The following is a 72,089-nucleotide window of genomic DNA, read 5'->3' as shown; positions in this document are numbered from 1 at the left end:
CTTTTCTTCCTAACAAATTGCATACGTGGACAAAAGTCTGGAAACACCAAATCATGAAATGAGAAGATTCTGCCTCTGGCAGCTGAAATAGTAAACAGTTTTCACGTCTTAAACTTTCAAGTTGGAATTTTATACTGTACGATACGGCAGTAGGTTGTTATAAGCTAAATCTATTACAGTGATATCCCAGAAAGCTTTGAGTTCTTTTCACTCTGGCAGAATAGACTTTATCACTCAAAATAGTTTGTCTGCATTATTTCTTCATTTTCCATTGGGGAGGAGTGAAATATTCTCTCTATGAAATGTAAATCTTCTTGTCAATCATAAACATGTGTAGAAGTTGTGAACACATTTTGCTCTGATGATTCAGATCCGGCACTGCCTTATAAGTACTAGTGTGTTGTTCCTTGCAACATGCTATATACACATGCCAGTCTTCAGCCAATTCAATTCACTCTGTATGATATCAAGAAACGGCCGAGGTCACTGGATGCTGCAAGGCTATGGACCCTGACAATATTCCGGCAAAAGTACTGAAGACTTGTCCTATCCTAGAAAGGAAAAAAAGAGTAAAATGGGGAAATAAAAATACTGGTCTGAACGGATTTTTACTTTTTGGCCAGAACTCTCCACTTCCCCAGCCAAAGTGTACCAGTACAGCTATTACCCTGCACTAGGGCAGCATGGTGGCACAATGGTTAGCACTGCTGCTTCACAGTGCCAGGGAATCAGGTTCAATTCCGGCCTCGAGTGTGGAGTTTGCACATTCTCCCTGTGTCTGTGTGGGTTTCCTCCGAGTGCTCTGGTTTCGTCCCACACTCCAAAGATGTGCAGGTTATGTGGGTTGGCCATGTTAAAATGCTCCCCAGTGTCCCATGGTAAATATGTGGGCTTACAAGGATAGGATGGGGGATAGGACCTGGGTAAGATACTCTGTCAGAGAGTTGGTGCAGACTCGATGGGCCAAATGGTCTCTTCTGCACTGTAGGGATTCTATGATTCTATGATCTACTTGGTAATGTGGAAATTTGCTTAAGTATGTCCTGCTCTCGAAAAGCAGGACAAATCCAATCAGCCAATTACTGGTCCATCAGTGTGTTCACGATCATTGTTAAAGTGTTGGAAGGAATCAGCAACAGTGCTACCTAGTGGCACTTGCTTAGCAGTAACCTGCTCACCAATGCTCAATTTGGGTTCTGCCAGGATCACTCAGCTCCTGACCTCATTACAGCCTCAGTTCAAACATTGGCAAAAGGACTGAATGCCAGAGGTGAGATAAGAATGGCTGCCCTTGACATTAAGGCAGTGTTTGACTGTGGCATCCAGGACCCTGAGCAAAACAGGAGTTAGTGGGAATCAGGGAGAAACTTTCTGCTGGTTGTAATCACAATGGAAGATTGTTGTAGTTGTTGGAGGTAAAGGATAGGTGTTTTAAAATATTAGTAACAAATCTCCAATCATGTTAATCACATTGAGTCTGGGAAAACACTGTAAAAACAATAGGATATTATGGCCAAACAAGCTATCATTGTGACTGATTTATGGTACCTAACTCAATTAACTTGTGTTTCTCTTACTTGATATTCTGGATTATCAATACTTTGGACATTGAATCCCATGACTTCACCTTTCCATGCAAGTTGTAAATCAGTTATCTGGCACAAAGGAAGATTGTTTTATTTGTTCGAGGTCAATTCACTCAGTTCCAGAATATCACTGCAGGAATTCCCCTAGGTGGTGTCCTAGGCACGACTGTGTTCAGCTGTTTCCTCAATAACCTTCCTTCCACCATAAAATAAAAATAATGGTGTTTGTTGAAGATCTTACAATATTCAGCACCATTCGCGGCCTCTCAGACACTGAAGCAGTCCTTGTCCAAATGTAGCAAGACCTGGATAACAAGTCTGACAGGTGGCAAATAACATTTGTGTCATACAGGTATCAGCGAATGACAATCTCTAACGAGAAAGAATCTAATCATTGCCCCTGACAGTCAATGCTATTACCATCGCCAAGATCCTGGGGGTTACCATGAACCAGAAACAGAACGGGACGAGCCATATAAATACTGTGGCTGCAAGAGTAGTCATGATGTGGATATGCCGGCGTTGGACTGGGGTAAACACAGTAAAAAGTCTGACAACACCAGGTTTAAGTCCCACTGATTTATTTGATAGTAAACTCACTAGCTAGTGAGTGTACTATCAAATAAATAGGTGGGACTTAAACCTTGTGTTGTCAGACTTTTTGCTGCAAGAGTAGGCCAGAGGCTTGGATGCCTGTGACAAGTAACCCAGCTTCACACTCCCCAAAGCACAAGGTACAAGTCAAGAATGTGATGGAATATTTTTGACTTGCCTGGATGGGTGGAGCTCCAACACTCAGTAAACTTGACACCAGCCACGACAAAGCAGCCACTTGATCAGCACCCCACCCACCAACATTCACTCCTTACACCATCAATCCATCATAATTAATGTTGAATATTATGTGTAACATTGCCCGAGGTATTTATAACATAATGTTGTGTATCATATTGTATAACATATGGCACCATAGGACACATTACTCTTGTATAATACAAAGCGATATTATAAGAACATAAGAACATAAGAAATAGGAGCAGGAGTAGGCCATCTAGCCCCTCGAGCCTGCCCCGCCATTCAATAAGATCATGGCTGATCTGTCGCTGCTCAGTTCCACTTTCCCGCCCTCTCCCCATAACCCCCAATCCCCTCTCCTATCAAAAACCCATCAACCCGCGTCTTAAAAATATTTAGCGAGGCAGCCTCCACCACTTCAACGGGCAGAGAATTCCAGAGATTCACCACCCTTTGAGTGAAGAAGTTCCTCCTCAACTCCGTTCTAAACCGCCCCCCTTTTATCTTGAGGCTGTGCCCCCTAGTCCTATTGTCTTTTTTGAGCGGGAAGAGTCTTTCCACCTCTATCCTATCCATCCCATTCATCATCTTATACGTCTCAATGAGATCTCCTCTCATTCTTCTAAACTCTAACGAGTACAAGCCCAGTTTATTATTTATTATAGACAATAATATGAGTCTTAAAAAGGTCTGGTAAATGTGAAACGTAAATATGCAAAGCTATTTGATATAGCTCTTGTACCAATATTATATACAATACAGTGCATATTATATATGAAGTTTACGTTTATTTATTAGTGTCACAAGGTTTACATTAACACTGCAATGAAGTTATTTTGAAAATTCCCTAGCCGCTACACTCCAGTGTCAGTTCGGGTATACTGAGGGAGAATTTAGCCTGGCTAAACTCAGGCTGTGGGAGGAAACCGGAGAACCCGGAGGAAACTCATGCAGACACGGGGGGAATGTGCATTCTTCACACAGACAGTTACCCAAGGCCAGAATTGATCCCGGGTCCTTGGTGCTGTGAAGCAGCAGTGCTAACAGGGCCATCTTGCAGAGCAATTATTTTGCACATTAGAGATGTAGAAAATATAATAGATATATAATTGGGCCGATCAATGTTGTTGTAAATAATGAAGATGTTATAGACAATGTAGATTGATATTCTGTACGTAGAGTAATTACATTGCACATGATACATAGACCAGTTCTACTATAAATAATGGTATTGTGCACCAGGTATACTAAACTGCTGTTTGCATTGTCCATTTTTTTGATGAACATGATCTTTTACCTAATAAATGAGATAGCAATGGAAATAATGGTGTCTTTGGAGATTTTCTTCACAAAGCCACCTCATGTCCAGAGCCTGCATATTTATTGTGAGTGTTGAAATATAAATTTCTTTCTTATTCATTCATGGGCGTCACTGGCTGGGCCAGCATTTATTGCTCATTCCTGAGAGCATTTAAGAGTCAAGCACATTGCTGTGGAGCTGGAGTGATGTGTAGTCCTGACTCGGTGAGAAAGGCAGATTTCCTTTCCTAAAGGACATTGTTGAACCAGTTGGATTTTTATGATAATTGGTAATGATTTTGTGGTTATCATTACACTCTTAATTCCAGATTTTTTGTTTCAAGTCAAACTTCACCATCTGCCATGATGGGATTTGAACCCAGGTCCCCACTACATTACCCTACATCTATTGGATTACTAGTCCAGTAACAATACCACAATGTCACTGTCTGCTTTGACAAAGGGTGATCTGGACTCGAAATGTCAGCTCTTTTCTCTCCTTACAGATGCTGCCATTGCTACTGAGATTTTCCAGCATTTTCTCTTTTGGTTTCAGATTGCAGCATCTGCAGTAATGTGCTTTATGCCACTGTCTCCCCTTGGGGATTGTGACACTGCAATTTATAATGGAAAATGTTGACAGGAAAGTATGAGCAAACATGAAGATGATGGGAAGTAGGGTTTGTGTACAGGAAATGTTAGTTGTTCACAATAATATACATGTATATCATAATAATGTTGCAGATAGTACACAGAACGGCATTATTGCACACAATAAACAGAACATTCTAATATTAAAAAACCCAGAGGAGTCTTATATTTATTTTTTACGTGGTTAGAAATAGTCCTGTTTTGTGTGTATTAAAAGGCAACATGTCTGTTGAAAATGATGCCTACACCTCTACACTTTTTTTCCAAAAATATACTTTATTCGTAAAAATCTCAAATAAACCATTGAAAATCTACATGTCTTTGAATTGCAAACAGTGCAGAATTAAAACTTCTTACAGTTCTATACAAATTACAGTCTTAACATTTCAAAACTTAAAACTATATACATGCCTCAAAAATTACCATGTGCCGTTATTTCTCAGATTGGCGCACAGTTACTCAGGTCGAGGGTGTTGTGCAGTTCCCGGGCCCTCGGTCTGCCTCCGTTAAAAGGCCTTATAGTGTGGCCTTTCCCAAACCACCTTTTTTTCCAAAAATATACTTTACTCATAAAAATCTCAAATAAACCATTGCAAAACTACATATCTATGAATTGCAAACAGTGCAGAATTAAAACTTTTTACAGTTCTATACAAATTACAGTCATAACATTTCAAAACTTAAAACTATATACATGCCTCAAAAATTACTGTGCCCATCACTTTCCTTCCATCTGTCCAGACTTATTCAATTAAAACAGAAAAAATTAAACTTCTTACCAAAAAATAATAATACTTTAGTGCTGCTTGCATCCAGATTTAGAATCCTACAGTGCAGGAAGAGGCCATTTGGCCCATCGAGTCTGCACTGATCTCAATCCCTCCCAGACCCTACCCTCATAACCACATTTATTTACCCTGCTAACCTCTGACACTAGGGGGTATTTGAGCATAGCCAATCAACTTAACCCGCACACCTTTGGATTGGGGAGGAAACTGGAGCACCCGGAGTAAACCACGTAGACAACGTGCAAACTCCACTCAGACAGTGACCCAAACCAGGAACTGAACCCGGGTCCCTGGTGCTGTGAGGCAGCAGCACTAACCACTGTGCCACTGTGCATTTTAGAGCATGTTTGATGATCGAAATCATTACTTTTTTAAAACAGATTCCACCCCGCGGGGGAAGTGAAAGACCGACAGTCACTTCACCCTGGGGAGAGAGTCACAGGGGCAGTTTTTGAGCTTGTACTCTCCATCTGTGGGAAAGGCTTTCAGAAAAATTCTAAAAGCATGATTTGTGCCAGCGAGTTTCTGAGTTTTGATCTTCCTGATCCTTAGCCGGCGGAGTAATGTGAAACACACCACAGGACACCAGGAAGCTGATTTTGATATATTAGCATGTCATTAATGAGCACTCTCTCCGGAAGTTTACCCCCCTCACCAGATATTCAGGGAGCGCCGATATGACGTCACAGTGGTGTCATTTACAACAGGTTCACTGAGCCATGAACTTGTCTGGGGGTCGCCTTGGGGTGGATGGAAAGGTGAGCATGGCCCCTCAGGAGAGAGAGAGACGTGGCCAAGCAGTGGTCTGGCAGTGACCCCTGGCACTGCCCCTTGACACAAGTTGCCACTGTCAGGTTAGCACCATGCCCAAAACACCTGGGAGTGCCAACCTATGCTATGGAGGGGGGCATTGGGAGCCTCATGGAGGTGGGGGGAGGGGATTCATTCAGATGTGGCTGTGAGCCGGGACCAGATGGAAGAGATGGTGATGATGGCCTTTTGTGGGTGATGAGGGGTAGGTTTCAGTTCTAATTGCGGAGGGGATGAGGGGGAGAGGCTGGAGGGAGGCAATGTTCGGGGCTGATGATCGGGGAAAGCAAGGGAGGAGTGTCAACTTCGATTGAGGGTGGGGATGGAGCCTCTTAAATCTCTGTGGTGGGCAGTGGGGCAGGTTTATTCCTGTTCTGATTGGGGTGCCCGTTAAAGATGGCACCTCGTTCTCTGTGCAGCCGGGTTTTGCCGGTGCGTTTAGACCCCGACTCCCTGCATGACGGCGTGAAACACACCCCCTTGATTTTTTTTACACAGACTGGTGTATCATCTGGAGAAAAAACAGGCGTGTTTCTCGCAATAGTCTGTCACTTTTGGTAATGTTTCCAACCACAATGGCTGTACCCTGTGGAGAGAGTCACAGTCGCATCCAGTCTGCTGTGACTTACATGGTATAAGAATTCTTACCGGCAGAGTTACCACTTACCTGTCTTTGTGGCTAAGATCAAGCATAGGATCCGGTATACTGCTTGCTCTTGTCAGCTTGGTTCTTGGGGTGGCACGGTGGCACAGTGGTTAGCACTTCTGCTCACAGCACCAGGGACCCATGTTCGGTTCCGGCCTCGGGTCACTGTCTGTGTGGAGTTTGCACGTTCTGCCCGTGTCTGCATGGGTTTCCTCTGGATGCTCCGGTTTCCTCCCACAGTCCAAAGATGTGCGGGTTAGGTGCATTGGCTGTGCTAAATTCTCCTTCAGTGTACCCGGAAAGGTGCCAGAGTGTGGCGATTAGAGGATTTTCACGGTAACTTCGTTGCAGTGTTAATGTAAGCCTGCTTGTGACTAATCAATAAACTTTAATCATGTGTGTCTCTCTTGTGGACATAAATTGGATTCAATTTGAATTTGAATTGTTTTTTGGAGTAAGCAAGGAGATGGAATTAGGTTTGCTTGTCCAAACCAAGTGTTGGCTTTGAGAATGGAGTAAACTTAAAACAAACAGAGATTTTAGTAGGATTCACAGACGGTTCTTTGAACGCAACGCGATGTATGTGGAAAACTTGACTATTATTACACTTTCCATAAGAACCATTTTGAGGTGTTCCTTTGATGTTATTGAAGTGCTTCTGTATGTCATATGATTTGTAGAAAACTTTGCTTGTGATGATTATTTTGAAATGTTTTATCATGATCCTTCATTGATTTTACGAATTAAGTATATTTTTGCTAAACTAAATTCGGTGTAGCTCACATATCATATTAGCCAGGCTCAGAAATCACAATCAGGGTCTTTTATTTAGTGTGATTGTAATATGTCTGCAGAGGCAGGGGTGCCTTCACTAAAATCCCTTTATTTACAAATTCTAACAGCGGTACACAGAGTGCTAGCAGTCAGCAGTCCAGGGGTGTCAGAGGAACTGGCACTCCTAGTTAAGTACAAGGCAAAGACTCCCTGAATGGCCCATCAATTGGATCCTTAATCAGGGAGCTCATAGGCCCACCTCAATGTTCTGACTGAAGTCATTACAGTGACTGTAAAGTCAATGCTGTTTTTATTAGATGGATTTCTGGGTTCTTTGCCAATATTTTGGGATCACCCTCTGCGATTTTATTTGTTTCCTTCAAGCAAATTAGGAACCAGTAACCTGGTTGGTCGTCCTTTGACACTATAATAGCTCACTGTTTTGGAATGGAGTTTATACATAATTGAGCGGATTGGATGTTCCCTCCAATTGTTTGAATCTGTAGTTTATATAATGACTGATGTGCCATCAGTTCTTGAAGTGCTACCTGCTAAAAGCACAGGGACACTAAAAACAGCTCAGAACCATTATTTCTGTCTTAGCAAAATATTTGATGCAACTGTCGCCCCTTCCTAGGTTAACATGGACCAGATTCCAGTCCCAGCCCCATTCTTATCACCAACTCTCCCCCAATCAGACCGTTGAATGTTATGTCGGCGCCTTATTTCATTTGATCACGGGATATAGTTATAGTTGGCTGGGCCAGCATTTATTGCCCATCCCTGAGGGCATTTAAATGTCACCCACATCTGGAATCACATATAGGCCAAACAAGATAAGGACGGCAGATCTCTTTCCCTAAAGGACATTAGTGAATCAGAGGGGCTTTTTTGATAATCAACAATGGTTTCATGATTATCAGTAGATTCTTAATTCCAGATTTTTAAAAATTAAATTCAAATTTCACCTTCTGCTGTGGTGGGATTTGAATCCAGGTCCCCAGAGCACTGCCCTGTGCTTCTGGATTACTAATCCAGTGATAATACTACTACGCCACTGCCACCGTGCTAAGATAATTCCCAGGTCAGCTCAGAACAAGGAACTGTCGTATAGAAACCCTGATCACTCGGAACCTGAGGAACAATAAAACCCCTGGATGTTTGGCAGCAACTTCATTCCCGTCATCTTCTCAATCTATCCTCAAGACTCAGGCTGGCTCCCCATTCTGGTGCTAGCAACTCAGGTGGTAGCAGAAGTTCAGAAATGCCTCCTGCAAATTCTTTCTGTAAATGTTCTATCAAAGTCTCCCCAACAAGGGAACCACAAGGAGATACCTGCATGGGCATTGGACAACCCAACAATCTTTTATCACCATTATTTTCAGCAAAAGTCACAGAATAATGACGGCAAGTCAAAAACATAGGTCTTTGAACAAGTCCATTAAAACCAGCACCAACCCAAAACCCCTTGGGAACACTCCCTTCTCCCAGTTCAGGGAGAAACCCTTTAAATCTTATCAAGAGGTTTCAGAACAAAATGAAGAGCAAATCAAAAGCACTGTTGAGAAGCAAATTCTCTGGACTTTGTAGTCTATTCTTCTGAGACTGCACTTTCTCAATCAAAAGATCCAGGATACGTGGGTTAGTTAAGTTGCCTGAGGTCAGTCAGGTTAATGATTAAGTGGAAATGATTGCATTTTGCTCATGTTTCCATTGAGAATATCTGTACACAACTAGAGCTTAGTGACTGTTGCTCTAATCATGGGGAGGACTGCTCAGTGGTTAGCACTGCTGTCCCACAGCACTAGGGACCCAGGTTCGATTCCTGGATTGGATCGCTGTCTGTGCAGTGTCTGCACATTTTCCATGTGTCTGCGTGGTTTTCCTCCCACAGTCCAAAAGATGCGCTGATTAAGGTGCTTGGCTTTGCTAATTTCTCCTTCAGTGTATCTGATCAGGTACCAGAGGGTGGCAACTAGAGGATTTTCACAGTAATTTCATTGCAGTGTTAATGTAAGCCTACTTGTGACAGGAACTTTAAAACAGTGGACAGCTCAAAGCAGCTGGAATTGGTATTGTTTATCAGAGAACAGTGCAACATGAGGATAAAGGCAAAATACTGCAGATTATTTTTGTTCATTCATGGGACATGAATGTCGCTGGCTGGCCAGCATTTTTTGCCCATCCCTAGTTCCTATTGTTCAGAGGGCAGTTGAGAGTCAACCACATTGCTGTGGCTCTGGAGTCACATGTAGGCCAGACCAGGTAAGGACAGCAGATTTCCTTCCCTAAAGGACATTAGTGAACCAGATGGGTTTTATGACAATTGTTGATAGCCTTGATTCATGGTTATCAGTAGATTATTAATTCCAGGTACTTTCTGTTGAATTCAAATTCCACCAGCTGCTGCGGCGAGAGTTGAACCCGGGTCCACAGTGCATTAGCTGAGTTTCTGGATTAATAGTCTCACAATAATACCATCAGGCCATCGCCTCCCCTAAATGCTGGAATCTGAAACGAAAACAGAAAATGCTGGAAAATCTCAGCATGTCTGACAGCATCTGTGGACAGAGAATAGAACCAATGTTTTGAGTCTGGCTGACTCTTCGAGATATTGGCAAAGTGAGAAGATGATGAGAGTGAGGTTCATTCTTAACCTTCTAATTCCTGATAACAACATTCTGGCCAATCAGCAATGGTTTAACTCATCTGTTTCTCTTTCATGCATCAGGTATCAATGCCACTGAGATAAAGATTAATAAATAACCCACCCTCTGTAATACACCCAGATCACATTGTAATCAGTCATCAAAAACTGAACGCAGTCCAAATACCAATCTGATAAGTCCTTTATTTACCAAAAGTGTCCCCTGAACAAATATTGCTCCTCCCCATTCCTGATATATTTGGCTGGCATTAACAAGATCAACAGGAAACAAACAAAATATCTAGATCTTTCTGGTTTGTGGGGCTCAGTAGATGGCAATATTTACAAACTACATCCTGGTGAGCAGCTTTTGAAACCTCAAACAAATGCTCTTTAATGTCCCTTTCCTTCAATCCTCTGGTATCTCAGACCACATTGTTTTTTCATTCGTTCATAGTTTGTGGGTGTCACTGACTGGGTCAGCATCTATTGCCCTTGAAGTGAATGGCTTGCACTTCAGAGGGCATTTAAAAGTCCACCACATTGCTGTGGGTCAGGAGTCACATATAGACCAGACTATAAGAGCATTACAAACGGATATAGATAGATTGGGAGAGTGGGCCAAAATATGGCAGATGGAGTTTAACATGTGAGGTTATGCATTTTGGTCATAAGAATGGGAGGACAACTTATCTCAATGGAATGAGACTTTGAGATGCTCCAGGTCAAAGAGATCGGCAAACTCCACACAGCCACCCAGGCTGGAATCGAACCTGGGTCCCTGGTGTTGTGAGGCAGCAGAGCTAACAACTGTGCCACTGTGCCGCTCCAAACTTTTGCCCTGTTTTCTGGCTTGGTTGGAAGTTGAAATTCCACTCATGCTTTTGGAAAATGGCCAGGACGACATCCTGATCACCATTCCTCCCTCAGCCAAAACATACATAGTTCAATTATAGAGGGATCAAGGTTCCATCAGAAAGAGGGGAATAAAAGAAAGAAATATTTATATCACCTGTTACATCACACTGGGGTGGCACGGTGGCCTTGTGGTTAGCACTGCTGCCTCACAATGCCAGGGACCCAGGTTTAATTCCCGGCTTGGGTTCCCTGGTCTGTGTGGAGTCGGTACATTCTCCCTGTGTCTGTGTGGGTTTCCTTTGGGTGCTTCCGTTTCCTCCCACATTCCAAAGATATGCGGGTTAGGCTGATTGGCTATGCTAAATTGCCCCTTAGTGCCCTGGGATGTGTAGGGACAGGGCTGAGGGTGGGATTGTGGTCTGTGCAGAATTGATGGGCTGAATGGCCTGCTCCTGCACTGTAGGGTTATTATGGTTTATCACTGGATGACAGCCAATATCACACTCCCATTCAAGAAGAGACAGTTAACTATATGGACCAATTAACCTAGCTTGGTTATATTCAGAAACCTGGAACCTATTCTTTGAGATTGAATTGGTGAGCATTTATAGATACATGGCTATGTCACGTGATAACATATGACATGGATTGGGGCACGAAGAACGCAGGAAAAGTTGCTGATGGTGCAAGTAGAGAGTTTGGCAAAAAAATTAAGGAGGATTGTAAACGTCTTCAGGCGGACATAGGATGATTTTGCAGATAGGTGCCAGATGTAATTTAATAAAGGAAAGGAGCCCCTTGGGATGAACGCCATGACTGGGAGCATCTCCTGTAGGTTTTCAGGGGAGCTGTAAATGCAAGTTTTTACAAGTTCTTTCATAGGATGTGGGCCTTGTCAACAAGGGCAGCATTTGTTGCCCAACTCTAATTGCACTTGAACTCAGTGCTTGTTACGCCTTTTCAGAGGTCAGTCAATATCTGTTTTATGTTTTACAGTACAAATAAGTTCAAAGCAAGGGACTTATCAGAATACTCTTTCCAAGATGTTGCTTTGGCTCAGTTGGAGCAATCTCACCTCTAAGCCAGAAGTGCGTTCAAAAGTGTGTCCAAAAGAAATGCTGGTTAGGTGCTTTGACCATACTAAATTCTCCCTCGGTGTATCCGAACAGGCGCCAGAGTGTGGCAACTAGGGAATTTTCATAGTAACTTCTGTGTTAATGTAAGCTTACTTGTGACACTAATAGATGATCTTTAAAACAAACATTAAAATCTGACTCCAAGACTGGAGTCATGATGTGGAGATGCCGGCGTTGGACTGGGGTAAACACAGTAAGAAGTTTCACAACACCAGGTTAAAGTCCAACACATTTATTTGGTAGCAAAAACCACTAGCTTTCAGAGCGCTGCTCCTTCGTCAGGTGAGTGGGAGTTCTGTTCACAAATTGTTGTGAGTGCGTAAGATTTCTTTCTGCTGAATATTTCCAGCCTTTTCTGTTTGTTTAAGTTTATTTATTGGTGTCACAAGTAAGCTTACATTAACAGTGTAATGAAGTTACTGTGAAAATCTCCTAGTCGCCACATCCTAGTGCCTGTTCTGGTACACTGAGGGAGAATTTAGTATGGCCAATGCACCTAACCAGCACGTCTTTTGGAGTGTGGGAGGAAACCGGAGCACCCAGAGGAAACCCACTCAGACACAGGGAGAATGTGCAAACTCCGCACAAACAGTGATTCAAGGCTGGAATTGAACCCAGATACCTGGCCCTGTGAGGTAGCAATGATAACCACTGTGCCACCATGTCTTTATCTGACTTTAAGGTCTCATCCAAGAAATGGCTCTTTAACAGTGCACCACTGCTTCAAGGCGGGGACTGGAGACAATGTGCTGCAGTTCTGGAGTAAGGTTTGAACACACTTCTGATTTTGGGGTGAGATTTCTCCAACTGAACCAAACCAACATCTTGGAAACAGTAATTCTGATACTTCCTTGCTTTGAATGTATTTGTACTGCAAACTTTAAAACAGATATTTATGAATCATATGCTTACAGTGTACAGTAGTAAAGTACAGTGGGTAATAATTGCAGTCTCAGAGCTCCAATTAGGGACATTCCTGTTGAGAGCAACACGCAATACTCACCTCATCAATCCGAGCAAAGTCTCCCATCAATCACTGCAAAGTAAATTGGACTGATTAAACGCAGACTTTGCACTCGAACAAGAGGAACAGTTTCTAAGATGGCAAGTTGCACCATTTGACTGTGCCGTGTGAAATAGGAAAACATGCAGAGCGGGAAGTGGATGACTCGCCGGGTACGACCTGCAACTGATTATCCGCAGCTTGTAAATCACTCTGCCCTGTCGGCCTGCATGGCGCAGTGGGCAGACGCCAGCCTTTCACAACAGGGAGAAATAAGAAGTACTGCGGATGCTGGAGATCGGAAATAAAAACAGAAAGTGTTGGGAAAACTCAGCAGGTCTTGCAGCATCTGTGGAGAGAGAGACAGAATTAATATTTGGAGTCCAATATCTTACTGTTCTTCAGTTCCAAAGAAGACTCACAATGGGCTCGAAGCGCTAACTCTATTTCTCTCTCCACAGATGCTGACAGACCTGTTGAGTCTTCCCAGCACCACCTGTTTTTATTTCACTACAAAGTCCTAGAAGGGACTGGTTCTTGTTTTTTTAAAATTCATTTTTATGGGACATGGGCCTCAATGGCTGGGCCAGCGTTTATTGCCTATCACTAACAAGGTGGCACAGTGGTTAACGCTGCTGCCTCACAGCTCCAGGGACCTAGGTTTGATCCCCAGCTTGGGTTACTGTCTGTATGGAGTTTGCACATTCTCCCCATGTCTGCATGGGTTTCCTCCAGCTGCTTCAGTTTCCTCCTACAGTCCAAAAGACGTGCTGTGTAGATGTGTTGGCCATGCTAAATTTTCCCTCAGTGTATCCGAACAGGCATCAGAGTGTGGCGACAAGAGGATTTTCACAGTAACTTCATTGCAGTGTTAATGTAAACCTACCTGTGACACTCATACATAAAACTGAAAACAACTGCCTTCCATTTCAGAGTCAATTGTTGTCGTGGATCAGGAGTCACATGCAGGCCAGAACTTCCTTTCCTAAAGGACGTCAGTGAATTTATAACAATCAACAATGGCTTCGTGGTTATCATTAGAAACTTTTCAATTCCAGATTTTTTATTGAATTCACATTTCACCATCTGCCATAGATGGGATTTGAACCCTGGTCTCCCAGATCTTGTTCTTGGCTAATCCAGTGATAATATCCTACACCATCACCTCCTCGTTATGTTAACATAGTCCAACAATGGTAAGGTTCAGTAACAAGTGAGATTGAGAAATCAGGGCCCTGCATTCCAGCAGCACCATTCTGACAGCAACAACTTACATTTAGGTAGAACCTTTTGCGTAATAAAACTGTACAAGGCAGATAATAGGAGCATTAAGCATTATAAAACATAACACTGAGCCACACAGAATTTAGGTCAGATTGCCAGATTACCTTAATCAAAGTTTAAAGATCCTATGAAATGAGGAAAGCAAGTGGGAGAGACAGGGTTGGGGCGGGGGGTGGTTTCGGGAGGGAACCCCAGAGTTTACAGCCTAGGCAACTAAAGGGGTGGCTGCCAATGGTGGAAGAATTAAAAATGGGTATGCCCAAGGGACCAGAATTAGAGGAACCGAGATATCATGGAGGGATGTGGGGACTGAAAGATATTACAGAGATATTAAATCAGATTACAGTGCCAGCAATCATATTAGATATGATATTGTGAACAAAACCTATAGATCCAAACTAAACTTCAAAATCCAAACAATTGGTCTGCTCTCTTACACAATCCCAAGAATGGATTAAAAATGGGGTAGCGAATTCAAATTTAAACAATAGCACCTTGATTGCTCAGGGGAGATGGCGGTGCACTCGTTCAGTGATATTATCTCTAGGCTAGTAGTCTAATGACCCAGCGTAATGCTCTGGGAGCAAGTTCAAATCCCACCACAGCAGATGGCAAAATCTGACTTCAATAAAAATGACTGTGAAACCATTGTTGTAAAACCCCACTTTGTTTCTCAGGGAAGAAAATCTACTATCCTTACCCAGCCTGGCCTACATGCAATGTGGTTAATTTTTCATCTGCTCAGTCCGAAGGAAACAAGTGATGGGCAATAAAAGCTGGCCCATCTCCCATAAATGAATCATAGAACCCTACAGTGCAGGAAGAGGCCCTTCGGCCCATCAAGTCTGCACCAACCACAATCCCACCCAGGCCCTACCCCCATATCCCTACATATTTTACTCACTAATCCCTCTAACCTAAGCATCCTAGTACACTAAGGGGTAATTTTTTAGCATGGCCAATCAACCTAACCCACACATTTTTGGACTGTGGGAGGAAACTGGAGCGCCTGGAAGAAACCCATGCAGACACGAGGAGAATGTGCAAACTCCACACAGACAGTGACCCAAGCCAGGAATCGAACCCAGGTCCCTGGAACTGTGAAGCAGCAATGCTAACCACTGTGCTACCGTGCCACCCAATAAAAACGATGTTTAAATATTTTTATGTAACCTTCTTAACTACAGGAATTCTCTGTTCTTCAACTGTTCTTTTTGACAACAACAGTTATTTTCTCTCATCATCTCCTGAAGGAGCTGTTTCCAAGCATCATAGAATCCCTACTCTGCAGCAGTGGCCATTTGGCCCATCGAGACTATACTGACTCTCTGACAGAGTATCCTAACTAGGTCCTCTCTCCTGCCCTATCCCTGTAACCCCACACATTTAACACAGCTCAGCCATCTAACATGGACATCTTTGGACACTAAAGTTGGAATTTTCCTGTCCCATCCACCAGGGGAATTGCAGTGGGCGGGTCAGGAACATGCAGAGGTTCGTTGACTTTGGGCAGGATCTTCTGGTCTAGGGGTAAGCTGGGAAATCCGAAGCTTCGCTCGCCCTGAAATTGTAAGATCCTGCCCGAGGTGAACAGACCTTCCCATGGTCCGCCCCTCTCCTGCTCCGATTCCCAAGACAGTAAAATCCCAGCCTCAGGATCAATTTAGTCTGGACAATCTACCTAATGAGAAGAGGCCTGTATTAGATAGAGTATTCAAATGTGGGGTCATCCCAGCCCTGCAGTGGATCGAGAATGCAGTTCTCCTTACTCTGAATAATATCAGAACAAAGTTGTATTGTGCATGTTTGAAAAGGTGCAGAGCACACTGGAATTATCGCATCGCTACTGACTCCAGAAAGAGCACAGTACAAAGTCTTTAAACACCAGGCTAAAGTCCAACAGGTTTATTTGATAGCAAACGCCATTAGCTTTCAGGTCACTTGCTGCTCTGAAAGCTAGAAGCATTTGCTACCAAATAAACCTGTTGGACTTTAACCTAGTGTCGCAAGACTTCTTACTGTGTTTACCCCAGACCAATGCCAGCATCTCCACATCCAGAAATAGCAAACAGTGCCATCAAGTGGGAGGATGTGAAAAACTGTTTCTTTCATCATCCAACCAAATATACTTTGATGATTCCAGGCAACATTATTAGCACCAAGGTAAAAGATGCTGGAATCTGAAACAAAAAACTAAAAATGCCTGTTAGTGTCTCAGAATGTGTAGGTTAGAGAGATTAGCAGGGTAAATTTGTGGGGATAGGGCTTGGAGTGGGATTTTTGTCAGTGCAGACTTGATGGGCTGAATTCTGCACTGTAGGGATTCTATAATTTATAAAAAAGATCCACTTTTGAGCTGCAAAGGTGCTATCTTTAGTCTTTTATTTCATAATATCTGCACAAGTACAGCATGCAATAAAGAAGGCAAATGGTATGTTGGCCTTCATAGCGAGAGGATTTGAGTACAGGGATAGGGATGTTTTACTGCAATTGTATATAGGATGTTGGTGAGGCCACATCTGGACTATTGTGTGCAGTGTTGGTGTCCTTACCTGAGGAAGGATATCCTTGCTATAGAGGAAGTACGGTGAAGGTTTACCAGGCTGATTCCTGGGATGGCAGGTCTGTCACATGAGGAGAGATTAAGTCGGTTAGGATTATATTTACTGGAGTTTAGAAGAGTGAGAGGGGATCTCATAGAAACTTGAAAAATTCTAACAGGTTTAGAGAGGGTATTTTCAGAAAGAATGTTCCCAATGGTGGGAGAGTCCAGAATGAGGGATCATAGTATAAGGTTTTTAGAACTGAGGTGAGGAGAAATTCCTTCACCTAGGGAGTGGTGAATGTTTGGAATTCACTACCAAAGAATGTAGTTGAGGCCAAAACGTTGTCTGATTTCCAGAAGAAATTAGGTATAGTTCTTGTGGCTAGAGGGATCAAGGAACATAAGAGAAAGTAGGGATCAGGATATTGAATTTGATGATGAAGATGAATGGTGGAACAGACTTGAAGGGCCAAATGGCCTACTCCTGCTTCTAGTTTCCATGTTTCTATGTGTCATTATCTTCTTTAACCAACACTAAAACTTCTGTATCCCCATTGCTAAAAAGGCCACCAAAATGTTTGGTTTCCTCTTTAAAACTTTTCTGGTCAGTAACTCCAAATTCTCCTCGGCTCAAGTCTTTCCCAAAACTTGAATATTGATCCCATGTCTACAAGGCTCTGCTGCCTGCCTGTCACTTTTATGTAGGATACCAGAAAAAGGTCAACAGCTGACAATCTCTCTTGCCCGTGGGCTCCAGATTCTCTGTTTTAGATCCATTGAATCCCTACAGTGTGGAAGGAGGCCACTTGACCCATCAAGTCTGCAACGACTCTCCGACAGAGCATGTTAACTGAGCCCGAGATTTCAGAGGGCTGTAGGGCTAAAGGAGGTGACAGAAATAGGGAGGGCGAGGCTGTGGGGGAATTCAAAAATAAAGAGGATAATTTTGAGATCAAGCTGCTGCCTCTTGAAGAGCCAATGTCAGTCAGTGATAGCAGGGGCAACATGGGTGAATGGGGTTCAGTGCAAGTTAGGACATGGGCAGCAGACTATTGAATGAGCTCAGGTTAATGGAAGATGGACGATAGGTGGTGAGGACAGCAGTGGAATGGCCTAATCTAGGAGTAACAAATACATGGATGAGGAGGGTTTCAGCAGTTGATTAACAGAGGCAGAAACTTATCTGCAAATTTAATCCAAACTATTACGTAAAATCAGAAATCTTGTGATTCATTAAAAAGTACAGAGAATTGTGCCCATACTGAATCCATCTGAAAATTGTCTGGAATTTAACACATGGCACGTTGAGATGTTTAGTGGGATGTTTACACAGATAGCCCATCAAGTCTGCACCAACTCTCTGACAGAGCATCTTTACCCATGCCCACACCCCCCCATCCCCATAATCTCACACATCTACCCCTAGCCCATACATCTTGGGACGCTTAGGGGCAATTTAAGCATGGCCAATCCACCTAACTGCACATCTTTAGATTATGGGAGGAAACCGGAGCATCCGGAGGAAACCCATGCAGATATGGGGAAAATGTGCAGACTCCACACAGACCTGAGGTCAGAAGTGAACCCAGACCCCTGGTGCTGTGAGGTGACAGTGCTAACCACTATGCCACTGTGTAAGCAGGTTAAATTTTACTGAAAAATCTCACAGGAGACGTAATTGTTAGATTTCACATGACCACTTGCTGAAACAGAGACAAACCTAAACTTAGCCCCTGAAACAACGGATTGAAGTGTTTTAAGTAAAAGCAAAATACCTCAGATGCTGGAAATCTGAAATAAAAACTGAAAAAGCTGGATAAACTCAACAGGTCTGGTAGGACATGTGGAGAGAGAAACAAGAGCTAAAATTTCGAGTCCCTTTTACAGAATGATCCAACATTTCGTTTTTATTATGAAGTGTTTTAAATCACAGGTTTGAATTTTAAACTTCAGACACTCACAAACAAGAGCTGCATGGTTGTGTCTCATATCCACAATTAGGATGTATTTAGCTGGAAAAGGCAGTAATAATGTGGAACCCAGTGATACAAGGAGTAGCTGAGATGAATAACTTTGGTGTATTTAAGAGGAAGCTCGGTTAAACTCAGGACAGAAGAAGGAGTGGGAGGCTATGCTGCTGGTGTTAGATGCGCAGGGGTGAAAGGAGGTTGGTATGTGGTCTAAATGTTGGTATAGATCAGATAGGCTGAAGGTCAGTTCCTGTGATGTAGATCACAGAATTGGTACAATGCAGAAGGAGACCGTTTGGCCCATCATCTCTGTACCAGCCCCCCAAATGAACCACTCACATGGTTCCATTCTCCCTCTGTTTCCCATAACCCTGCACATTCTTCCTTCTCAGATAAGTCTAATTCCCTTTAGAATGCCTCGCTTGAACCTGCCTCCACCACACTGTCAGGTAGAGCATTCCAAACTCTTAACTACTTGCTGCATAAAGAATCTTCTCACCAATCGCACTTCCTTCTTTTGCCAATTACTTTAAATCTGTGCCCTCTTGTTCTTGATCCTTTCACAAGTGGGAATAGTTTCCTCCCATCCTTTCTGCTCTGTCTAGACCGTTTATGATTTTAAACACTTTTATCTCAAACTCCTCTTTTTTAAGGAAAACAGCCCTAACTTCTCCACTCTATCTTTATCTTTGTGGATATTAAGGTGGCGGATGTGTTAGAACTTTTGAATTCTATCAAGATAGATAAGTCGCCGGGACCAGGTGGGATGTACCCCAGGATACTGTGGGAGGCAAGGGAAGTGATTGCAGAGCCCCTGGCGATGATCTTTGCGTCGTCAGTGGAGACGGGAGAGGTTCCGGAAGATTGGAGGATTGCGGATGTAGTCCCTATTTTCAAGAAAGGGAACAGAGATAGCCCGGGAAATTACCGACCGGTGAGTCTGACCTCAGTGGTTGGTAAGCTGATGGAGAGGCTTCTGAGGGACAAGATTTACGAGCATTTGGAGAGGTTTGACATGATCAGGAATAGTCAACATGGATTTGTCAAGGGCAGGTCGTGCCTTACGAGCCTAGTTGAGTTCTTCGATAATGTGACTGAACACATTGACGAAGGAAGTGCCGTGGACGTGGTGTACATGGACTTCAGCAAGGCATTTGATAAGGTCCCCCATGCAAGACTTCTTGAGAAGGTGAGAGGGCATGGGATCCAAGGGCCTTTGGCCTTGTGGATCCAGAACTGGCTTGCCTGCAGAAGGCAGAGAGTGGTTGTGGATGGGTCTTTTTCGGCATGGAGGTCAGTCACCAGTGGAGTGCCCCAGGGATCTGTTCTAGGACCCTTGCTGTTTGTCATTTTCATAAATGACCTGGATGAGGAAGTGGAGGGATGGGTAAGTAAGTTCGCTGATGACACGAAGGTTGGTGGTGTTGTGGATGGTCTGGAAGGATGTCAAAAGTTGCAGCAGGACATAAATAGGATGCAGGACTGGGCGGAGAAGTGGCAGATGGACTTCAACATGGATAAATGTGTAGTCGTCCATTTTGGCAGAACCAACGGGATGAACGAGTACACTATCAAGGGCAGGAGTCTTAGTAGTGTTGAAGAGCAGAAGGATCTTGGGGTCCGGGTCCACAGGACTCTTAAATCGGCCTCGCAGGTGGAAGAGGTGGTCAAGAAGGCGTATGGTGTACTGGCCTTCATTAATCGAGGGATTGAGTTTAGGAGTCGGGAGGTAATGCTGCAACTTTATAAGACCCTTGTCAGGCCTCATTTGGAGTACTGTGCGCAGTTCTGGTCGCCTCACTATAGGAAAGACGTAGAAGCTATTGAAAGGGTACAGAGGAGATTTACAAGGATGTTGCCTGGACTGGGAGGCATGCCTTATGAAGTTAGGTTGAGGGAGCTGGGACTCTTTTCCCTGGAGAGACGGAGGTTGAGAGGCGACCTGATAGAAGTTTATAAAATGTTGAGAGGAATAGATAGGGTGGATTCTCAGAGGCTATTTCCCCGGGTTGAAATGGTCGCTACGAGAGGACACAGATTTAAGGTGCGAGGAGGAAAGTACAGAAGTGATGTTAGGGGTAAGTTTTTCACTCAGAGGGTGGTGAGTGAATGGAATCGGCTGCCATCAGTGGTGGTGGAGGCGAACTCGCTGGGGTCTTTTAAAAGACTTCTGGATGAGTATATGGGGTTTTATGGGATTGGGGGTTATAGATAGGTCTATAGATTGGTAGGTGTTGATGTGATCGGCGCAACTTGTGGGCCGAAGGGCCTGTTTGTGCTGTAGTGTTCTATGTTCTATGTTTATAACTGAAGTTCCTCATCCCTGGAAACATTCCTGTGAATTTTTTCTGCATTCTCCAATGCCTTCACATCCTTCCTAAAGTGTGGCACCCAGAACTGGACACAATACTCTAGTTGAAGCCAAACTGGTAACTTAAACAAATTCAACATAGCCTCCTTGTTCTTGTATTCTATGCCCCCATTAATATAACCCCGGGTACTGTATGCTTTCTTAACTGCTATCTTAACCTGCCCTTTAATGATTATTGTACATATACACCAAGGTCCCTCTGTTTCTTCAACCCTTTTAGAATTGTACCCTTCATTTTTTATTGTCTCTCCATGTTCTTCCTGCCGAAATAAATCTGCACTGAACTTCATCTTTTTTTATTCATTCATGGGACATGGGTGTCGCTGGCTAGCCAGCATTTATTGCCCATCCTCAGTTGCCCTTGGAGAGCAGTTGAGAGTCAACCCCACATTGCTGTGGCTCTGGAGTCACATGTAGGCCAGACCAGGTAAGGATGGCAGATTTCCTTCTCCAAAGGGCATTACTGAACCAGATGGGTTTTTCCAACAGTTGACAATGGTTTTATGATCATCAGTAGATTCTGAATTCCAGAACCAGCCACCTGTCTGCCCATTGTCTCTGACCCTTTGAAGTTTGACACTATCCTCCTCACAGTTCACAATGCTTCCAAGTTTTGTTTTATCCACAAACTTTGAAATCAGGCCCTGTGCATCAAGGTCGAGGTAATTAATATTTGTCAGGGAAAGCAAGGGTCCCAACACTGACCCTTGGGGAACTCGACTACAAATCTTCCTTCAGCATGAAAAACATCTACGTACCTTTACCCTTGCTACCTATCATTCAGTCAGATCTGTATCCTGTCCCCTTTATTCCATGGGCCATAATTGTGTTTGCAAGTCTGCTGTGCGGCACTGTATCAAACACCTTCTGAAAGTCCATGTACACTATATCAGCGGCATTACCCTCATCAACCCTCTCTGTTACCTCCTCAAAAAAACTCCGACAAGTTAATCAAACATGATTTTCCCTCAAGAAATTCATTCCTCATATAATCCACATTTGTTCACGTGACAATTACCTTTGCCCCGAATGATTGCTTCTAGGAGTTTCCCAACCACTGAAGTTAAACTAACTAGCCTGTAGTTGCTGGGCTTATCTTTACACCTTTTTTGAACAAGGGAATAACATTTACAACTCTCCATTCCTTTGGCATTACCCCTGAGTCTCAGGAAGACTGAAAAATGATCTCCAGTACCTCCACAATTTCCACTCTCACTACCCTCCATATCCTTGGATGCATCTCATTCAGTCTCCCAAGTACAGACAACATATCCAATACGTTTTTTTTCAATTTTAAACCCATCTAGATTAACCTATTTTTTACCCTGGTCTGGATAGCATCTTCCTTCGCAAAGACAAATGCAAAGCTATACCCTCTGCCTCCATGTCCAAATCTCGTTTTTGTTCATAATGGACCTTACTCCTCCTTTCACCTCCCTTTCACTATGTATAGGCCTGTAGAAGACTTTGGGATTCTTCTTTCATTTGTCCTCTTTACTTCTCCTACATTTAGCTTGGTTTTCAATTGTATTTTCTGCTTAACATCTGTAATAAGCACACCTTATAAAGTTTATTTATCAGTGTCACAGGTAGGCTTACATTAACACTACAATGAAGTTACTGTAAAAATCCCCTAGTTGCCACACTCTGGCACCTGTTCGGGAACACTAAGGGACAATTTAACATGGCCAGTGCAATTAACCAGCATGACTTTTAGAGGAAACTGGAGCAAACCCATGCAGTTATGGTGAGAACATGCAGATCCACACAGGCAGTGACCCAAGCCAGGAATCAAACCCAGGTCCCTGGCACTGAGGGAGAAATATTAGCCACTCTGCCACCATAACACCCTAAGATGGGCATAACACCCTAAGCTCTGTATTGGCCAGGAATCGAACCCGGGCTTCCCACGTGGCAAGCGAGAAATCTATCACTGAACCACCAATGCACATAAGATAGCTTTTCTTTCTTAATTTCTTCTACAGTCCAGGGAGCTCTGGGTTTGTTTACCTTACAGTTCTAAGTAAAAAAAGTGTTGGATTGTTCAACTGTTGTAATTTAAGATACCCTTGCATGAATAATCAGTTTGCTTGATGTTTTCTTGGAAAAAACTAAGTTGAGATGTAAACAATTTGAAAACATGGATAGAAAAAGTTCCGTTTATTTGGTATTTCTCAGAAGTAGCAACACTTTAGGTACAGTACAATCACACAGAGGCAAAGTATTGCATCAACCCAGCTGTCTCCTTTTGTTATTCCTAGGCATACATTCCATATCACAGAATGTGAAATGGATTTTGACCAAAGTTCACACTGTTTACTGTGGAATGGAAAAACAGGTGCAGTCTTTGATTAGAATCTCTTTCTCCCCACTGACCTTCAAGGTGCCGAGTAAACACAGATCTCAGATCCGCAAGACCAGCGACTGGTGGGTCCCACCACCACAACAAAAAGCACCCAAACCCCCTTTTAAAGGTAGGGCTCACGACTACAAAATTCACCGCCGGTCTAAACTAACATAACTCTAAACGGTTCAAATGACAATATTCATACCAAGTTCAGTGAAAATTTGAACTCCCTTGGCTCAGTTCCCATGATTGACAGGAGGCGCACTTGCAACCCCAACCAAGCTCCTGTTTATTATTGTGTACAGTGAGATTTCCAAAGCACCAAAGTTTGACTCGCGATCCAATTCCGTGTGAGCATTTGGTGTTAACAATTGAAGAAAGGCAGGCAGTCGCAACCCGTGGTGTGCTGCCGGCGTCTTTCACGTTGACAGGTGATGTAGAGAAGGACCAGCCCTGTCAGTGCACACAGGGTAGTCAGGATAATCAGAATCCAGGTCAGGGCCCAGTTTCTGAAGAAATACTGCAGGGCAAACATGAGGATGGAGAAGAAGACCATGGTGAGGAGGAAGCGCCGGATGGCGGCAGCTGTCACCCTGTTCCTGAAGTGTTCCTCCTCCGGGTCCGGATGGCTGTTGGTCTCAGCGATGAGGGTGAAGGTGCTGGTGTGGCTCTGCAGCAGGAGTTGGGGAGACAGCAGCATCTCGGGCACAGGCTCGCGGAAGGCAGACATCCTCCTGGACAGGCCGGCCATCAGGCCCTGGTGGTCAGGGAGATTGCTGATCTGTGCATCGATCACCGGCGTGGAGTGTCGGCAGAGAGGGCAGGTGACAACCCAGGAGCTACCTTTGCCGTCTGACATGATGATCTTCAAACAGATCGCACAGAAGCAGTGCTGGCACGCTAGTTGCTTGGGTTTGCGAATGAAGTAATCGTACTTGCTGAAGCAAATGGGGCAGTCATACTCTGGCACTGAGGCATTTCCTACAGCCGCTTTCTCCATCCTGACTCAAACTGATACTCAAGAGGCAGAGTGTAAGCTCCGTCTGGACTGCTCCTGTCCCCGGGCATTTGCTGTATTTATAGCTTTACAGCAGGTCATTCACATGAACTTTCAACTCAAACATTTTATTTTACAGTTCACTCAAGGGGTGTATCAGGTGCAATGTGTAACTAATTTAATGGGTTTATAGTTTGACTTGATAAGATCTAACTGACTCAGTTCAGCAGAGGCCGGTGTTGTGAACTAAAGTTCTTTCTATGTCAATGACACACACTCGATAGACGGCTGGGTCTGTGCTGAGGGGGCTGCCCTTCCACTGCCAGGGTGTCCTAACCAACTCTCACCCAGATTTCAAATAAAAGTAGGCGGCATGGTGGCACAGTGGTTAGCACTGTTTCCAGCGTGGCTGCGTTCCACAGTCCAAAGATGTGCAGGTTAGGTGGATTGGCCAAGGGAAATTGCCCCTTAGCATCAGGGGAACTAGCTAGGATGAATGCATGGGAATAGGACCTGGGTGGGATTGTGGTCGGTGCTGACTCGATGGGCCAAATGGCCTCCTTCTACATGGAACGATTCTGTGCTTCTATGAAAAGCAAAATAATACAGATGCTGAAAAGCTGAAATAAAAACAGAAAATGCTAGATAATCGCAACAGGCCTGGCAGCATCTGTAGAGAGAGAAATAGAGTTAACATTCTGAGTCTACATGGCTCTTCTTCAGAATTGGAGCGTAAATTTAACAGATTATATTTCTGGGGGTGCGGGAGAGGAGAACAATAGTCAGTGCTCAGTGAAAGCAAAGTATTGAGTTCAATAACTTCAGACTGTGAACTTTCCCTTTTATCTTCACCGCCCCCCCCACATTTTGTTCTTCATTTATTGGTTTGTCCCAATGCAAATGCATCCCCTCTCCTATTATTACATTCTGCTCTTTTACCTTTATGCCGCTATCTGTACCTTCTTCAGTACTTAATCCTACCATTAACACTCCCTTTGTCTAGTGTCCATGACATTTGAGTTGGTGTCAAACTTTGCTTAATGAGACACTGGCCTTCGGATGGTAAAGGTGTGATACAAATGAAACCTGTCGCTGTTGTCCTTCACTGTCAGAGCTGAGTGAGAGATGATGAAATGACAGACACAAGAGTGTGTCGCTGGAATGCAGGTTTCTGACCATCAGCCCAGTGGCTATGAAACTCCCTTTTTAATTACCAAAGAAATGGGCCAAAATCCTGGAACTCCCTTGCTGGCTTAGGCTGAATAAACTAGGATTGTTTTCCCTGGAAAAAGGGAGGCTCAGGGGATACCTGATAGAGGTCTACAAGATTATGAGAGGCATAGACAGGATAAATAGTCAGAGGCTTTTTCCCAGGGTGGAAGTGTTAATTACCAGGGGACACAGATTCAAGGTGAGAGGGGACAAGTTTAAGGGAGATGTGTGGGGGAAGTTTCTCACACAGAGAGTGGTGAGTGCCTGGAACGTTGTGCCAGAGGAGGTGGTGGAAGCAGGCACATTAGTAACATTTAAGAGGCATCTGGATGGGTATATGAATTGGGAAGGAATAGAGGGATATAGACTGAGTAAGGACAGGAGTTGGTTTAGTTAGGGCATCATATTCAACACGGACTTGGAGGGCCGAAGGGCCTGTTCCTGAGCTGTACTTTTCTTTGTTTTTTGTTCTTTGTTCTAACAACACAGTGGGAGCACCTTCACTACACAGGCTGCAGAGGTTTGAGAAGGTGCTTAACAGCAGCCTCTCAAAGAAACAGGCAATAAAAACCACTGGCTTTTGTGTGATGTTCAAATCCCCCTGAATGAATTTTTGAAAAGGGAGTTCCTACTTCTGCTGATAAATCCTTGATTGAACATTATCCCACTCTTATCAGCTGTTTCACATTGTGCACAATAAGAAAGTGACCTCAAGAATAAATACAAGGCAGGTTTCCCAGTGGCTCCACTACCTGCTCCACTTTCTCATAGAACAGAATCCCTGCAGTGCAGAAGGAGGCCATTTGGCCCATTGAGTCTGCACCAACCACAATCCCACCCAAGCCCTATCCCCATATATTTACTGTAACCAGTCCTCCTGACTATTTATGATGGCCCATCACCTAATCTGCACATCTTTGGACTGTGGGAGAAACTGGAGCATCTGGAGGAAACCCACACAGACATGGGGAGAATGTGCAAACTCCACACAGACAGTGATCCAAAGCCAGAATTGAACCTGGGTCCCTGGTGCTGTGAGGCAGCAGTGCTAACCACTGTGCCACCGTGCCACCCCAAAGATTTGAGTCAGTAGTTAGAAAGATCTACGGGTTAGGTTGATTGGCATTGCCAAATTGCCCCTCAGTGTCAGGGAGATCAGCAGGGCAAATACATAGGGTTATGGGGATAGGGCCTGGGTGGGATTGTTGTCGGGACAGGCTTGATGGGACGAATGGCCTCCTTCTGCACTGTAGGGATTCTATGATTCTAATATCAATACAGCAGCTGAAGGCAAATTACTGCTGGAATCTGAAACAAAAACAGGTAATCCTGGAAAATCTGAGCAAATCTGACAGCATCTGTGGAGGCAGAATGGAGCCTAATATTTCAGGTTGACTCTTTGTCAGAGCTGCAATATAGCAGCTGGCAGAATCTGTGCTGCACCTTCTTGGCATCAGAAAATTTTAAACACTCTTGGTACTTGCCTGAATTTCAAATATTCTAGATTAAATGTTGATATTAAATATATTTTCCTTTGTATTTTACTCTCTCTTTGTTAGTAACTGCATATGTATAAAATTGTAGATATCTTGGAGTATTTAGGCCCTCCCAAATGCTCCAAGATATCTACACTTTTATACATCCTTGGAACATCTGGGCCCTCCCAGTGGATCTGCCTGCCTGACTCACAACACGGCCCACAATCATGATCCCCTTCATGCTCCACCCCTGCACGAACACACTCCCGCCCCACCCCTGCAATACCAAACTGTTTGCCATCTGAACTCCTTTGATGGATTACTGCATCACTAACAGCAGACCCCTATATAAGAGGATGTATCATAAAAAATAGCAAACTAAAGGCAAAACCTTGTGGAAATGAATGTGGGGACATTGACATCAGAACCTTGTCTTTCACCTCATAATTACAGAATCGGAAAAGACATTTTCAAACTCAATCTTCCCGAAAGGAGATGGAAATATTTCCTAAAATACTGTTGTGTAACATTTACTGATAACATCAAGCTTAGGTGCCCTTGCTAAGAATCAGGAAGAAGAATGGAATACTCAAAGCAATCATACATTTACTGGGTGGGCTAAAAGGTAGTTTTAAAGGCTAAATTTAAGGTAGTGTCATTGGGAAATATGTGAGTAATGTGATATTCAGTTAGGCCAGTGGTAATTATCTGTGTTGTCACACTGCTTGACTTGGATCGAACCAAAGTTTCCTCCAATCAAACACTGGGATGGTTGAAGCCAAAACCTTCAGTCCTCACCTCAATATCCTAACCCCTGATTTGTCCCTCTTCCTGGCTACTGTTGCAGTCCAAAGCAGATGGTTTGTGACCTCAATGGCCTAGCTGGCCCTGAACCAATGATCTAACTCCATAACCATAGAACCTTAGAAAAGTTGCGGCACAGAAGGATACCATTTGGCACATCTTGTCCATGCCAGCCCAAGGCATCCTGGTGCCTTTTTCACCTAATTCCACCTTCCTGCACCAGATTGATAGTCCTGTAGCTTACAGCATTAAGGTGCCGATCCAGGTCCTTTTGAAAAGAAGTGGAGATGCCAGCATTGGACTGGGGTGGGCACAGTAAGAAGTCTCACATTACCAGGTTAAAGTCCAACAGGTTTACTTGGCATCACAAACTTTCGGAGCACTGCTCCTTCATCAGGTGAATGCAATAAACCTGCTGAGGGAGCAGCGCTCCAAAAGCTCGTGATTCCAAATAAACTTGTTAGACTTTAACCTGGTGTTGTGAGACTTTTTACTTTTAAAAAGAGTTTGGAGTCTCTCCCTCCATTGCCAACTCGGGCAGCGGATCCCAGACACCCACCACCCTTTGCGTAAAAAAAGTTCTTCTTCACGTCTCCTGTACACCCACTGCCACTTGTCTTGAATCTATGCCCCGGTTCTACCATTCCCCATCAAGGGAAACAATTTTATCCTGTCTACTCTATCAGTTCCCCTCATAATTTTGTACACCTCTATCAAGTCACCCCTTAGCCTTCTTTGTTGCAAAAAAAAACCCCAATCTATCCATTCTCTCCTCATAACTACACTATTTCAGCTCAGGCAGCATTCTTGTAAGCCTCCTCTGCACTATTTCCAGAGCAACTACGTCCTCTCCACCATAAAGATTGCCTGCTTTGTAACACTGCCGATCTCCACTCCCTGCCTCAGCCAACAGAAATCAATATCTAAGCCTTTGCTATCTCCAGACCTGACCATCCCATTGCTCCCTTGGCCAATCTCCCATCAACCACTCTCCAAAAGTACAAGCCCATCAAATCTTCACTGCCCTCACCCTAACTCGCACCAGTCTCATTGACCCCATCACCCCTGAGCTCGTTGACCCACAATGACTCCCAGTTTGACAATGCCTTTGAGACTAAAATTCTCATTCTCATGTTTAAATCAGCATTGTTATTAAAATTTCAGGGAGCACAAGCTACTTTCAAACAGAACAGAACAATGAGGGAGAAAAGCAGAATGGCTGAGTATCAATAGGAGTTGGATCACATTACTTGGACCTCCTTCCTTCATATCAATTATTAATAAGGTAAAGAGGGGGATGAGATCACTAGCTTCTAGTGGGCCTGAGTAAGATGCTCTTTTGGAGAGTTGGTGCAAACTTGATGGGCCAAAAGGCCTCCTTCTGCACTGTAGGGAATTTGTGGTTCTAGAGAAAAGTAAACATTTATTTATTAGTCACAAGTGAGACTTACATTAACACTGCAATGAAGTTACTGTGAAATTTCCCTAGTCACCACACTCCAGCATCTGTTTGGGTCAATGCACCTAATCAGACTGTGGGAGGAAACTGGAGCACCCGGAGGAATCCCATGCAGACATGGGGAAAACATGCAAACTCCACACAGACCAAGGCAGGAATGGAACCCTAGTCCCTGGTGCTGTGAGGCAGCAGCACTAACCACTGTGCCACCATGCCACCCCAGATTGCTGGTTACAGGGAATTTTCTGACTACTGACCTCAAAGAAAGCCTCATTTCCTTTCAATTGTTTTTTCTTTATTATATGCCAGGCCATGTTTGGTTATTAGTTTTATCAGCATTATTCACTTTTAAATTTTCAACCACAGTGCTAGGTTACTTCATCCCAGTTAGATCATTACAGCTGATACCCAAGCTGGAAGTGCAGGACTTTAAAAAAAGCAATCAGGCTTCCAGCTCCTGATTGCTATATAATGTGGTCCAGAGGGAAGTACAAAGAACAAAGAACAAAACAGCCTGGGAAACAGGCCCTTCAGCCCAACGAGCCCACGCCGCCATTTTAACATTACCAGTCCCCCCCCTCCACCCATGACCCTTATCTATTGTTTTATGGCAATTCACATTGAGGGAATTTAGGGACAATTTATTACTTCCAATCAGCCTAATAGCACATCTTTGGGATGTGGGAGGAAACCAGAGCACCCGGACAAAACCCACGCAAGCACGGGGAGAATGCTCAAACTCCCACAGACACTGGCCCAAATCCATGTGTCTGCACAGCAAACAGTGGTAGTCACTGAGCTTTTTTCTGTAGCCTTTTGAAGTTTAAAAGTTTAATGTTTATTTATTAGTGTCACAAGTAGGCTTACATTCACACCACAATGAAGTTACTGTGAAAATTCCCTAGTTGCCACGCTCCAGCGCCCATTTAGGTGCACTGAGAGAATTTAGCATGGCCAATGCACCTAACCAGCATACCTTTCGGACAGTGGGAGGAAACCGGAGCACCTGAAGGAAACCCACGCAGACACAGGGAGAATGTGCAGACTTCGCACAGACAGTGACTCAAGCCAGGAATTGAACCCGGGGCCCTGGTGCTCTGAGGCAGCAGTGCTAACTACTTCAGAAAAAAGCACTGTGGCTGTACCTGCACCATATGGACTGCAGTAGTCACTACTTTCCTGAGAACCCTGCCAGCCCATGCTAAATCATAGGGAGGAGGTGGTGCGGTGTTGTTGTATTGTCACTGGGCTAGTAATGCATAGACCAAGGTAATACTCAGGGTTCAAATCCTATCACAACTGATGGTGAAATTTGAATTTCAGAAAATCTGGATGACTGCAAAATGATGGTTGTAAAGTCTCTCTGGTTTACAAATATCCTTTGTTGAAGGGAAAGCATTGCACATTCTTTCTTTTCCGATAGCAATACCTCAATCAAATCTCTCACCCCCCCCCTTTCAGGAGGGGAGGCACTGGCATAATGGTATTATCACTGGACTAGTAATCCAGAGACCCAGGGTAATAAAACACATCATAAAACTCATCACAATATTCCCAGTTTCAAAACCAAATTTAGAAACTCTGCTGATGCTTAAGTCTGATTTGTATTCTTGGGCAGTTTTTGTCAATGGGGATTTGCGGGGTAAATCCATGAGATTATGGGATAGGATGGGGGCTGAGCCTGGGTAAAATACTCTGTTGGAAAATTGATGTAGGGTCAATGGGCCAAATGACCTCCTTCCGCACCGCAGGGATTCTATGAGCGTGCCTATGACTCAAGAGCAGAGAAAGCAGTGCATCTCATGTTGAACTTTGCAATCAGGGCCTGTTGGAAAATAAACGGATTTAGGATCTTGTGTCTCCATTCTCCTGGTTGCAAACCCCTCCCTGCTGCCTGGTCAGGAGCCTGGCCAACTTCATCCAGGTCCAGGCCCAGACAGGAAGACTGGGCATTGAGGGGATAGACATTATTCAAGAAGTTCAATTTTATCCATAACACACTGCACACACTCTGGAAATGTAACTGTACAACTGCGCAGAATTAAGTGTTAATGATCAGAAGCAGGAAAAAATCTTCAATTCATTTTGGGAGTTTTTTTATTCGTTCATGGAATGTGAGTGTCATTGACATTTATTACCCACTTATTGAATTACCCATTTAATGAATGGAGTGACTTGCTTGGCCAGTTAAGAGGGTACTTAACCATCAACCACATTACTGTGGATCTGGAGTCACATGTAGGCCAGACCAGGTAGGATGGCAGATTTCCTTCCCTAAAGGACAATAGTGAACCTCCTTATGACAATCGACAATGGTTTCATGGTCAACAGTTCCAGAAATTTTTTTATTGATTTCAAATTTCCCCATCTTCTGTGATGGGATTTGAACCCTGGTCCCCAGAGCTTTACCCTGGGTCTTTGGATTACTAGCCCAGTGACAATAACACTACAATATGGCAGAGTGGTTAGCACTACTGCCTCACAGCTCCAGGGACTTAGATTTGATTCCCAGCTCTCTGTGTGGCGTTTGCACGTTCTCCCCTTATCTGCATGGGTTTCTTCTGGGTGCTCCGGTTTCCTCCCACACTCCAAAGATGTGTGGCTTAGGTTGATTGACCATGCTAAATTAACCTCAGTATCAGGGGATTAGCAGGGTAAATATGAGGAATGGGGCCTGGGTGGGATAGTGGTCAGTACAGATTTGATGGGCCGTATGGCCTCCTTTTGCACTGTAGGGATTCTATGAATAGTGAATTGAGTGGCTTGCTCACTGGCTAGTTCAGAGTGTATTTAACAATCTGCCACATTGCTGTGAATCTGGAGTCACGTATAGGCCAGACCAGGTAAGGATGGCAGACTTCCTTGCCGAGAGGGCCTAGTTTCTGACAGGTCCCCTTGAAAGAGAAGACACACCCAGAAGTTTGTCTGGAATGTATAATTTGATGCTGCAGAGTAATTCAATCCTCTCTGCAATGTGCAGTTTGATCCAGACCTTGTCAGTTACCGGTTCCAGCACTCCCAGTGTTGCTGTAATTGTACAGTATGACTGAGGAAGGTGCCAATCTTGTGGGAACAATGATATGGTCGATTGCTCAAAGTCAAGTGACAGTTTTCTTATCTAGTATTTTGCAACTGTATAATTACAGTTGTTTCTGGCTGGTAAAATAAAAGACAATATACTCTAACTAGTGGTTTAGAACAAAGAAAATGACAGCACAGGAACAGGCCCTTCGGCCCTCCAAGCCTGCACCGACCATGCTGCCCAACTGAACTAAAACCCCCTACTCTTCGGGGGACGGTATCCCTCCATTCCTATCCTATTCATGTGTTTGTCAAGACGCCCCTTAAAAGTTTAGTTTTTTTTTGGAGTTTTAAGGGTTTTCTTTCCCCTCCAAGAAGTGCAAACAATTAAGTTCAAAATGAATGGGCAAAGTCAAGGTGATAACTTGATTTGATTTGATTTATTATTGTCACATGTATTAACATACTGTGAAAAGTATTGTTTCTTGCGTGCTATACAGACAAAGCATACCATTCACAGAGAAGGAAATGAGACAGTGCAGAATGTAGTGTTACAGTCATAGATAGAGTGTAGAATAAGATCAACTTAACGCAAGGTAAATCCATTCAAAAGTCTAACAGCAGCAGGGAAGACGCTGTTCTTGGGTTGGTTGGTAAGTGACCTCAGATTTTTGTATCTCTTTCCTAAAGAAAGAAGGTGGAGGGTATGTATAATTTGATGCTGCAGAGTAATTCAATGCTCTCTGCAATGTGCAGTTTGATCCAATCCTTGTCAGTTACCAGTTCCAGCACTCCCAGTGTTAATGTAATTGTTGTACATGTGCCAAGTGCGTGGGGCCTTTATTGTGCTGGCTGCTTTGTCAAGGCAGCGGGAAGTGTAGACAGAGTCAATGGATGGGAGGCTGGTTTGCGTGATGGATTGGGCTACTTTCATGACCTTTTGTAGTTCCTTTCAGTCTTGGGCAGAGCAGGAGCCAAACCAAGCTGTGATGCAACCAGAAAGAATGCTTCCTATGGTGCATCTGTAAAAGTTGGTGAGAGTCATAGCTGACATGCCAAATTTCCTTATCTTCTGAGAAAGTAGAGGCATTGGTGGACTTTCTTAACTATAGTGTTGACATGGAGGAACCAGGACAGGTTGTTGGTGATCTGGACATCTAAAAACTTGAAGCTCTCCATCCTTTCTACTTCTTCCCCATTGGTGAAGACAGGGGCATGTTCTCCTTTCTGCTTCCTGAAGTCGATGACAATCTCTCTCGTTTTGTTGACATTGAGGGAGAGGTTATTGTTGCTGCACCAATTCACCAGATTCTCTATCTCATTCCTGTACTCTGTCTTGTCATTGTTTTAGATCCAACCCATTACGGTGGTGTCGTCAGCAAACTTGAAAATCAAATTGGAGGGGAATTTGGCCACATGGTCATAGCTGTATAAGGAGTATAGTAGGGGGCTGAGAACACAACCTCGGGCACTGGTGTTAAGGATGATCGTAGAGGAGATGTTGTTGCCTATCCTCACTGATTGTGGTCTGTGAGTTAGGAAGTTCAGGATCCAGTCGCAGAGGGAGGTGCCAAGGCCCAGGCCATGGAGTTTGGAGATGAGTTTCGTGGGAATAATAGTGTTGAAGGCTGAGCTCTAGTCAATAAATAGGAATCTGACACAGGTGTCCTTGTTTCTAGGTGTCCCAGGGTTGAGTGCAGGGTCAGGGAAATGGTGTTTGCTGTGGATCTATTGCGGTGGTAAGCAAACTGTAGTGGATCCAGGTCACCTGGGAGGCTGAAATTGATGCATGCCATGACTAACCTTTCAAAGCACTTCATAATGATGGATGTCAGAGCCACCAACCGATAGTCATTAAGGCACACTGCTTGGTTTTTCTTAGGTACCGGGATGATAGTTGTCTTCTTCAAGCAGATAGGGATCTCAGATTATTGTGAAGAGAGGTTGAAGATGTCTGCGAATCCCTCTGCCAACTGATCTGCGTAGGATCTGAGTGCACATCCAGGTACTCCATCTGGGCCAGTCGCTTTCCATGGATTGACCTTCAAGAAAGCTGCTCTGACATCTGCAATGGTGACCCCAGTTACAAGTTCATCCAGAGCTTCTAGGCTGGAGGGCATGTTCTCGCGGACCTCTTGCTCAAAATGGGCACAGGATGCATTGAGCTCATCAGGGAGGGATGCGGTGGAGCTGGTGATTTTACATGCCTTCATCTTGTGATCTGTTACATCCTGCAGACATTGCCATAAGCGGCGGGGGGTCAGTGTGGCCAGCCTGGGACTCTAACTTGGTCTGAAATTGTCTTTTGGCATCTTTGCTGGATCTCCTTGGATCGTATCTGGCTTTCTTGTATAGGTCAGTGTTGCCTGACTTGAACACCTCAGACCTGGACTTCAGCAAGCAATGGATATCCCTGTTCATCCATGATTTCCGGTTGGGCAACACAAGGATTTGCTTCTTTGGCACTCAGTCTTCTACACACTTACTAATGAAGTCAGTTATTGTAGTGGCGTACTCATTCAGACTGGTCGCAGAGTTTTTAAATACTGACCAGTCCACTAACTCCAAGCAGTAGGAGATCATCCGCTTCCTCAGACCAACATTGCGTGACTCAGTTTGATGAATTCCCCTGCTCCAGTTTTTGCTTATAAACTGGGAGCAGGAGCACAGCCTTGTGATCTGATTTGTCAAAGTGTGAGTGGACGACAGAGCAATAGGCACGTTTGACATTTGTGTAGCAGTGGTCTAGGATGTTTGGGCCTCTGTTGGAACAGGAGACGTGCTGGTGGTAACTTGGTAATATGCTTTTGAGTTTGGCCTAATTTGAAGTCACCGGCCACAATGAACAAGGCTCAGGATGTTTCATCTCACTTTCAATGTTAACCGAAGTCCAGTCACATCAGCAAATGGCCCTTCTGGGACAGCAGTGGTTAGCAGTGCCGCCTTACAGCAGCAGAAACCCGGGTTCAATTCTGGCCTTGGGTGATTGTGTGGCGTTTGTATGTTTGCCCTGTGTTTGCGTGAGCTTCTTCTAGGTGCTCCATATAGGCTAGTGGCCCTTGAAATGGGACAGCTGTAGCAAGGTTATCACATGCTTGGGTTCACACTGCAAGAATGTTGCAGATATTCACTAAGGTCAACCTTGGAAGTCCAGCATCAGCACACGACCACCTGAACCAGGCAGCAAGCAGCTTCAGGCTTGTGTTGTATCTTTATAGGATCTACGTGCAATCCCGATCTTCAGGCTCTCCCTTACCAGAGTAACAGAGATCTGACAGTGAATTGTATAGAGAGAACAGAAGCCAGGATGGAGTTACAAACAGTTATAAATTCCTGGCAGTGAGTTACATAATGAGGCAGCATGGAGGCAAAGTGGTTAGCATTGCTGTCCCACAGCAACAGAGACCCGAGTTCAATTCCAGCTTTGGGTGACTGTGTGGAGTTTGCATGTTCTCTCCATGTCCGTATAGATTTCCTTCAGGTGCGTCGGTTTCCTCCCACTGTCTAAAAACGTAAAGGTTAGATGGATTGGCTATGCTAAATTGTTCCTTAGTGTACAAAAGATGTGCAGGTTAATTGGATTAGCCATGGGAAATGCTTGAGGTTATGGGGATATGGCAGAGGGGAGGGCCTGGGCGGGATGCTCATTGGGAGAGTTGGTGCAGACTTCATAGAATCCCTACAGTACAGAAGAGGCCATTGGTCCCATCAAGTTTGCACTGACCACAATCTCACCTAGCCCCTATTCCAGAAACCCCACAAATTTACCCTGCTAATCTGACAGTAAGGGTCAATTTAGCATGGCCAATCAACCTAACCTGCATATCTTTGGACTGTGCAGGGAGGAAACTGGAGCACCCAGAGGAAACCCACATAGACATGAGGAGAATATGCAAACTCCACAGACAGTGAACCGAAGCTGGGATTGAACCCAGGTCCCTGGTGCTGAGGCACCAGTGCTAACCACTGTGCTGCTACGCCGGGCTGAATTGCCTCTTCCTGAACTGTAGGGTTATGTGAATGTACAATGGTAAAAGAGGGTTGATTATGAGTTTTAGAATAATTGCAGGCCGGTAGTAAGCTACACAGAGGATGAGAGGGATGATAATGAGTCATAAATCAGAAATAATATGCTAATTTGAATGATCATCCCAAACCCACTCAAGAGTTGGGATTTCAGGTCATTTTAAATTCTGGCTACTGTCAGTCCGGATCAGGTCTGCTTTTTAATCTAAAGTTAACTGCGATTAAATCAAACAGTAGGAGTGGGGTCCTCACCTATCACCAGTTTCTGCACCCTAGGAATTTCAGCCTGTCTCACTTTCACCGTCACCATCAAAAATCTCTCCAAAACACATTTCCCTGTGTGCGTATTTCCCTATCTGAACTTGAACATCTCATCCCTATGACAGAGGTGGAAATCAGTGCCTGTTGTTTGTGGACTGGCTCTACACTTTTGAAGTTCTGCTTGGAGTTAAATCACATCCTCATACTAAACGAGCATTGCTCAGTCACCCACCAGGATTTGGAGTTGAATCAAATAAGCATCTCAAAATACCATTCAGGTGCCAAGACTATTATTTATCAACATTCTTGCCTGAGAAATAAATTCTGACATACAATGCAGAAAGACCAGAATTAAATCTTGTAATAAACAAATATTCTTATCTGAAGTTTTTTCTGCACAAAGCTAAAATTTGAGGTGGGCTGAGATTAAATTTCTTCTAAAGGCTTATAAACAAGGTAATTACTTAATTTTGCCAATATTTATTCCCCATCTCTGATTGCCCCTAGGGCAACAAGACTGACATGTAGGATAGACAAGGTTGGTTCACTTCCCTGAGGATATCAATCATAGAATCCCTGCAGTGCAGAAGGAGGCCATTCAGCCCATTGAGCCTGCACCAACAACAATCCCACCCAGGCCCTATCCGTATAACCCCTATGTATTTATCCTGATAATCCCCTGACACTAAGGGGCAATTTAGCATGGCCAATCAACCTAACCCACACATCTTTGGAGTGAATGAATAAACCCATTGTGTACTGCAAGAGGAAATTTGATGAACTTGCAAAAGCATATCATATCCAGTTTTAGCATGTTTTGTAGAAGGGACAACAGATTGGAAGCATTAACTCTTGTTTCTTTCCCTACAGATGTTACTAGACCTGCTGAGTTAATCCAGCATTCCCTGTTTTTATTTAAGTGCTTGGCTACTGAACAGCATTCGAACCAGAATAGCCCATAGAATCCAGCTTCATTTGCCAACTCTACAAACCCAAGACTAGGCTGGTAAAGCCAGACCATCTGCACCCACAGAAGCAAGATGCACAACTGATAACAGGTAGGGTGGTTTTATTTTCTTAAAGTATCTTTGTAAAGCATTTTCAGTTACAGTAATGTAGATTTGGTAAAGAATTGCTGGAGTGTAGATATCAGATTGGTTGTGCTTGAAAACAAATAGCAACTCAGAATTTTTAAATTTGTCTCTTGATTCGTGTGCTACTAATTTCAAATCATTGCGGCACAAAAAAGATGTTTTTAGAAACTGTTTAACAAGCTTAGCTTCTCACTGAGGCGATCATATATTTATTACAACTTTATGTACACTGCCAAAATATAGTAAACACAAGCAATCATTCAATAGCCAGCTGTCAAACTTAGCTGTCCATTAAGTGCCTATTCTCAACCACAGTCAAAATGGTTCCCTACATAGAAGCAAGGAAGAAAATCTCAAGAGGTAGAAATTCAACAAACAAATTCAGGAGTTTCTTTAACTTAAGTCACCTCTGTGGGGGGAGGGTGTTCAACCAAACTATCTCTGACAAAGCCTTGATGTGCAAGATGTGGCAACTTCTGGTGCTGTCAGAAGTTGCAATGCTTCTATTTGCCTCATGCTGATTGAACAGTTGCTAAGCCCATTCACACGGTCTGTGTGGAAAGCATCCTTCGTTTTTGGTAGTTAGCAGCATATTTGTATCCTTTACTTAAAAAAATAATTCAAGTCCCAGAAAGGATTTTTTTTTAAAAAAAGCTTATTTTCCTAAATGTCTATGGCCGTACCCCAAAATATACCTGCAGGTGAATACTACACCTCCTGGACACTGATGTGCTCAGAAACATTTGTGTGCAAAAGCCATTCTATAATATAGTTTCCTCAGGGAGCTGTGTAAATTCATGTTATAAAGAACAGACCTCACATTTCACCTCCAATAATGAGTATTAATGCAGGTGTAGGAGGTAAGTGAAATTTGAAAATGTGACAGTCTCTCTAACCCATGCTCGCACACAGTTATCAAGCAGCATTCTTGCCTTGGAACCCATTTACTGCTGAAATTCATCTACACGCACATTTCACTTCGTTCATTTTCAATTCTCACTTAGTATTATTTAAAGATTTATTGCATTTGTAAAATGTAAGTAATCCATCACTTTCACCTTGAGACTTTTTCTTCCAGTTTGCCTATGTGCAAGTTTGCAAAGAAAAACAAGTTCTTCAGAAAAGGAGTGAATCAAATATTTTCTTAATCTAAAGCAGCATCAGAAAACCTCTCCATCTCCCAAGATGTTATTGCCCACCCAGGAGACTTGTATAACCCATTCAACATCAGGCAATTGCCACTGGGAAGGGTGCTGCTGTCCATGGATCAAATATTTAATGTTGTAAATGTTTTCACCAGGGTAACAGGTGCTTGCAAGTCCCTACTGGGTCCGTTGTCTTCCGTATTATTGCTCCTGCTGTCTAGGACTTTCTGTCGATGTCTTTCTTCCTGTCGTTTCTTCTTTTCTAACCTTTGATGTTCTTTCCGCTGCTTGTTTGTTACCTAGGATTTTAAGATGCAAATTAACCAGCAGAATCACAGTGGCATGTTGTTAAATACTATCCATTTTAATAGCCAGTATGTAGAGATGCCGGCATTGGACTGGGGTGGGCACAGTATGAAGTCTTACAAAACCAGGTTTATTTCGTATCACAAGCTTTCAGGGCGCTGCTCCTTCATGAGGCCACTCACCTGATGCAGGAGCAGCGCTCCAAAAGCTTGTGATACCAAATAAGCCCAATGGACTTTAACCTGGTGTTGTGAGACTTCTTACAACAGCTAATATACATATTGAATATTTCACTACATTGTATCATGAGCATTTCAAGAAAATATCTAAACAACATTATAAAGCTAATTATTTTCGTAAAAGCTTCTTTGTTAGACAGAGGGCAGTGAGGTCGGAGAATTTGGGGCCCAGCCAAATCTCGTTCAGTGTGGCAGGATGGAAAAATCCCAGTCATGTGCGAGGTTGAAGAATCCGGCCCAGTACGTCAGATGGTGTTAAACCTTTTAGCAGTTCAAGAGTCTCTCCAGTGAGTATCTTGAACCAGGAAAAGTCCAGGTTTCGTCCCTGGTTTTTGCTGAGTAAACTGATTTCAGCTGGGACAACAATTGAAGTGCCTTATTTGGCCTCTGCATTCCCGGAGAGAGGAAAAACAAAACATTTCTTTCTGCCATCTACAATGCATTACGATACAAAGACCATTATTGCAAGCGTTAAGTATTCAGAGGACAGGACAGGAAAGGGGTGGGCTTGACTGAAATGGCCTTGGCATTAGATAGCTATCCCTGCCAATGTTTACTGTCAAGAATAACCCATAAACGTTGGAGCAATATATTTGAGTTAAGAACACCCTTTTGCCTCTAGGACTGAACCTTAGTGTGGAATCAATGCCTTCAGAGGCGAATAATGAAGAAAGCATACATCGATAAAGTCATATTATTTCCATCCATTTATCACATATTGTCCAATAGCAGCACTGACTTTGAAAGATATGCCGGGAGGCACAGTTGCATCCCATAAAAATGATGTGGTTTTCTGCCATTGACTCTTTACAATCCATTGTGGGAGGTCTGCTAGCCAGAAATACTACTACAAATTTAAAGACTTGTACGGCTGCCTGTATGGTGTTGTAAAATCATAAGATCCCTACAGTGCAGGAGGCCATTCAGCCCATTGTGTCTGCACCCAATCTCCAAAGTATCTGCCCCAGGCCTACTCCCTGCCCTATCCCTGAAACCCCATGCCTTTACCCTACTAACCCCTCTTATCTAAAAGTTTATTTATTAGTCACAACTAAGACTTACATTAACACTGCAATGAAGTTGCTGTGAAATTCCCCTAGTCACCACATTCCGTGTCTGTTCAGGTCAATGGACTTAACCAGCACCACACAGACATGGGGAGAACGCACAAACTCCACACAAATGGTGACCCCCAAGACAGGAATCGAACCCTGGTCTCTGGCACTGTGAGGCAGTAGTGCTAACCACTGTGCCGCCCACAATCTTGGAAAGCTAGGGGGCAATTTAACATGGCCAATCCACCTAACCTGCACATCTTTGGACCGTGGGAGGAAAGTGGAGCAGCCGGAGGAAACCCACATTGACATGGGGAGAATCTGCAAACTCCACGCTGCATTATAAGGTACCAGAATTCCACATTATTGAAATCGGTGGCCACTGTAGTCTTTGGTTTAACAAGGGGAACACATCACGTGTTACCGCACATGGCTTTCTCTTTTGCACCTATCCTCGGTCACACTATCTAACACATACCTTACAGACCTTATTCTTAGTCCTTTTGTTTTCTTCCTTTTCATTCAGCCTCCTGTTGTTTTCAATTTCTTCAGTGTTGATGGTTTGATTGCCAAAGATCCTGTTGCCAGTTCCATTATCCATCCAGAGCGGTGATAAGTGCTGAGGGCTGCAATTTGAACTAGTTTGGTTGGACTCCTCTTCGCTATCTAAATGAAAATTTAAATTAGATCCATGTATGACGTAGTCACAGGCCAGAAACTGGGTCACTCTACAGACTGCGGTCATACACCAACGAACGTACAACGATTGAATCTCAAAACTGCATTATGTAAAAGGAGCCTGATAATCCAGACCCATGTTACGTTTTTAAAAATCCTCAACTAAATTGGATACTGCTGTACCAGAGAGTACATTTACCTAGTATACCATCAAGCAAAACTCAATTCTCAAATCTATTGCAACTCATAGAATCCCTACAGTGCAAGTCTGCCCCGACAACAATCCCATCTAGCTCCTATACCCGTAACCCCACATATTTACCCTGTTAATCCTTGTAACCTATGCATCCCAGGACACTAAGGGGCAATTTAGCATGGCCAATGCAGCTAACCTGCACATCTTTGAATTGTGGGAAGAAACCGGAGCATCCGATGGAAACCCATGCAGACACAGGGAGAATGTATATTCTTTTATTTTGATGGAGCTAGACCGCTTGTCAGGACAGTTTGAGGGAATATAAGCCAACATTGATCTGGGAACTTGCATAAACTGCAGCACAGGCCAAACACAAGTCAGAATCAGCTTTAATACTGTCCAGGGGAATCTCTGAACATGTACAGCAAAGTCCAGCCCCGGGGACTTAACAAGTCAAATGTTTACGATGTAAAACCCCATAACTGAGTCTGAAACACCCAAGGGCAAATCCTGCACAGAGAAACAATAAAAAGAGGAAGCCAGTCAGAAAGTCATTGCAGCTTAACATCTCTGATTGAAGTGAATTTGCATATGTTTGACACGGATAGTATTTGAATGTTCAGCTGCGGAACTCACTGCTATTCTTCAGTTCTTCCATCTGTAAGATAGTAAGTATTACAGACCCTATGTTGTAGTTTTCAGCTTCTAGATTTTGAACAATCACATCGGTATCCTATAGGAAAAACAAGGAGAACATCAACTGTTGCAACAAATCACTTCACTTTCATAGAAATCACAGAATGCCTACAATGCAGATGGAGGCCATTTGGCCCATTATGTCTACACTGACTTTCCTAGGCTCCATCCCCATGTATTTATCCTACTAATCCTCCTAATCCACACATCTTGGGACACTAAGGAGAAATTTACCACAGCCAATCCACCCAATTTTTCCTAGTTCCTCTCCTGTGAACACACCAATGGGCTCCAAGGGTACTCTTATCTCCTCTTGTACTTCACTCCACGGCCATTCTTCATGTAGGAGCCTCAACAGCTACAGGTTGTTTGACTGTGGTAGTTATGAGAACCAAATGTCACCATGTACTCAATGAAGGCACATGCATGCTTTTCAGCAAGGATCATTGATTAGTACCCTTGTTCTGCCATTCGCATATTCCAATCACTTAATGGCACTCTTAACACCTTTCTGAGCCTTTATAGAATCAAAGAAACCCTCCAATATAGAAGGAGGCCATTTGGCCCATCGAATCTGCACTGACAACAATCCGACTTAGGCCCTATCTCCATAACTCCACATTTTTAGCAAGCTAATCCCTCTAATCTACACATCCCGGGACATTATGGGGCAACTTAGCATGGCCAATGCACCTACGGAGCATGTCTTTCAGACTGTGGGAGGAAACCAGAGCATGTGGAGGAAACCCATGCAGACACAGGGAGAATGTGCAAACTCCACACAGGCAGTGACCCGAGGCTGGAATTGAATCCGGTTCCCTGACACTGTTGAGCAGCAGCGCTAACCGCTGTGCCGCCCCATCACTATTTACATTCCTTTTGTCCAATTACAACCACCATCCCGTGTCTACACACACACACACACAAAACTTTCACAGTATAAATCTTGTCCAATTTTCTTTCTCTTCAGCTCAGGTACCGCATGGTAGGTTGTTGCATAAGGTTAAATCTCATGGGGTCCAGAGTGAGGTATCTAAATGGATACAAAACTGGCTTCTTGACAGAAGCCAGAGGATGGTTGCAGAGGGCTGTTTTTTAAACTGGAAGCCTCTGACCAGCGGTGTGCCTCAGGGATCAGTGCTGGGTCCAATGTTATTTGTCATTTATATTAATGATTTGGATGAGAATGTAGGAGGCATGGTTGGTAAGTTTGCAGATGACAGCAAGATTGGTGGCATAGTGAAGGAAGTTATCTCCAATTGTAACGGGACCTTGATCAACTGGGCCAGTGGGCTGATGAATGGCAGATGGAGTTTAATTCAGATAAATGCGAGGTGATGCATTTTAATAGATTGAACCAGGGCAGGAATTACTCAATTAATGGTAGGACACCGGGGAGAGTTACAGAACACAGAGATCTAGGGGTACACGTTCATAGCTCCTTGAAAGTGGAGTCACAGGTGGACAGAGTGGTGAAGAAGGCATTCAGCATGCTTGGTTTCATCGGTCAGAACATTGAATACAGGAGTTTGAAAGTACTGTTGAAGTTGTACAAGACATTGGTAAGGCCACACTTAAAATACCGTGTGCAATTCTGGTCACCCGATTATAGGAAGGATATTATTAAACTAGAAAGAGTGCAGAAAAGATTTACTAAGATGCTACCGGGACTTGATGGATTGAGTTATAATGAGAGGCTGGATAGACTGGGACTTTTTTCTCTGGAGTGTAGGAGGCTGAGGGGTGATCTTATAGAGGTCTATAAAATAATGAGGGTACAAATCAGCTAGATAATCAATACATTCTCCCAAAGGTAGGGAGTATAAAACTAGAGGGCATAGGTTTAAGGTGAAAGGCGGGGGATGGAAAAGTGTCCAGAGGGGCAATTTTTTCACACAGAGGGTGGCGAGTGTCTGGAACAAGCTGCCAGAGGTAGTAGTAGAGGTGGGTACAATTTTGTCTTTTAAAAAGCATTTAGATAGTTAAATGGGTACAATGGGTATAGAGAGATATGGGCCAAATGCAGACAATTGGGATTAGCATAGGGGTTTTAAAAAAAAAGGGCGGCATGGACAAGTTGGGCCAAAGGACCTGTTTCCATGCTGTAAACCTCTATGACTCTGAAGGATCATCCAGACTCGAATCATGGCACTACTTTCTCTCCACAAATGCTGTCAGATCTGCTGAGTTTCTCCAGTATTTTGTTTTTGTTGTCACTGATTAGGAATAGATACATCGGAAGGTTTTCCCCTCTCCCTAACCAAAAGGGCACTGAGCCCTATTGTAGCACCACAACTGTTGCTGACCTAATCAAGCAAGAGGTCAGTGTGGCTGAGCACCATGCTTGATTCAGCAGTCTGTTTACTGTGGCTCAGTACTGCACCACATACTGCATTTAGCCACTGTACTAACAAACGCAACGTCATTTTCTTTTTAAACAACCACAATTAAATATACAATTCCAGCACCATAAATTCCAAATGAAAGACCTACAGTAAAACAAAGACTTGATAGTCGGAGTAGAAACCACACAGCGTGGCCACAGCAAACAAAGGTTTCAAACAAAATTTCTCAATAATTAAATTGTACTATAAACTGGTCATAATTTAAAAATCTAAAAACAATGTGCTTATGTACATGATAGTCAGCAGGCACCCTTTAAAGCCGTTTTACAGGAAACTACACTCTGGTTGAAAACAAATTTTCCTTGGGGCAGCACGATGGCACAGTGGTTAGTACTGCTGCCTCACAGTGCCAGGGATCTGGATTGGATTCCCGGCTTGGTTCACTGCCTTCTGTAGAGTTTGGTGTGGAGTTGCCAGCGTTGGACTGGGGTGGGCACAGTAAGTAGTCTCACAACACCAGATTAAAAGTCCAACAGGTTTAATTGGTAGCACGCGCTTTTGGAGCACCGCCCTTTTATGGAAAGGATAGAGGTGGAAAGACTCTTCCCGCTCAAAAAAGACAATAGGACTAGGGGGCACAGCCTCAAGATAAAAGGGGGGCGGTTTAGAATGGAGTTGAAGAGGAACTTCTTCACTCAAAGGGTGGTGAATCTCTGGAATTCTCTGCCCGTTGAAGTGGTGGAGGCTGCCTCGCTAAATATTTTTAAGACGCGGGTTGATGGGTTTTTGATAGGAGAGGGGATTAAGGGTTATGGGGAGAGGGCGGGAAAGTGGAACTGAGCAGCGACAGATCAGCCATGATCTTATTGAATGGCGGGGCAGGCTCGAAGGGCTGGATGGCCTACTCCTGCTCCTATTTCTTATGTTCTTATGTTCTTTCATCAGGTACGTGACATTCTGAAAACTCGTGCTATCAAATAAACCTGCTGGACTTTAACCTGGTGTTATGAGACTACGTACTGTGTGGAGTTTGCAAGTTTTCCCTGTGTCTGCATGGATTTCCTCCGGTTTCCTCCAACAGTCCAAAGATGTGTGGGTTAGATGGATTGGACATGCTAAACTGCCCCTTAGTGTCCCAGGATGCGCAAGTTAGAGGGATCAATGGGGTAAATATGTGGGGTTGCGTGGATAGGGCCGGGATGGGATTGCAGACTCAATGGACCGAATAGCCTCCTTCCGCACTGCAGAGATTCTATGATCTATTCTATGATCTAAGTTAAGTAGATAGATACAGAATATTTACAGTTCATTTAGAAAGAATATACTTGATAATAAAATACAGAAACTGATCCCAGCATTACTTCCATGTGCTTCACTGTAAACCTAGCCAAGGGTCGCGGAAGGTAGCTTGGGTCAGTTCTGTTACCATGCTACTTACCATGCACCCTGTTGCGTTACGTACTTTCTGAACTGCATCATCCAAATCAGTTTTGGTCACTTCACATTCAAAATCTCGAATATCTTCCATCTGGTAGTGACACATTTTGTTCCGATCTTTTTTCTTTGAATCATCTTTAATTAGCATCTGTAAGAGTCACATAATTGGACATCAACATTTGTGGCTCTGGTGCTGTTGTGAACTCTTCTCTCACACAAAAAAAAGTGCTGCTATTTATACCAGGAGCTATACAAAACAAATGCAGAATGAGGAAGCAGCCCTGCTCCTTTTGGCTCAAAATAAAGTTCTAAAGAACCTAGGAGCTTTTTAAAGACACAAGAGAGCAATGTTTTTGGCAGCTGTTAAGTCAGGTCAGATCGCGCCCCACCTCCAAAATGCTGGGAAAACTCAGCAGATCTGACAGCATCTGTGGGGAGGAAATAGAGACAACATTCCGAAGGGTCATCCAGATTCGAAACGTTGTCTCTGTTCTCTCTCCACAGATGCTGTCAGACCTGCTGAGTTTCCTTAGCATTTTCTGTTTTTGTAGCCCCCCTCCCCACATTCTGGTTGTGCTCAGAATTCATTCCACAGCCCGAGCGAGTGGCGATCATTAAAGGAAATTAAACCTCCATGTCAACAAGCTAGCATACTAGTAAACTTTTAAAATGCAGACCAAAATGGAGCTGCTTATTGACTTCTAGTTCTCTCCCTTTCCCTCTTTCCAGTAACTCTGACTACGCAATATTAACATTGCACACTACCCAGGGGGAGAAATGACACTTGTGTAAATGGAGAGTGTGCAAAAGGCACAATCACATACATTTACCAACCTCTGTCTTTAGGTTTGCAGGCGCTTCTGAATTATCACTGAGCACGCGCACACTGTCATAGTGCTCCCCGTATCTGTAGGCAATATGCAATTCCACAGCATTGCTCTTGCGGGTTCCAAAAACCTGCAGGTTTAAAATAATTCATCAACCATTAGTGTTTTGTATCATTCATGATAATTACAAAGAAACTAATGGTATGTGGAAGCACGATTTTCATTGTCGTGTCCTTCATGTGATTGTTTACATTTTTAAAATACAAACACAAAAAAAGGAAAACTTTTCCTGACAGCAAGATCCATTGAAAACACTGGGAACCAGCTATGAGAGCCACCTACTCCACACAGTCACTAGGTCTTTACACACACAACGGCTACCTTCAATTTATATTGGTGGCACGGTGGTTAGCACTGCTGCCTCACAGCGCCAGGGACCCAGGTTCAATTTCAGCCATGGGTCACCGTCTGTGTGGAGTTTGCATGTTCTCCCCATGTCTGAGAGGGCTTCCTCCGGGTGCTCCAGTTTTCTCCCACAGTCCAAAGATGTGCAGGTTAGGTAGGTTGACCATCCTAAATTGTCCCTTAGTGTCAGGGGGACTAGCTAGGATAAATGCATGAGGTTATGGGGATAAGGCCTAGGTGGGATCGTGATCAGTGCAGACTTGATGGACTGAATGGCCTCCTTCTGCACTGTAGGGATTCTATGAAAGCTTGGGTAATTGCACTGTAGAAATACCACAAAACCTGAAAGTGTAGAGTTCAGACTTCAAGCACGAGCTGTGCAGGACCCTTGGGTGAAAGCTATCCAGCATCTCGCAAGGGGTGCCTATAAATGGTGTATATGTGCTCCTAAATTGCTTACAAGTTTACAATAAACAGCTGAGTGTTTTAAACTCCCCTACTCATGTCACATATTACACTGTGTTATCTGAAATATTTAGGAGTCACAGTTTCTGAAATTGATCCTCCACCATTTACTGCAGCTACCAGTACAAGTGATTCTCTGGGAAAGTGGATAGGACAAAAGACATTGACAAGAGGCTTTTGAACTCATAGGAAAAGACAACAATGGCAGGGTAGGTGTTGCAGTGTACTAGACACCGTCCTCACCTGTGTTTTGTCTGACCTGGGAAGGGCTGATGCTGACAATGAGTTTCAAAGTTTATTTATAATCTCATATCTTGTAATAATTACAAGGCAGTCAGAAACATTACTGGCTGGACATCGCACCACACAAAGAACACCAATCTCTCCATGTAAAAAAAGCATGTGCATTAGGATGCTATTGGGACTTGATGGTCTGACTTTTAAGAAGAGGCTGGATAGACTGGGACCTTTTCCTCTGGTGCGTAGAAGACTGAGGGGTGATCTTACAGAGGTCTATAAAATTACGAGGGGCATAGCTGAGCTAGTCAACATCTTTTCCCAAAGATAGGGGAGTTTAAAACTGAAGGGCATAGGTTTAAGGTGAGAGGGAAGAGATATAAAAGGGTCCAGAGGGGCAATTTTTTCACACAGAGGGTGGTGAGTGTCTGGAACAAGTTGCCAGATGTAGTAGAGGCTTTGTCTTTTAAAAATCATTTAGACAATTACATGGGGTAAGATGGGTATAGAGGGATATGGGCCTAATGTGGGCAATTTGGACGAGCGTAAAAAAAAGGACGGCTTGGACAAGTTGGGTGTTAGGGCCTGTTTCCATGCTGTAAACCTCTATGACTCTACAAATGCAAGACATTGCATCAGAACTCCACTGTTACGAAACAAATTTATTTCATGTCTTTAACATGCTAAAGAATGCTAAAGAGGAAGCTGCTGAGTACAAAATGTGAGACCTTGGAGTTTTGGACAAATCATTCCGAAAAATGTGTTATAGTCTCCAAAACAGGATCCTTGATACATTCTGGGTATTACTTGGCATTTTAATGTGAGGTGCAATGTGACACTGTATTTTACCTGCCAAAGTGGGGCATTTAGCTGGTGAATCACAATATTCACTTGGTTGTTCCTTGCAAAGGCGACTATTGCATCGTTGCCAACAAATGTACCCGGTTTTTCCAGATTTGTAACTGAAAAACAGAAATCGAAACTATCAGTGGTCCTGATATCTGCTCCATGTTCAGTGTTCACTAGTTGGAGGAGTAAGCAGATATTTTCGTCTCAACAGTTCCAGTTTAGAAATTTTTGGAACAAAAATATATTCCGCACCAACATAGCACACCCCATCACACAGTCCTCACTGATCTATTGCTGCTCCTGAGCAACCAACATCTCAAATTTACATCTCTCCGCATCTCTGAACTCTGGCCTCTTGAATGTTCCCCAACATTGCCAGTCACTGGGAACTGTTTCCATAGACTTTTGCCCCTCCCGAATGCCTTAGGACATTTTATTTAGGGTGCTATATAAGTGCAGGCTGTTGTTGACCACAGGTATGATCAGGAGATATCATTCTGTTTAATCTGTTTGTCATTCCCATTCCAGTCAACTGCAGCAATAACAGCTAACTGTGGCTGAATGCACAAGATTCTGCGCAAACAGCTGAACATGCCAGCAAACACAATGCAGTTTTCAGGATCACACGCAACCTCAGAATGTCCCAAAGTGCTTTACAGGCAATTAAGTACTTTTGAAATGTGCTTGGTCATAAATAGCAATGAGATCGCAACCAGATAACCACATTCTTTTCCCCAGAATAGAAGGATAAATATTGACCAGACAACTGCCTTCCTCTCCAAATAATGCCAAGGGATCTTTGACATCCATCTGAGAGTTTAAACTCTCATCCAAAAGACAGCATCTCCGATAGGGTCTGTGCTTGAGTCTCTGCAGCGGGGCTTCAACCTCCAGCGACTTCAGCACAACCATTGAGTTATGACAAACTCCAGTTGAGCTGGAGTTAAATCACTCCTCTCACCATTGGGTGACCTGGTTCATTCTGTGCCTGTCAGAATCATATCAAGAACACCACAGTAGAAAATCTGACTGCTACTCTTTAATTCAGTAGAGTGGAATGGTGGTATATGGTGAGCACTGCTGACTCACAGTGCCAGGGACCTGGGTTCGATTCCCAGCTGAGCAGAGTTTGCATGTTCTCCCTGCATCTGCGTGGGTTTCCTCCAGGTGCTCCAGTTTCCTGCCACAGTCCAAAGATGTGCAGGTTAGGTGGATTGGCCATGCTAAATTGACTCTCATGTCAGGAGAATTAACAGGGTAAATGTATGGTGTTATAGGAATAGGGTCTGGGTGGATTGAGGTTAGTGCAGACTTGATGGACCAAATGGCCTCCTTCTGTACTGCAGTTATTCTATGATTCTAAAAACAGCTAGGATTTTCTACTCCTGTTCTTCTTGGCAGGTTTGGTGTTGCAAGCGGAAAATTGCTCTCTCTCGGGGCCCACATTGACGTAAAACGCAATGGGAAGTATTGCCACAGTGGTCCCCGCTTATGACTTAACGGGGTCCCGACGTTCAATGTCAGGAATATTATAATACTTTTGAACCTCATTACCAGGTCTCTATATCTGAACCATTTCCCTTCTGTAGGAAAATCCATTCACATCGGTGTACGGGCAGACTGGTGTGAATCGTAACTGATCACCCATGATGTGCACCTGGTGGGCAGATCTCCCAGAGGAGCTCAGGTGGACTGAATCACGTGGGGCGTTTGGGGGAGGAACCTGGAGGATCATGCCCAGGAATTGTTGGCGAGAGAAGGAACGGGAAGTCCAGATGAACTTTTGGGAATTGGGCCTTCAAAAATGAAACCCCAATATTTTAAAAACAAAGTTGCTTGTGGGGCCTACCCCCTTGGTTTTTCTTTGCTCCCAACAGTACAAGGAGAAAGCTGCTGTTAGTGCCGGCAGCTTCAATGCCACTTTTGCACCCGCTGTTGCACTCTGCCAAATACACAGAAAATTCTGCTCTCTGCTCCTCAGTGTGATGGCATATGTATCCTAGGTGCGGGAATCTCATTGAATTGGGTATATGGAGGGGCATGCCAAGCGACAAGCCTGTTGGCAATCACAGATGAAGGAGGTTTCTAAGCACCCTCAGGCTACACAATAAGTAGAACTGGTAGAAACCGGAGCTATGTTGATAATACAGTATGTGCTACACGCATTCATACCATTTCCATGAAGTGTGCCCAACCTGCTAAATGTTTGATATCAATTCTCAGCTTTTGCTTATGCTTTGGGTTAGTGGGATATCCAGATTAAGACTCACCATATCGATCAAAAGGGACATCATCCTCAACAAATGGTTCAAAATCTTGCCGATGTTTTATCATGAAGTCCACAGTTTCCCTCCGGTGTTTTAGATGGTTTCGGGAGTGACCTTCCAGCTGATCGCCAAGAGCACGAAACAGGCAATTCCTTCAAAACAAAAAGGACACTTTGTCACTCCGAATTAAAATAAAACAAGCAAAGACCATCAACTTCAGGGTCAAAGGGATGGTCACTGGATGATGGCATCATGAGCACAGGTTCCCTTAGTGTCTCCAGGAATTAGGCACTTATGGGTTAGATCACTGGCAAATGAAATGAAGGGCAAAATTTTCCCATCCCGTTCTCCACGGGAATTGTAGCGGGTAGGACAGGACCATGCAAAGGCCCGTTGACTTTGGGTGGGACTACCCAGTCTTGGGGTAAGCACGGCTGGAAAATCCTGCCCTAAGGTATTATTATCCAAGCAAAAGTATTGAAGCTAAAAGGATTGGATTCCACTGTCAAACACCACACTTCACTGTCACAATTCTGCAGCCATTTAAAAAGAAAGAGATAGACCAGTTTCTGGTTGGAGAAGACCTGTGGTCCACATAGACCAACAATCTATAGTACTCAGTTGGTATATTTTAAATAGCACTGAATTTTAAGGCAAGGATAAATAGATTTTTGAACAGTAAAGGAATTAAGGGTTATGGTGAGCTGGCAGGTAAGTGGAGCTGAGTCTATGAAAAGATCAGTTATGATCTCACTGAATGGCGGAGTAGGCCTGGGGGGGTCAGAAGACTTACTCCTACTTCTTATGTTCTTATATCATTTTTAGCAAAAAAATACAGTCTGGCTTCCTCTTGAAACCCAATAAGATTTTTGCTCCACTAGCCATGTTGGTAATCTGTTGCAAGTATTCATCGCCCTATTGAGAAAGTAAACTTCAACCTGCATTTCTTTATTTTTGCCCACCATTTGTTAACATGAGTTTTGTGTTTAAATTCAGCCAGCAGCAGAAAAATTGCCCAGGCCCAATTTGTTCAAGCCTTTCATTGTTATAACTACTGCTATCATACCCTCTTAGACACGTATCAAGAAATAAATGACCCAGGGTCGTTAATTTTTCTTTGTACAGGAACACAGAATCCCTGCAGTGCAGAAGGAGGCCATTCGGCCCACTGAGTTTGCACCGACAACAACCCCACCCATAAACCCACATATCTGCCCCGCTAACCCCTCTAACCTATGCATCCCAGGACACTAAGGGGCAATTTAGCATGGCCAATCAACCTAATTCGTATATCTTTGGACTCTGGAAGGAAACCCAAACACCCAGAGGAAACCCATACAGACTCGGGGAGAATGTGCAAACTCCACACAGACAGTGACCCAAACCGGGAATCGAACCCAGGTCCCTGGGGCTGTGATGCAGCAGTGCTAACCACTATGCAGCATTTCTTCAAATTCTGGGATCAACCATGAAGTATTTCCCTGGCATCCCCTTCCAATAACTGAATGACCTGTTTAGAAATAGGAAGACCAAAATGGCATGCAGTGCTCCAGATGTGGTCTCACAGGACCAATACTGCTTTCTTAACTCTCTCTCAGGATTTGTACGTTTATACCCCTTGCCATGCATCGCACCGTTCCATTGCTTCCACAGGCTGGGAACATTGAGCTGACAGATTTAATAGTACTCTATCCACCCAGACCTCAAGATTCTCACCTATTCCAACAATTCTTTTCAGTCCCATTTAGAACATAATCCATATCAAAGTTCCCAGAGCCAAATCATACACTTCCCTGGATTAAATGACATTTACCATTTATCTGTCAAATGTTAAATTTATACAATTAATTATTGGAAAAATAGGAAAATAAAGGAGCAGGAAAGGTAGGCAAATGGGATAGCTGGCTGCAGCTAAAACATTATGGACTGAATAATCCTTTGTGCCCTTATGCAGTTCAAAATCTTAAGCGCTCTTCAAAAACAACAATACAGTTCTGTGAACAGTTGTCCAGCATTCACCAAATGGCATGTGCAGGGGTGAGGAGCTTCAGTTAATAGCTTGGAGGAGTTGGAATTGTTTCCCTTGGAGAAGAGAAGGTTCACAGAAGAATTGACACATAGAAATCACAGAAATCCTACAGTGCAGAAAGAGGCCATTGGGCCCATCAAGTCTGCACCAACAACAATCCCACCCAGGCCCTAGCCCAATATCATCACATATTTACCCACTAATCCCTCTAACCTACTCATCTCAGGATACTAAGGGGCAATTTTAGCATGGCCAATCGATCTAAGCAGCACATCTTTGGATTGTGGGAGGAAACCGGAGTATCTGGAGGAAACCCATGCAGACACGAGAAGAATGCGCAAATTCCACAAAGACAGTGACCTCAAGCCAGGAATCAAACCCGGATCCCTGGAAGTGTGAAGCAGCAGTGCTAACCACTGTGCTATTGTGCTGCTCCACTGCTGTGCTAAGATGCTGCCCTGAATAACACAGTTAATCAAAATCATGAGCGGTCTGGACAGGGGAAAAAACGTTCCTGTTGATAGAAGGACTGAGAAGGAGACAGCACAGAATTGAATTGATTGGCAATGGAAGAAATGGCGATATGAGAGGAAACATTTTCACACAGCAACTATTTAGGATTGCTAATATCAAATGTTAGTATGTGGAGGAATAACACAGTGGCTTATCTTTTACCTTTGGCAAATTTATTCTGCATGCAACTCGGCGTAAGATACAAACTCCTTATGGTTCCCCAACAACAACTGTTCCCCGTGTCCGTTTATACTGTTTTGGAGGTTGAGCCATAAGTATCATGATTAACAATGTCATTCCCAAAGCATGCACTTGCTGATAGTTTGAGAACTTCTGGAATGCACTGGCTGAGAGTGTACTGGAGGCAGATTCAATCAAGGAGTGCAGAGACCAAAAATGACATAAATGCCATAAAAACCAAAAATAGGAGAATGTGCAGAGCTATGGGGAGAAGATGGGGGAGTGGCACCTGGTAAATTGCTTTGCAGAGAGCCAATACAGACAAATCGGACCAAATGGCCTCTTTCTGTACTGTAACAATTCTGTGGCTTTAAGTTATTATTACAAGATGATAGAACTTTTAACAATATTTATCACAACAAATTGATACAATGCCACAAATTATGAAAATAAAGTTTTGCCAGTTTATCTGTCACCATGACATTCAGGAGGTACCATCCCCTTCAAAAGGTATGTTATTCTGTATGAAATATACATGGCACTCATAGCCAGAATCTTCTGTATGTTTATAGATAGACAGTTTACAGTTAGGATCTATAGCTAGCACTTATGCAGTGCCTTTAATGAAAAGAAAGGTCTTAAGGCACTTTACAGAAGTGTAATCTTGATAAAAATGGATGTTGAACCAGAGATATAAGGACATGTTGCCAAAAGCTTGATCAAGGAGATGGGTTTTTAGGGAGATTTAGGAATTTTAGGGGCAGCATGGTGGCACAGTGCTTAGCACTGCTGCCTCACAGTGCCAGGGACCCTGGTTCGATTCCCAGCTTGGGTGGAGTTTGCACGTTCTCCCCCCCCGTCTGCGTTGGTTTCTCCGGTTTCCTCCCACAGTCCAAAAGACGTGCTGGGTAATTGGATTGGCCATGCTAAATTCTCCCTCCGGCACTGGAGTGTGGCAACTAGGGGATTTTCACAGTAACTTCATTGCAGTGTTAACGTAAGCCTACTTGTGACATGAATAAAACAACTTTAACTTTATCTTAAAGTGCGAAAGGGATATGGAGAGGGAGGAAGGGTTTAGCAAGGTTTTAGGAAGGATATCTAGTATGTGAACCCTACCTCACTGAGGGCACTATCATCAACAGAGGAAAGATTACGTAGAACGTAGAACATAGAATATTACAGCGCAGTACAGGCCCTTCGGCCCTCGCTGTTGCGCTGACCAGTGGAACCAATCTAATGACCTTCTAACCTAAACTATTCCAATATTATCCATGATAATGTAGGCGGCCAGAGTAAGAGAAATGGAGAATCATTGGTGGTGTGAGGGTTATATGAATGAAGGAGGCTAAAGAGATGAGAAGGCCATGCCACAAAGGAATTTAAACACTGCTCTGTACAAAACATGAAGGAAGCATGGTCTGAATCTATTCTGTATGACGCATACTAGCAACTCATGGCCCACATCCATTTTATTTAAATTTCAGCAAGGTTTGAACTTCACATCAGGTGTTTTTATCGAATGTTGCGATTCATTTGATGAGACTCTAGCTCCCATGATTTCAACTGAAACAAGTGTTATATTTAACTTCATTTTAACTCACATACAATTCATTATATAACAGCCTGAGCCTTCAGACAAAAACGTATTGGACAGCTTTACTCTGGAGATCCGTGATGTTGTACAATGCTGTGTTTTCAAGCCTCATCACACACTTATCTTATAACCTGGCATGGTGATCAGAACCTGCAAACTGGCCTAGGTGAGATCATCATATCCACTCTTAATATGACCGTGTCAAATACCGCTCTGTTCTGCATTAACTTGTTAACAATTCAGCTAAAATGGAAGGTAGACAAAATCAATCTTGGCTTATGAAATGTGCAATGGATACTGCATAGCTTAATTTTATGGACCCAGGAACATCAAAATGTAAAACACAAATCTTCAAAGTCACTTAAACGTGCTCTAGAGTTTTATCCATCTAACTGAAGGTGCATTCAACATCTCACAACCAAGTGAGTTGCTACAACATTTTAAAATCAGACATTTTAACTAAAGCTGGGAGGAGAAAACATGACCTGGGCCTTGGGACAGGGGAAAGTTGCAACACGACAGAAAGTATCCTGCCTGAAACTCTCTCAGTCTTTATTTGACATAGGATTTATAACAAATGCTTGAGTTCAAAGCAATCAAATTTCAATTGAAGTCCAGCGCCTAAACCCAAAGTCAGATCTGATTTTTTCACTGTGCTGGCATTTACAAATGATATCTTCAGCAGCTGGGGTTTTTTAAACTCAGACTGTCAGCCACCAACTGTGGAGTAATCTCAGGCTCCCTACTCAGAAAATGAATAAGTGATGTACTCTTGTCAGTACGTGCACCGTGCTGCCCACGCGTGCAATATGAATGAGTTTAAGGACAAAAAGCCAAATTACTGCACTCTCAACTCTTCCAATGCATGACCTCCTACTGATGCTCGGCAAATGCCTTACATTTCATTTTACCACAAAAGGAATTTAAAACACTCCTTTCACACCTTAGAGAAAGTTATGATTGGAATACTTACATGGGTTTGAACCACCACTAGTTTTTCATAGAATCACTAGTGCAGAAGGAGGCCATCTGGCCCATCAGGCCTGCAACAACAACAACAATCCCTCTCCATAACCAAATGTATTTACCCTACTAATCCCACTCTGACACAAAGGGGCAATTTATCATGCCAATCAACCTAACATGAAGTGTGGGAGGAAACTGGAGCACCTGGAGGAAACCCATGCAGACATGGGGAGAACGTGCAAACTCCACACAAGACAGACAATCACCCAAGGCCAGAATTGAACTGTGAGAAAGCAGTGTTAACCACTGTGCCAACGTGCTGCCACACGGGTAAAATATCAGCAAAGCTGGGCAGTGTGACAACAGGCATCTTACCCATCACCGGGAACCTCCCGGAGCTTGAGTCCCATGGCCAGCAGTTGGTTGGTGAAGCTCACAAACTCCTCGTCCTCTGCCCCCGCCTGGGCCCTGTTCTTCCTCTCCTTGGCCAGGGCCCGTCTTACTGCCTTCTCGTCCCTCTTCCTCTCCAAGTCGAGCTTCTTATTTGTCCTGGTTTTGACAACTTGCTTCTTGGACATGGCTCAGGGAAGCCAGGAGTGCATGGGTGGGGGTGGGGGAGAGCTACAAGGAAGAGGGTGAATGATGAACCAAGGATTGAGGGGGAGTGGGTAAAATCAGAGAGGCAGAGGGCAGAGTGTCACCATGGTAACAGGGGTACAACCAGGGAGAAGATGCCCAAGAGCTTGGTGGGAGGTAAGAGCAAGAAATGAAATTTAAAACAAGGAGCCAGCGTCCTCACTCTGGTCTTCCACTCGACAGGAAGGAGGAATTCCCAAGTCCTGAAACCAAAAGGAAAATAAAAAAGTTATTTATAGAGAGCAGGAGGTGGGCGCTGAGCAACTTATATTACATGATGTTATGGAGAGAAGTCGGCTGAGCTCAGCCCCGCCACATTGTGAGATCCTTTTGACGCAACCAGAGCTGCCGCTACTGATCCTTATTCTTTCCCCGGCGGGGGAGGGGATGGGAGGGGAGAGAGGCCTACACTCACATCTGAAGCCTCGGGCTTGCGTAGCAGCGCTGCCCCGCCTGAGGTGACTGGCGCTCGGCGGCTCCGCCCCTCCCTAAGTGGAAGTGGGACGAGTCCAGCCCGGCCTCCCTCCAATTGGGAAGCAGGGGTGAAAGGATCCCGGAGACCTGAACCTGGAAGTACCTCCCCAAAGCTCAGCCGCCACGGCACTGCCGGATCTCATCTCTTCCCCCCCACCGCCGCCCCGGTCCCGCAGCGCCGATACTAACTTCAGCAAGATAAATTGTGGAACTTATAGTCAACCTGGACCTTTAATCCCACTTGCACAAGTCCTTAACCTGCCTTAAGCTCTCCCCCAGATTAATCTCAACCTGCCCCAAGACTTTATCTACCCCCCAGATCAACCTCAATCCGCCCCAAGACTTTATCTACCCCCCAGATCAGCCTCAATCTGCCCCAAGACTTTATCTACCCCCCAGATCAACCTCAATCTGCCCCAAGACCTTAACCTGCCCCCCCAGATTAATCTCAACCTGCCCCAAGACTTTATCTACCCCCCAGATTAATCTCAACCTGCCCCAAGACTTTATCTACCCCCCAGATCAACCTCAATCTGCCCCAAGACTTTATCTACCCCCCAGATCAACCTCAATCTGCCCCGACCTTAACCTGCCCCCCAGATCAACCTCAATCTGCCCCAAGACCTTAACCTGCCCCCCAGATCAACCTCAATCTGCCCCAAGACCTTAACCTGCCCCCCAGATCAACCTCAATCTGCCCCAAGACCTTAACCTGCCCCCCAGATCAACCTCAATCTGCCCCAAGACCTTAACCTGCCCCCCCAGATTAATCTCAACCTGCCCCAAGACTTTATCTACCCCCCAGATTAATCTCAACCTGCCCCAAGACTTTATCTACCCCCCAGATCAACCTCAATCTGCCCCAAGACTTTAACCTGCCCCCCAGATCAACCTCAATCTGCCCCAAGACCTTAACCTGCCCCCCCAGATTAATCTCAACCTGCCCCAAGACTTTATCTACCCCCCAGATTAATCTCAACCTGCCCCAAGACTTTATCTACCCCCCAGATCAACCTCAATCTGCCCCAAGACCTTAACCTGCCCCCCAGATCAACCTCAATCTGCCCCAAGACCTTAACCTGCCCCCCAGATCAACCTCAATCTGCCCCAAGACCTTAACCTGCCCCCAGATCAACCTCTACCTGCCCCAAGACCTCAACCTGCCCCCCAGATCAGCCTCAACCTGCCCCAAGACCTTATCCTGCCCCCTAGACTAACCCTAACCTGCCCCAAGTCCTTAACCTGCTCCCCAGATCAAATTTAAACTGCCCCATGTCCTTAGACCAACCTTATCTTGCCCCCAAGTCCTCAACCCGGTCCCCTCCAGCCCCAACCTATCCTAAAATCCCAGGCTTTCCCAGTCACAATCCATTTTTATTCCCAACTCAATCCCATCAACATTTCTCTTTATTCCAATTTAATTTGACCCTGTCCCATCATTACACCATAGCCTTTCCACACTTCATACCACTCTTCAGAGTGAACTTTACCGTTTTCTATTGCCTTTTCTGAGTAAATCTATTTCTCATTTTGCTGCGCTGACACATGCTGAGGGAAGGCTTTGGGTTTCAACCGTTTAAAAGTGTAGACACTGCAGCAAAATTCCTGCATGGAAACAAACCATAAGAATGTTTTTTCTGGCACTTGGGTGCAAGAGTTTTCTAGTTTTGTTTGAAATAACTATTCACACAACTTTTTGTAAAGAGTAAATGTATTGACCAGCATGAGACTAAACCATGCAAACCCAATGATGCCTCGGTTTCATTCTACCTTATAGTGAATTCATTATGGTGTTGCAATATTTTATTAATAAAGCATATTTTGGGTGAGAAAGAAAATTTATGACAATTGGTCACCTTGCTCCACAAATGGTTACACTGCCCCAGGCAAGGTCGGAGAATATTTAGTCAACATCTGTATCACCATTAGGTGATATAAAATTAAGCTTCACCTTGGTGCCCCATAACAGTCAAATGACCTGCTGATGTTTCTAAATGAATAGTGTAATAGATCGAGAGTGACTTGATGCAGCTTTAACTAGGAAGCATTCGTTGCCAACAGAGTATTTATACACATGTACAACAAGGTCAGACTACACTACAAGTGCAACTGGCCTTCTGGACTTGGGCTCCCACCGCCAGTCCCTCCTTGACCTGGGGTCCGCTCCCTCCTGCTGACAGGCTCAGCATCCTGCTGGAGCAATCCATAGGGTCCTTACCGGTCACGTGGCCCTTGGAACATGCCCCCCTTCAAGGGCCACGCTACTGCATTCCTTCTCCCCAAAATCTGAAACACTCGTAAGGAGAAACAAAGAGCAACATTAGTGGGCACATTATAGGCTCTTATACAAAAAAAACCTCTGGAAAACTCTTCAAATGATCAAACGGTCGGGGCCTTCTGGGCTCTGTTAGAGTGCCTCAGTTTGGTGGCATGTTCATCTGCATTTAGAGTCACACAGGTTTACAGCACGGAAACAGGCCCTTTGGCCATGCTGCTCTTTTTTTTAAACCTGCAAGCTAATCCCAATTGCCCACATTTGGCCTTTATTCCTGTATACCCATCTTATTCATGTAACTATCTAAATGCTTTTTAAAAGACAAAATTGTACCCGCCTCCACTACCACCTCTGACAGCTTGTTCCAGAACTCACCACCCTCTGTGTGAAAAAACTGCTCCTCTGGACACTTTTGTATCTCCCCCCTCTCATCTTAAAATTTTAAACCTATGCCCTCTAGTTTTAGTCTCCCCTACCTTTGGGAAAAGATATTGGCTTTCTAGTTTGCCTGTGCCCCTCATTATTTTATATAGCATATTTTATATAACATATATATGTAAATTTAAAGGGCAACAGAGACAGACAAGAATGGCAGACTCATTAATCCTGGAACCAGTGGCTCTTTGGCAGCTTCAGGCTCCACTGTCACTTCATCCATTAGTTGCTCAGGCCCCACATTCTCCACTGAAATTACAGTCATCAGAGTTTGCAGCCTCAAATTAAGTGGAGGGATCGTCTGAGCATCCCCTATGTCCATTATGCTTTCTCCCTCAGGTTTAATATTTCCAGCCAGTTTAGCTGGATCTGTTTTAACCATTCATATCCTATTAAACAAGGCCTGTGATCCTTGATTACCAATCTTCGCAGCTTTCATAGAATCATATGGTGCAGAAGAGGCCCTTTAGCCCATTGAGACTGCACTGACACATTAGAAACACCTGAACTCCCACCTAATCCCATCCACCAGAATTTGGTCCATGGCCCTGATTGTTATGAACGTAAGAACATAAGAAATAGGAGCAGGAGTAGGCCATCTAGCTCTTCGAGCCTGCCCTGCCATTCAATAAGATCATGGCTGATCTGAAGTGGATCAATTCCACTTTCCCGCTTTCTCCCCATAACCCTTAATTCCCCTGTCTATCAGAAACCTATCTACCCGTGACTTAAATATATTTAGCGAGGTGGCCTCCATCACTTCAACGGGCAGAGAATTCCAGAGATTCACCACCCTTTGGGTGAAGAAGTTCCTCCTCAACTCCAATCTAAACTGCATCCCCCCCCCCTTATCTTGAGGCTGTGTCCTCTAGACACTTTGGAACTTAGCTCTTATGGTGCGCTAAGTGCTCATCCATGTACTTCTTAAAGGATGTGACGGAACCTGCCTCCATCACCCTCCCAGGCAGTGCATTCCAGATGTCCACTACCCTCTGGGTAAAAATGTTTTTCCTCACATTCCCCCCTAAACGTCCTGCCCCTCACCTTGAACCTATGTCCCCTCGTGACTGACCCTTCAACTGAGGGGAACAGCTGCTCCTTATCCACTCTGCCCATGTCTCTCATAATGCTGTACACTTCTATCACGTCACCCCTCAGTTTTCTTTGCTCAATCGAAAACAACCCAAGCCTCTCCAACCTTTCTTAATAACTTAAATGTTTCATCCCAGGCAGCATCCTGGTGAACCTCCTCTGCACCCCCTCCACTGTAATCACATCCTTCCTATAAAGTACAAATACATTAGTTGGAGCTGTGACCTCATTAAAATCCTATATAACTCCAACATGACTTCCTTGCTTTTGTAATTTATGCCTCGATTGATAAAGGCAAGTGCTTTTTCGCCACCCTACTAACATGCCCTTCTGCCTTCGGAATACTGTGGACAAACACACCAAGGTCTGTTTCACAGAACTTCTTAGTGTCCTACCATTCATTGAATACTTCCTTGTCAAATTACTCCTTCCAAAGTGTATCACCACACACTTTACAGGGTTAAATTCTATCTGCCACTTATCTGCCCATTTGACCATTCCGTCTATATCTTCTTCTAGTCCAGGACATTCAGCCTCACTGTCAACCAATCAGCCAAACTTTGTCTTCTGTTACTGTTGCTGCGCCTAAAGTCTGCAGTTTCCCTCCAGTATATCTGGACAAAACAACACCCAATTCACTTAGTCTTATGGTTGGAGATGGTGAAATGCCTGTTCCCTGATGACTGTAACAGCTGCCCTATGTCCACTTCCATTTTCAGTGCTTTGCCATTTCCCTGCAAAGTTATCTCTATTGGGGGGCACTTTGTTTAGTGGAAACGAGTTTAAACTTGGATCCCTTGCTGGGCACCTCCTCCTGATTGTTTGCAGGAGTTAAGCTAGCAGTCGCTGATTTTATTTCTTTGTAGTGACAGTCCTGATTGATTTTCTCTGCCACCATGACTTTAAGTGACCTTTCCTGTTACACTTGAAGAACACATAGTTCTTAAATTGACAGACTTCTTGGGAGTGCTCTCGCCTGCATTAAAAGCACTTTTCAGCGCTCAGTGTTGCACCTTTTCTACCCGGCAATGTTGCATCCATTTCTGGGCTGATTTACGCCACAGCCGTTTCCTGCCACAAACCATTTACTTTGTTTGCAAAGCTTGCAACTCTGTTTCTCCCTGCTCTGCGGATTCAGTCCCCTGGGCCTGCTTCACAGCTTTTTGAAAGGTGATTTTGGTTTCTGCGAGTCATCTTTTCTGAATTATTGAGCTGTTTGCACCACAGACTATTCTGTCCCTTAACATTTCAGTTAAGGCTGGACCGAATTCACGGTGTTCTGCTAATCCCCTAAATCTTGCCATGAAATCCAAAATGGTCTTCCCTGGCTCACGGATTGCCAAGTGAAATTAGAATCTCAACATAATAGCCAAGGGGCAGGGATTAATATGATTTTTGACTAACTACAATCTGGTCAAATGACTTTACGTCTGGAGCATTTGGCAATGTTAATGCCCTAACTAAGCTGTAAGTCTGTGAGCCCCAGACTGTTGACAAAGTAACCTTCCTCTTGTCTTCTGCAATTGTTTCATTTGCAGCAAAGTAATATCGCAGCCTTTCTATAGTTCATAGTCATTGACATCTTGGTCGAATGGCTTGATCTTTCCTATCACTGGCATTGCAAACTGAGTATATCTTATTTCTCGTTACTCTCGATGCTGAAGTCTTCCCCCCACCCCCCCTTCTAGCTGGACACTGTGGGACCTGACAACTTTGATATTTGCCTATTTGCTCAATGTCATGGATTGGGGGTGATGCAATGCAGCTTTAACTATAAAGACTTTATTGCTAACAGAGTATTTGTATACATGTGTAACAAGGTAAAACTAGACTACCAATTGCAACTACTTTTCAGCTCTCCCCAGCTCCAACTGCTATTCCCTCCTCGATTGATGGTTCACACTCTGCTGATGATTGGCTCAGCTACCTGTCAGAGCGATCCATGGGGTCCTTGCAGATCATGTGACCCTCAGAACAAGTTCCCCCCCACTACTATGCACTGGAAGAGTGTTGTTATTTCAGTGAGGGTGGGGAGCACTTGAGTTTCACTGAGCAAGAGTGAGTGGCATGGCGGCACAGTGGCTAGCATCGCTGCCTCACATGGTCCCGGGTTCGATTCCCAGCTTGGGTCACTGTCTGTGTGGAGGCTGCACATTCTCCCCGTCTCTGTGTGGGTTTCCTCCAGGGGTTCCAGTTTCCTCCCACAGTCCAAAAGATGTGTTTGTTAGATGCATTGGCCATGCTAAATTTTCCCTCAATATATCTGAACAGATGTTGGAGTGTGCTGACTTAGGGATTTTCGCAGTAGTTTCATTGCAATGTTAATGTAAGCCTAACACTAATAAATAAGCTTAAAAAAAAGACAACCTTGTTGAACCTGCATCCATGGCACTGTAGGCAGCAGTGCTAACCACTGTGCCAACCGTGCCACTCACTCTTGCTCAGTGAAACTCAAGCACTTCCCACCCTCACTGAAATAACAACCTCGCATTGGAAGAAAGGGAAAATGTAATTTTTTTAAAAAATGTGCGTGTATGCCCTTGTTACTCCAGACATGAATTTTCCAACGCTCTCCCAGCTGGCCTCACACCTTCCACCCTCCATAAGTTTGAGTTCATCCAAAGCCCAACTTGTACCAAGTCACCATCTTTCTTCACCTCTTTACTCGCTGATCTACAGCAGCTCCTGGTTTGGCAACACATCAATTTTAACATTCTTGCCTACATCTCAACCTCTCTTTCCTCATGAAAGTAACCCATTTGGCCAAGCTTTTACCCATCTGTCTCCACATCACTGTACATGATTCAGTGTCAAATTTTGTTTGTTAATTTGCCTGTGAAGCACCTTTTGCCATTTTATTACGTTAATGGTCCTTTTTAAATGCAATTTGCTCTTCTTAATATTTTCTTCCTGTTATAAGCATTGCATATAGCAAAAACTTGCACAGTTCACTAGTTCATAGCACAAGAAGGCCACTGCCTATTCTATGCTGCTCTGGTAAGTAAGTAGGTGTGTAAGATGATGACCATAGTTCTGATACCATGGCTCAATTGTTGGTGAAGTACGGTCAATTTCTGAATCATCTTTCCGCTTTGCATCATGTTACAAAGTGACCTCACTGAACTACTCATGTGACCTGTGAATTCACAACATACAATGGGCAAAAGCTCATCTTCTGGAATGTTTCCAAATTTTCTCTGGATTGGGAGACATTCCAGAAGGGGTTCACGGGGTTGAATGTTCCAATTCTCAGGAAGGAAGAATATCACACAGTTAATCCTCCCTATTCTTAGAACACTGAGAACTGGGCAGCAATGTTCCCTCAATGTTTCAACAACCTTGAGTTACATTTTGTGCTCTTTGGTTGGATTGATGTGGTAACTATTTGTGAGGATAGACTGATCTTCAACTATTCCATTCTCTTTGTGTGGAAGGCTGTCATGACCACTTGGCGTCTTAATGACAGTGGCTCACTTGATCAAGAGTTCACTGTGTGTGCAATAACTTCATGAACTAGTAGTGAACCTCCCTGAATGCAGCACAGTGATGCACAGAGACAGTGTGTGTTATATTGAGTTGTTTTCAGCAAATGATGCTTCAAAAGTTGCCTGGTTGGCAATTGGTTGGTTGAATGGATCAGTTCATTTTTTCTTATTCATTCAGGGGTTGTGGACATCGCTGGTTGGGCCAGCATATATCACCCATTCCTAACAGCCTTTGAACTGAGTGGTTAGCTCAGAGGGTCAGTTAAGAGTCAACCACATTGCTGTAGGTCTGGAGGCCATGTAGGCCAGACGAGGTAAGGATGGCAGGTTTCCTCCCCTAAAAGACATTAGTGAACCAGATGGGTTTTTACAACAATGGTTTCATGATTGTCATTAGACTTTTAATTCCAGAATTTTATTGAATTCAAATTTCACCATTTGCTGTGGTGAGATTCAAACCTGGATCCTTGGAGCATTAGCCTGGGTCTCTGGATTATTAGTCCAGTTACAATACTACTATGCCACCACCTCCCCCAAGCCTCCGATAGAGCCTTTTCTTTTGGCATTACAAATCAAAAGATTGATCTCCATAGAAGAATCTGGTGTATGGGATTCCCTAAACCACTTGGAAACAAGGGAACGATTAAGAGTGGCCCGCTAGGAGGGCATTGGATATTCACTTTTGATATTGAAAATGATATTTAAATATGTAAGTATACTTAAGATGTGTGAGTCTGATCATTAGTGGAATAGAGCCTTGAATGCCAAAAGGTGCAGGTTTAAATTTATCTGATGTTTTCAAAATAATGAGCTTCAGGGGAGTTCTCAACTGACTTTCGATAAATTGTGTGAAAAGTGCTTTTTGGATCTGTGCAATGATGTGAAATTTAGGAGCAAGATTGCTGGTGATCACGTGTTGATGATTTAATGATAATCTCCTGGATGATGTGAAAATTGGTTCCTACACAACTCAGTGCAGATGTCACAGGTACGCAGTCAGTAATAGAAACTCTTGAAGTAATGCAAAAGCACACAAAGAGCAACGTACAGATTTTATTCATCATAGCAATATAGATAAAATCACAAGATCGTATGGATAACGGAACAATGTTAGTTCATCCAGCAGAATGAAACGCTGACATATAGGCTGGAAATCTACCGTCTCGCTCACCACAGAATCGGTATGGGCAAGGGTCCGACAACGGAAATCTCTCATAGAATCATAGAATCCTATAGTGCAGAAGGAGGCCATTCAGTCCAACAAACCCATGCCAACAACAATCCTACCCAGGCCCTATCCCGTTACCTCATGTATTTACCCTACTAATCGTCCTGACACTGCCCTGACACTAAGGATTAATGCAGCATGGTCAATCAACCTAATCACACACCCATTCTGTTATTTTATTGTGTATTGAAGCATTCCAGATTTCTTTCCTTTTTTGATTGCCCACTGCATAAAGAAGTAGTTCCTGATATCTGTCCTCAATGCTCCTTACACCAATACCCTCTTGTTTAAAACTTAAATTTACTTGTATCCTGATATTTCTTGAAATTATTGCTAATATATTGCATTCTTCTGCATGGTTTCATCTTTATTTTAGGGTGAAGAGTCCCACTTGCTCCAATCCTTATTCAAAATCAATCCTGTTTCACTAAAGACCAGCCTTGTGGCAGTTCTCTTCATATTCCTTAGGAACTGAAAGTTTCTCTTATGCCCTTCTGACCAAAACTACTGTAAATTTTAGTGTAGTATCTTCTGGCTTCTTCTCAACTGATCTAGCAATGTCATTCAGAATTCTATGCATTTTGTTCCAGTGATCTGGTATGTTCATTTTAAAATACATAATAAACTACTAATGGTAATAAATGGCTGTAATTGACTATTTCGTTCATTGACAGACTATTTAGCCTTTGCAATATTGATTTTTTTTGTCACATTGAGAGGTATGGAAAGGTAGCAACAAAAATACACCATCGCAGAGCAGCTGAACATGGATAGAACACAAGATGGAGCTACTGAACTATGAGTATCTGGAGAGGTCAGTGGAACAGCAAGCAAAATGAAATATCTCCCTGTCAGGAAAGGATCACCAATTGCCAGTACATGTTGATATCAGCACATGTTCCTCATTCTTCAAAAGAAAATTGAATCATTATCCAAAGAGAGAATAAGGACTGTGGATAGGGCCTGGATAAGATGCCCGGTCAGAGAGTCGGTGCGGACTCGATGGGCTGAATGCCCTCTTTCTGTACTGTAGGGAATGTGATGTGCAGGGCTAAAAGGTAGACAAGATGAGTTAATCTTGCAGAGAGCCAGCATGGTCACAGTGAGCTCAATGGCCTTCTTCTGTGCTGCCGTCTTCCAAACATCTTTGTATTTCTCAAAAACAAAGGGCTATCTGTCTGCTTTATCTATCAGGAGACCTGATTGTCAATAAGCTGCCGATACTTTTTGACAAAGTCCAGTGTTTGAGGGCGATTCGATGTGAGAAGGGAGCCATCCACTCTTTAACCTCAGAGAAGAAGTTAATGCTTTATACAGTGCTTCCCTCTGCCCACATCTGATTACTAAGTACAGTATCTTGGGCATTGACAACCCACAGATTCCTCATTCAAGGGGTTATTTTTCAAGTTGGGAGTGGGAGACAGTCAGTGTTTAGGCATGGGGATGTTACAGCTGTGTCTGATTCTGTCACCACCCAATATTGGCTTGTGTGTTTTCCAGCACTGAATAGTGATCAGCGGGTAGGAGAAATTCTAGTTGTTTTCAATTTCTTGACCCAGCAACACTAAAGCCAATTGTAACACTACAAAAAAACTTACATTTATATAGCACCTTTCATTATATCAGCAGCCAATACACTTTATATCCAATGATGTACTTTTGAAATACAGTCATTGTAAGAGACATGGTGGCCAGCTTGTGATAACAAGGTGCCACAGGCATCAGTATGATAATGACCATGTAATCTGTTTCAGCATAATTGTGTGAGGACTGAATATTGACCAGGACACAGAGGAGAACTCTCTTGTCCTCCATTGACATGGTGTCATCTTCACATCCATCTGAACGAGAAAGGGGCATAATCTTGTTGAGATGTCGAGGTCCTGCCCACCAGCTGGAGAGGCCAGCAATTCGTGAGCTCAGCAACTGGAGTGACTGTGGCTGCTGCCAGAAGGACCAGAATCCCAGGATTGTGGACCGACCCAGGCCACAGGTAACGAATGTGGTGGGTGTCGTAGGTAGAGGGATGCAGGGGGGTTGACAGCGAGGACAGTGAGGTGGCTCTCAGTGGACGCTCCCCTGTTCCTGATGCCCAGTTCCTTGATCAGTCCCTTAAAGGCGGCACAATGGTTAGCACTGCTGCCTTACAGCGTCAGGTACCTGGATTCGATTCCCGATTTGAGTTACTGTCTTTCTGGAATCTGCACATTCTCCCTCTGTCTGCGTGGTTTCCACTGGGTGCTCCGGCTTCCTCTCAGTCCGAAAGATGTACTGGTTAGGTGCATTGGCCATGCTAAATTCTCCCTCAATGTATCCGAACAGGTCTGGAGTGTGGTGACTAGGGATTTTCACAGTAACTTCAATGCAGTGTTAAGGAAGCCTACTTGTGATATTAATAAATAAACTTTAAACTGTAGTACCTGATGGAGAGACTCTCACCCAAAGGTGTCAAGCAGCCTGCACAGGTTTACCTGTTGTGAATACCACGTGATGGTAGGCTGACCTATCATGAATCTAACACCAGTGGCGGGAAGGATGAGGCCTTTAGGTGGGTCATTGATTGCCCACTTAGGATGCTCAGGGTCTCCAGTTAATATCTGATTTGAAAAAGGATGCCTCCGACTCCACGACACTGTTTCAGTACCATACTAGCATGTCAGCCTGGATTACTTGCTCAAGCCTCTGGACAGGGCCCTCGGATTCATAATCTTCTGGGCACCACCCAACCTGATATCTGTTCACTCAGCATACTGACTGGGTATTCAAACTCGGAATCTTCCTGAATGTTATGGCTCAGTACACTTATCTCGGTTAGAAAATCTGAAGAACATTAAGGGGATCAGCTACTGAATTATAAGAACGGAAAAGTAGAGACAGTTCCTTCACTCTCACTGGGTTAAAACCCTGGAACTCTCTCCCTAAAAGGATAAAGCACCTCCCTACAACACATGATGTGTCCATGTACCTACACCGCATGGATTACAACAAATGAAGAAGGCAGCTCACTGCCACCTTTTCAAGAGCAATTAGGGATGGGCAATAGATGCTAAGCCACTGATGTTCACATCGCACGAATGAATAAAAGAAAGCTGATGTACAAAGGGCGACAAATCCATTGGCGATGGAAGCACGAATTTTTGGGTGAGGAAATGTTTGTCACAATAGTAGGAGCTTAAACTGAAACAGGAGAGAGGGCAGGAGGTTTAGGGGATTTAAAGAAAACCTTTTTTACCCAGAGGGTGTGATGGTCTGGAATGTGCTGCCTTTAAAAAGTACCTGGATGAGCACTCTGCACACCATAACATTCAGGGTTATGGCCCAGGTGCTGGCAGATGGGATTAGGTGGGAATGCAGGTGGTTCTAATATGTCGGTGCACATTACTGGGCCGAAGGGCCTCTTCTGCACTGTAAGGTTCTGTGATTCTGAGGTGGTTTCAAATTTCAGTGTATGATTATCAGCCTTCAGATAGCTAACCTCGACACAATTTGTTAAGAACCGTGATGCTTTTTTTCAAGAAAAAAAATTAAAACATTTTAATGTGTAATGTCTTGCAAACTTTATGTCGCAACTTGCTGTGTCCTGCAGCTATCAACAGAGGACTGAAGCCTATAAATATCGTGGCACAGTAGTCGGCCAAAATCAACAGAAAAGCAGTGGCAGACCCCCCATTGTGGTTGTAGTAACTGACAGCCAACAAGTGGGTGCCTGAACACAGGACAAACAGTGTCACCAGTGCCATGATCAACTTGACTGCCACCTTCTCGACCTGCACAGTGCGCAACTGCTCATCCGCGATTGCTGTGATGTGTTTGTGGAGATAATACACGGTGCTGAGATTGGTGCACACCATGAATATAATGGGTATGAATTCATGAAAGATGAGAGAGAAGACTGCATATGTTGTGCCGCTTTCCTCAGTGGGGAAGTTCCAGACACAGCCCAGGAAAGGCTCCATGGTTGTGCTGACCACCATCAGAATCTTGGTCTCATTCCCACTGGCAGTCCAGCTGTAAGTATAAGCCGGGATTGCGTAGAGAAAATTGACAACCCAGACCAGAAACAATATCGCCAACACGTACATAATCTCCTTTGTCTTTGTGCTCAGGTGGAAGTGCTGCTTTATCTTGAGAAAGTGGAAACAACTCAGACAGAAAGTGACCCACATACTCACCGCCTTCAACCACACCCAGAGGAACATGAAGACTCGGCACCAGTTCACGCTCAGCAAGATCTTCACCTTCGACTCGGTGATGAACAGGAGGAAGTTGCGGAAGATTGAAATGAGCAGGTTGACGGCTGCCAGGTTGGCTAGGATGATGTCAGAAGCGGCGAGGCCGTTGTTTTCCACCGTCATGGCTAATATTGTCACTAAGACCAAGATATTCCCCAAAATCCCCAGAAGCACCAGCAGCCCGTAAAAGACCAGCTGAGCAGTAGACTCAAATTCCATCATCTTGTTTCCTCACTCCTTTAAAACCCCTTTATCTCCAGGTTAGCAGCCTGAAAAAAGGGATGTTTTAAAAGTAAAGTTTATTTATTAGTCACAAGCTAACCTTACATTAATGCTACACTGAAGTTACTGTGAAATTCTCCTAATCGCCACAGTCCAGCACCTGTTTGGGTCAATGCACCCTAACCAGCACGTCTTTCGGACTGTGGGAGGAAACCGGAGCACCCGGAGGAAACCCACCCAGACATGGGGAGAACATGCAGACTCCATGCAGATAGTGACCCAAGCTGGGAATACAAACCTGGGTCTCTGGCACTGTGAGGCAGCAGTGCTAACCACTGTGCCACCATGCTGTCTGTTCAGCTATTTGGAAGTGTCTGAACAGAAAGGTTCGCCACAGCATTTTTATCCTTTCCTCAGTACCTGCCCTCCATTGAGAGTCAACTCCTGAGTTCAGGCTGATCAAAGCCCTGAACAGCTAGGGGAAATTATAAATATGGACTGAGCCTCATCACCTGTCACTATCTGCTGAATGCACTTGTTCATATTTTCTTTACAACCCATATCTAGCTGAATACTCTGAGCAAAAACTGATAAAAGAAAATGCAATAAGCCACAGAGTGTCAGACTGAATCTACAGACAGCTTTGTAGTAGAGTTGTGGTCAGAATCCTTGGACAGTGCATTGGCATCGTATCAACATTCTCCAATGTGATAGGATCTGTGTTAACTTCTGTTCTTCAAATGTAGCCATGATGTGGAAATGCCGGCATTGGACTGGGGCAAGCACAGTAAGAAGTCTCATATCACCAGGTTAAAGTCCAACAGGTTTATTTGGCAGTACTAGCTTTCGGAGTCACATGCTCCTTCAGCAGGTGAGTGAGGACTTGTGTTCACAAACAGGGCATATAAAGACACAAACTCAATTTACAAGGTAATGGTTGGAATGTGAGGCATTGCAGATAATGAAGTCTTAAATGTCTTCAAATGTAGTCAGGTCTTATTCCTTATCTGAGACGTGACTCCAACAGACCTACACTACTGAAGAACACTGCTGTTGACTGACATACCTCAGTCATGGGACTTTGAAGCCTTGTACTCTTGTGGAGTACAGTTTTGTACTTGACAGTAATCCTCTTACACGGTGGCACAGTGGTTAGCGCATTTGCCTCACAGCGCCTGCAATCTGGGTTCAATTCCCAGTGTGGGTCACTGCCTCTGTGGAGTTTGCACATTCCCCCCGTGTTTGCATGGGTTTCTTCCAGGTGCTCCGGTTTCATCTCACACACCAAAGATATGTGGGTTAGGTGGATTGGCCATGCTAAATTGTCTCTTAGTGTCAGGGTGACTAGTTAGGGTAAATGCATGGGGTTATGGAGATAGGGCCTGCATGGGATTGTAGCCAGTGCAGACTGAATGGGCTAAATGGCCTCCTTCTGCACTGAAGGATTCTATGATTCTACCTTGTCCAAATGCCTGTTCATAACTCGAAGTTTGGATTTGTCACAGTTTGCTGTGGATAACCTGCAAAGCAATGGGTTAAAAAGATGGCAGTGAACTTATCATTGATATGTATCCGTCAATTCTCATTTTTAATTGATTAAATAAACCTGTCCATAACTATCACTAAACAGATTTGGGGGCCGGCCCATAAAACTTCAGTTTTTGTCAATCTGAGTTTAAGTTCTCTGAGCTAATGTTAATGGGACATCCCCTGAAA

The 72,089-nt window shown here is 44.0% G+C and overlaps 3 protein-coding genes across 7 annotated transcripts; all 3 read right to left on the bottom strand.

Moving 5' to 3' along the window:
- Positions 1–23,867: 23,867 nt before the first annotated feature.
- LOC145360203 (E3 ubiquitin-protein ligase RNF186-like) lies at positions 23,868–24,557 on the bottom strand. Its single transcript, XM_080215240.1, has one exon. It carries the CDS (start codon positions 24,508–24,510, stop codon positions 23,875–23,877), a length of 636 nt encoding a protein of 211 aa, XP_080071366.1. The 5' UTR covers positions 24,511–24,557; the 3' UTR covers positions 23,868–23,874.
- A 13,263-nt stretch (positions 24,558–37,820) lies between these two features.
- Positions 37,821–57,578, bottom strand: otud3 (OTU deubiquitinase 3). 5 transcript variants are annotated; one of them, XM_080215056.1, is made up of 9 exons: positions 57,508–57,578; positions 56,670–57,133; positions 51,013–51,161; positions 48,743–48,855; positions 46,794–46,916; positions 45,961–46,107; positions 42,118–42,214; positions 41,086–41,273; positions 37,821–39,306 (listed from the first exon to the last, which is right to left on the bottom strand). In XM_080215056.1, exons 2-9 carry the CDS (start codon positions 56,870–56,872, stop codon positions 39,130–39,132), a joined length of 1,197 nt encoding a protein of 398 aa, XP_080071182.1. In that variant the 5' UTR covers positions 56,873–57,133; positions 57,508–57,578; the 3' UTR covers positions 37,821–39,129. The 5 variants fall into 5 exon arrangements, with proteins under 5 accessions (XP_080071182.1, XP_080071185.1, XP_080071181.1 ...); XM_080215059.1 differs by lacking the exon at positions 57,508–57,578 and adding an exon at positions 57,346–57,479 and having other exon boundaries at positions 45,985–46,107; XM_080215055.1 differs by lacking the exon at positions 57,508–57,578 and adding an exon at positions 57,346–57,477.
- An 11,865-nt stretch (positions 57,579–69,443) lies between these two features.
- LOC145360034 (olfactory receptor class A-like protein 4) lies at positions 69,444–70,373 on the bottom strand. The gene has a single exon (XM_080214932.1). The coding sequence runs from the start codon at positions 70,371–70,373 to the stop codon at positions 69,444–69,446; it is 930 nt and encodes a 309-aa protein (XP_080071058.1).
- Between the last annotated feature and the right edge of the window lie 1,716 nt (positions 70,374–72,089).

Source organism: Carcharhinus amblyrhynchos, chromosome 30 (genome assembly GCF_965287045.1).
Source record: "Carcharhinus amblyrhynchos chromosome 30, sCarAmb.v2.hapA, whole genome shotgun sequence".
Lineage (NCBI taxonomy): Eukaryota > Metazoa > Chordata > Chondrichthyes > Carcharhiniformes > Carcharhinidae > Carcharhinus > Carcharhinus amblyrhynchos.
Note: the sequence above shows the minus strand (reverse complement) of the source record. Positions and strands in the feature narration are given on the sequence as shown.

Bases quoted from the DNA above. Each gene is read 5' to 3' on its own strand.
- otud3 (XM_080215056.1), bottom strand. From the start codon at position 56,872: ATGTCCAAGAAGCAAGTTGTCAAAACCAGGACAAATAAGAAGCTCGAC. The intron at 51,162-56,669 runs GTAAGATGCCTG...TTTGTTTTGAAG, and splicing joins CGGGAGGTTCCCGGTGATGG to GAATTGCCTGTTTCGTGCTC. The intron at 46,917-48,742 runs GTAAAATACAGT...TTAAACCTGCAG, and splicing joins TAAATGCCCCACTTTGGCAG to GTTTTTGGAACCCGCAAGAG.
- LOC145360034 (XM_080214932.1), bottom strand. From the start codon at position 70,373: ATGATGGAATTTGAGTCTACTGCTCAGCTGGTCTTTTACGGGCTGCTG.
- LOC145360203 (XM_080215240.1), bottom strand. From the start codon at position 24,510: ATGGAGAAAGCGGCTGTAGGAAATGCCTCAGTGCCAGAGTATGACTGC.